This window comes from Felis catus, chromosome D3 (genome assembly GCF_018350175.1).
Source record: "Felis catus isolate Fca126 chromosome D3, F.catus_Fca126_mat1.0, whole genome shotgun sequence".
NCBI classification, from domain to species: domain Eukaryota; kingdom Metazoa; phylum Chordata; class Mammalia; order Carnivora; family Felidae; genus Felis; species Felis catus.
Genome location: NC_058379.1, coordinates 36,967,836 through 37,035,727, shown reverse-complemented (window position 1 = coordinate 37,035,727; position 67,892 = coordinate 36,967,836). Strand labels below are relative to the sequence as shown.

The 67,892-nt window shown below is 45.6% G+C and overlaps 1 protein-coding gene and 1 long non-coding RNA gene across 2 annotated transcripts; one reads left to right on the top strand and one right to left on the bottom strand.

Moving 5' to 3' along the window:
- Positions 1–31,314: 31,314 nt before the first annotated feature.
- Positions 31,315–49,051, bottom strand: LOC102902654. Its single transcript, XR_002147528.3, has 3 exons — positions 48,262–49,051; positions 37,827–37,953; positions 31,315–31,942 (listed from the first exon to the last, which is right to left on the bottom strand). It is a non-coding gene; the product is annotated as an uncharacterized LOC102902654 (long non-coding RNA).
- Positions 49,052–58,952: 9,901 nt separating this feature from the next.
- Positions 58,953–60,780, top strand: LRRC30 (leucine rich repeat containing 30). Its single transcript, XM_006938789.5, has one exon. It carries the CDS (start codon positions 59,205–59,207, stop codon positions 60,108–60,110), a length of 906 nt encoding a protein of 301 aa, XP_006938851.2. The 5' UTR covers positions 58,953–59,204; the 3' UTR covers positions 60,111–60,780.
- The last annotated feature ends 7,112 nt before the right edge of the window (positions 60,781–67,892 follow it).

Below are 67,892 nucleotides of genomic sequence, written 5' to 3'. Positions count from 1 at the left end.
GCAGCCATGTCATCTTAAAAAAAAAAAAAAAAACCAGACAGTTTTGCTTCTTTGTTTCTGTCTTAAAGCCTTTAATTTCTTTTTCTTGCCTTGTTGCCCAGGTTAGAAGCTCTAGTACAATGTTGAATAGAAGTGATGAGAGTGGACGTCTTTGCCTTCTTCATAACCAGGGAAAGGAGTGAATCTTTCACCATTGAGAGCGATATTAGCTCTCACTAGTAATTAGTAGAAGTAATTTATGACATTGAGGAAGTTCTTCCTTCTCCTAGAGAAAGAGAGAGAGAGAGAGAGCATGCAAGAGAGAGTGAGTGGGGGAGGGACAGAAGGGGAGAGTGAGTGGGAGGGAGGGAGGGAGAGAGAGAGAGAGAGAGAGAGAGAGAGAGAGAGAATCTCAAGCAGGTTCCACAGTCAGCACAGAGCCCAATGCAGGACTCGATCCCATGACCCTGAGATCATGACCTGAGCTGAAATCGAGTCTGATGCTCAACTGACTGAGACACCCAGGTGCCCTGAGAGTTTTCACATATAAATGTTGATTATTCTGAAATACTTTTACTGTAACTATTGAGGTAATCATACAGATTTCCTCCTTTTTTTTTTTTTTCGTCTTCCACTGTATTAAACTGATCTTGCATTTCTTGGGGAAACCCCATGTCGTGTTAAGGTATCACCTAATGTGTCACATTTTACATATTTCTGGATTTAACTTGCTGAAATTTGCTGAGGAGTTTCGTATCTGCTGTGGAGGGACATCAGTGGGTAGAGTTCTTTTACTGTACAGGAGTTTTATGGTGGTGACATTGGGTTAATGCTGGCCTCCTCCTATCTAGAACCCTACCCCACAACCCCTGCAGTGTCTACACCCCAGTCTCAGTCTCCTTAGGTGAGCGAGGCCGGCAGACTCTGTTTCGGCTGCCTTCCTGGGCCGTGTCCTGGAAACTATCTCCATGCAGTAATCCTGGGCATGTGGAGGGCTCACTCCTTTTATTTCCTCCCTTCACGGATCCCAGGTCTGTAGTGCCCATTGTTTAATGTCTAAAAATGTCACATCTTTCACATATTTTGACCAGTTTTCTAGTTGTTCGATGTGGGAGGTTAAATCTAGTCTCTCTTACTAGATCAGAGCAGAAAAGGAAATCCTGAATTTTGGCTACGGGGACACCAGGAAAACTCTGCTCTAAGTTTCACTCCGTTTTCATCCATCTTAAAAAAGGACAGAAGGAAGGGGTGCCCTCTCTATCGGCCTTTAGACATCACTGTGTGAGAATACGGTACCTAGAATTGTGTAGCCACCCTGTGGCCACAAGGGCTGACGTACTGAGGAAGGTAAATAAAAACAGGCAAAGAATCTGGGTCCTTGATGACACTGCCGGGCTCCTGGTAGCCTGGAGTCAGCTACTTCCAGACTGCTTGTTATGTGAGACCCATTTCTGAAAATTATTTAAACAAACTTTAGTTGTACTTTCTGTTACACCCAGCCAAAACCATCCTGACTGACATGTTCTTTTAAATATATGTATCGCCAGATTCTTAAAAAAAATTTTAATGTTTATTTTTGAAAGAGAGAGAGAGTGCGAGCAGGGGAGAGGCAGAGAGAGAGAGGGAGACATGGAATCCGAAGCAGGCTCCAGGCTCTGAGCTGTCAGCACAGAGCCTGATGTGGGGCTTGAACTCAACAAACCATGAGATCATGACTTGAGCTGAAGTTGAATGCTCAACCGACTGAGCCACCCAGGCGCCCCATGTATTGCCGGATTTTTGCCAGCTTGGTTCCCTTAGGTTGTTAGGTCATTTTGATTTTTTTTTTTTAATACTGAATTGAATAAGGATCTATTGAGTGAGACATTGTGCGGAGAATTGCAAGAGATAAATATTACCTGGTCCCCATCTTTGAGGCACTTATATCCTTGTACAGGAAAAACAAGGTAACAAAGTAGTGTCTACACTAAAGAAACAATAGAATACATGTCATAAAAGGAGAAAACAAATAAAGGAAGTGGTTAATAAACCTCCTGAGTGAATAGTTAAATGAATCCAGTTGAATCTTCAGGAATGTCTGCGTGAGTCAAAATGTTAGGTGACATTAATTGACTTGACTTCTAACAAGCCCCTTCTTGTGTTATCTGGCATATTCTATTAAATATTGTGCAGATTTAAATTAAACGAGGGAGGAAAATGAAACAAAAGAGCAAAATCTTCCCAAATAATAAGTTCAGCAATAATAATAATAAATTTCCACTTCAAATATTGGCTTAATAATAGTTTGAAATATCTATATAAGGCAGATATATAAGATTATCTATCTATCATCTATCTATCAATCATATATATATATAGAGAGAGAGAGAGAGACAGAGACAGAGACAGAGACAGAGAGGGAGGGGGGGAAGGATCTGGCTCAAATATGTTTCCTACTGTTGCTACTACCCTTTTTTTTTTTTTCTCCAATTGATAGAAAAATCCTAAAGAGTTTCTTCACTTTCTGGAAGCAAATACACTCATTGTTATTTCAGAAGATATTACTGTTACCCTATTGTTTCCTAAATTAGGTATGGTCAAGAATTTAGGGAATTCCTTTCTTGGAAAAAAATCTGCTTGACGAATATGAAGAAGTTGGACTTTGTTCATCCTGAGAACCTATTCATAACAATGCTGTTTCCTGTCCCATTATGTGTATTACTGGTTGAAACATGTCTATGGATGTGCATTCGATGATGTTGAAAGTGTGACAGAAAAAATAACCAGAGTCATAAGTTAAATGGGACTGTCTCTGAACCCCCAAGGGCAAGAAGAAAGTGTAACCAATAGCCATGAAACCCAGAGAGCCTTGGATTTAGACACAAGAAGGCCTGGTGATGGCCAAAAGGGGAGATCTGGACAGTAATGCCACAGGACACACGGAAGTAGATGGTCGTCAAAGATCATCTCTGACGCACAGACAGTTAAATTTCAAGGCGCAGGACAATCTCCCGCCTACATTTTTTTGAGGGGAGAAGACAAAGCGTTGAGAACAATGTACTTCCCGAAGATTCTCTAACTCTCTGATATGATTTATAGTCCAAATACCTAGAAGAGCTGTCTGCCTTTGGAAACAGGAAATAGAAATGAAAATACAGGATTGGTCGTCCGTCATCTCAACTACAATCTTCACACTGCCCTTATCCTTCCTTGGAAAAGTGTTGAAACCAGGCCAACTGGGCCCAGTTCAGGTACATGCTCAGTAATAGCAACAAAAATATCAACTTTGCAATATACAAAGCTCCCCCCACCCCATAAACACTATCTCATTTAAGCCACACAACAAACCCATCTGGCATCATTGTCCCTATTTGGTAGATGAGAAAACTAAGGCTCAGTGGAATCCCACTGAGCTTATGTTCTTTGGATCAGAAGATCATTATATTAGTTTTCTATTGCTGTGTAACTCATTACCACAAACTTTGCAGCTTAAAACAACACTAAGTCATAGTTCTGTGGGTCAGAAGTCTGGATAAGTTCAACTAGATTCTCTGCTTACGGTCTCAAATGCTGTAATTTAGGTGCTGGTCAGGCTGGGCTCCTCTTTGGAAACTGTGGGGAAAAATCCACTCCCAGGCTCATTGAGTCATTGGTTGAATTCAGGTCTATGTGGCTTCAGGGCTGAGATCCCTATTTGCATGCTGGACATTGGCTTGGGATCACTCTCAGTGCCATAAGCCACTCTCTCTGGTCCTCACACATGGTCTCTTCCACCTTCAAGCCAGTGACTGTGCACCATGTTCATGCTTCAAAGCCCTCTGACTTCCCCTTCTATGTCCAGCTTGAGGAAACTCTACTGTAAGGACCTGCATGATCAGATTAGGCTCGCCCATGTAATCTCTTTTTGGTGATATATTATTATCACAGGAATAATACTTCATCATAGTTACAGTGTCCATCAGCAGGGGCAAGGGTCATTGAGGATTATACTTAGATCTCTGCCTGCCACAAGGATGGGCATTCTCAGATTGGGAAGAGAAAGAGGAAGAGAGAGGAACTGACCAGTCCTTGAGGACACCTAGGCTTGGGTTGTCTTGCTGATACAATAAGCAGAGAGTTCATGGAGGAGAATTAGCAGAAGAGAAGGTGAAGAAAAAAAAAGAGAGAGAGAGAGAGAGAGCAAGGAGCTATTTGGGTCTTCCCTAAAACAGTTTTAAAATTTTTTTCTTTTAATGTTTATTTATCTTTGACACAGAGAGAGAGAGACAGAGCATGAGCGGGGGAGGGGCAGAGAGAGAGAGGGAGACACAGCATCCGAAGCAGGCTCCAGGCTCTGAGCTGTCAGCACAGAGCCCGACGCGGGGCCTGAACTCACAGACCACGAGATCATGACCTGAGCTGAAGTCAAAAGCTCAACCAACTGAGCCACCCAGGTGCCCCTTCCCTAAAACAGTTTTAGGAGTTCAACCCCGCCATGGGCATAAGGCTTTTTCAGGCCCAGTGCCCCTGCTGACCAACAAATGTGGCCTTTAGCTATGGGCTTAGCATTTCCTGTCCTGTGAGGAAAGACATAGACAGAGAGGTGGATGGAGAGGAAAAAATGTTCCTCTTTCCTTAACAGGGGAACCAAAACTTTTGAAACCACATTTCTTCTATAATCGTCTTCACCTGGAAATGTATCTTTATTTCCAGGACCCTCTAGAGATGGGCTTGCTATTTGCATTTCTTCAAAAGCTATGGCTTGTCTACACTCCCATGAATGGACATGTAGACTGCTTCCAAAATTTGTATCTTAAAAAAAGTCTGGGATAAACATCCCTTAACACATATATTTACAGACTTTTCCAAACACAAGTTACTTAGGGGTAATCTATATTTGAAACTTAAATGTTTGTAAGATAATACTAGCCAGGAACAAATTTCTCATTATTCTAATACTTCTCATTATATGTCAATACCAAATGCCTACCTGCTTACCAAAATAAAACTAAAAGATAGTAAAATGACTATATTAAATTATAAAATACAGTGGCACCTGGAATCAGGCCCAACTTGAGAAGTTAAGGATGCCATCCTCCATAAGAGTGCCCTCCCTCCCCGTGCCAGCCAGTTTCCACAAAGTGGAATCAACCCAAATGTCCAGGGATGGATGAATGGATAAACCATATATGGTCTCTACCGATAGTAGAACATTTTTGAGACTTAAAAAGGCAGGAAATTCTGACACATGACACAGCATGTGAAGATATTATGCTAAGTGAGGGAAGCCAGACACAGAAGGACCATTATTACAGGAATCTACTTATATCAGGTACCTTGAGTGGTCAGATTCATAGAGACAGAAAATAGAATGGCGGTTACTGGGGGCTGGAGCGGGGAAGAAAGGGGAAGTATTACCCCTGCTGCTTCTCCTCAGGGCCTTCAACGTTTCACTGTATTCCTCTTGCCCCAGGTTGCCTGTTATTCTCATGCACCCTGAGGCTCACCACGGCTCTTACTAGCCTCCACACTGATATCTGAACTATGCCACTGTTCCCCTTTCATCTCTCAGTTAGTCAACATGGAAACCAGTTCCTCAAGAAGCTCCCCGAGAAGCCTGAACTTTGCAAACAAGTTCAACTCTTTTCCTTCTTTCCTCAGGGAGGAAGGGCACAGGAACTGTGTCCCCGCTAAGCATGCTGCCCTATACTGGGTCAGGAACTGGCTAGATGCAATCAAAAAATCCCACAAAGTTTCCACTGTTTTGAGTGTGCTTTTTCTTCATTAGGTATTTGGTTCAAGGCGTTGATGTAAACATTCACTTTCAGATGAGTTAGGTAAATGCCTGGGACCATGAGCCCTGAGCTGTATGGTAAGAGGATGTCTAGCATTTTAAGAAACTGTCCAACTGTCTTCCATAAGGGTGCCATTTTGCCTTCGCATCAGGAGTCAGAGTTCTTGTTGCTCTTCCGCTTGGTCAACATTTGGTATTGTCAGTTTTTTGGATGTTCGCCATTCCAATAGGCATGTCGTGATATCTTCTTGTTTTAATTTGCATTTCCCTATTGATGAGTGGTGTTGAGTATGCTTTCATATGCTGACTTGGCTATCTGTGTGTCTTCTTGTGTTTGCGGTCCATTGAGTTACTTGACTCTTGGCTGATATTTTCAGTTTTAGAAAGTTTTAGAAAGTTTTAGAAAGTTTTCAGATGTTATCTCTTTGAGTATTTCTTCTCTCCTAGTATCCTTCTTCTTCAAGAAGTATACGTATACAAAGGTGCCTAGGTGGCTCAGTTGGTTAAGTGTCGGCTCTTGATTTTGACTCAGGTCATGATCTCATGGTTGTGAGGTACAGCCCGGTGTCGGGCTCTGCACTGGAAGTGGAGCCTGCTTGGGAATCTCTTTCTCTCCCTCTCCCACTCTCCCTCTCCCTCTGCCCCTTTCCTGCTTGTGCTCTCTCTCTGTCTCTCAAAAAAAAAAAAAAGAAAGAAAGAAAGAAATATAATTATACATACCTTAGACCATTTGACTGTGTCCTCGTGTTTCTCATGCTCTTTTCTATTATTTCTATTCTTTTTTCTCATAATGTTTCAATTTAGATATTTTCCACTTACCTTTCTGCAAGGTCACTACTCCTATGCTTTGCTATGTCCAGTTGCTTATTAATCTCAAGGAGTTATTAATTGCAGTTGGTTGGTTTGGCTTTTTTTTTTTTTTTGGTTTTTTTTTTTTTTTTAGTTCTAAAATGCCCACTTAATTTTTTTTATAAATCTGGATTCTCTGTCGGGGATTTTCAATTTTGGCCACACTTACCTCTGTCTAAAAGAAATGTGTTACTTGGATTAGACTTGGTGCACTTCTGGTTTGGGATGTTAAGATCTATTGCACATTCCATGAGGGGCGAACCTGTCTCTCCCAAGCCAAGTGAGGCCATGGGAGAGTTTGCTCTGCCTTTCCTGCTCAGCCCTATAGCCTCACATGCCAGCTTCACACTCAGGAAGTGGAAACTCTGCCAATCATTGTGTTCTCCTCCAGGTCTAAATCTGTCGGGCCAACTCCTATGGCCATAAAAACTGCTTCCTTGCCTTTCCCGCAATAAGTCCCTCTGCCTTGACCAATCCTGTCCCCAGTCTTGACAACACACCCTTTAAGTAAACCTCAGCCCACACAGATGGGGTTCTTTGCTCTTTAGAATGTAGTTCCATTCAATTTGCCTTTTACATTTAGAGCTCTCCAATGTCTGGAAACAGGCTGACTGGGTTGGAATGTGACTCTTCCACTTATGGTCTGCGTGGTCTCTGCAAATCATTTCATCTTTCTGTGCCTTAGGGTCTTCATCTAGAAAATGAATGTAATAGCAGTACCTACTTCACATGGTGGTGGTGGTTAGTGTAGACGAAACATTTAGAGTTGTGCAGAGCTATCTACCTGTTAATCGTGATGGTAATGATGATGAGATAGCCCTCTCCGAGCTTTGAGAGGCCAAGCCAAAAGAATTCTATGAAGATGCCGCCTCACAGCCGGAGCTCTGAAAGTCTCACTGTTGCCCCCAAAAAGTTACAGCATATTCAACTCCCACACAAAACCCTTATCCTTCAGGCTAGATACCTGGTCCCTAAACCATTCATCTCTCCTTCCATGCTCAGGCACTGAGTGGTCCTGGGCTCCTGGGACCCCACTGTTCCTTCTACACCCTGGCCTCCATCAAAGCCCACTCAGCCCATCAGACAATTTTGTTTAAGTCTGAACCCCAGTGACAGGTAAGTTCATGTCTTTTGGCCAGGTGGCTCTGTGGCCACTGTGCGAATACGAGGGCGCAAACATTTTGCCCCAGAGACAGAATGCTGGCCAACCTCAGTCTCTAGAAGCTATCCTACAGAATCGAAAATTGGAGGAAAATGGGACCAGGGGAAGGTCCCACTCATCTAAGAGGCTCTGTTACAAAAGAATGTGGTTACTCGGTCTGTGAATTTTGCTGGGGGCGTTCAGCATTTCAGCAGCTTGCACAACATCCTGGAAAAGTATAGATACTAGAAACCATCTAAGCAGTCTTCTTCTGAAGGCGCCTACAGCTCTCCGGTGATTAGGGCCACAGGTCTAGGCTTACGTGAGTTGATGGATGGACAGCATTCAGCACAACGATGGGTGCACGGTAGGAGCGAGCTCAGTGCTGGTTACTGTTATCTCCATGCTCGCCATCATCATTCCTTATCTGGACGCTGTGGGAAGGCACGCCAGTCTCACCACAGCCTCAGTCCTGCTGCCAAGGTGTCTGGAGTTTCAGGCACCAGTCATGTGTCCCCCAACCTCAGGGAACACACTTTCGGTCCCTAAGTCATGGTAGTCATTAAGGGCAGTTCACGTATATTCCATTTCTCCTTCTTCAGGGACTACGGTGGCATTGCAATTCCTTATCTCCTGATGTGGGCAATGAAACAGGGCAGAAATGACCGTGTCACTTCCAGGTGGACGTTGGAAGAGGCCACGCATGAGTCACTATAGCCACTCACCACTGCTGCGGTGATGACGAGCCTGTGTGTTGAGATGGAGGCTCCATCAGCCAGGACCCTGAGAGATGGCAGTGAGCTGAGCCTCAGCATTGGACATGCAGTGTGAATGGAAACAAACCTTTACTGCGTCACGTCCCTAAGATCTGGGGACTGTTGGTCCCTGCAACATGATGAGCCTCGCTTGAATAACATGCCTCCTAACCAGGCTTGAAATAAATACGGTAGCACCCCATACACACGCCTGGGATGGGGGAACGGTGGGAACTCAAACTTACACTCAACCCTCAAGTCTCCACAAAGTGACCCTCTAGGTCATCTCAAGTAGGCATGAGTGATGGTCACGGTCTCCTCGCACTTTCTACACACTCTCAAGCCTGTTTACGGTTTGTTGTTCTTTGCATGTCTGCCTACCCTCTCCGACTGTTAGCTCCAAGAAAGGAGCAAGTGTGTATTTTTACCTGACCATCCAATGAGCTTTTGATTAAGTTCCCTAACACCCTCATGTCTCTGTTTCCTCATCTATAAACTGGTAACGATAATAGTACTCAGCTCCGACTTGCAGTGAGAATTTGACTAAATTAAGTGAACCAACATATTTAGACAGTGCCTGCCACATAAAATCCACCACGTGAGTGTTGGCTCTTATTTTCTTATTCCTGCCAGGGGTACCCTGCTTCTGAAAATTACTCTTGGGAAATTGAGGGGGAAAGCCCTGATTTGTAGTGTTTGCCAATTTTCATGGTGGAAATGCTCCCACAAGGGCTGATTTCAGGCTGTCAGCATGACCATCACTAAATGCAGAATCAAGAGGTGTTCAGGGACGCCTTGTACCACACAATACAGTAGACACGGTGACTTCGAGTGCATGCATAATACGTTAGGAAATGATAAGCTGTGAGTATTTAGCAGCTTTGTTTTTAGTGGGATTTATCTGATTTTAAGTTTATAGAATTTAATTGTTTAAATGTTTATTTTTCAGAGAGAGAGAGAGAGAGAGCACATGAGTGGGGAGAGACAGCGAGAGAGGGGGACAGAGGATCCAAAGCAGGCTCTGTGCTGACAGCAGAGAGCCCGATGCAGGACTCGAACCCATGAACCGTGAGATCATGACCTGAGCCGAATTTGGACGCTCAACCGATTGATCCACCCAAGTGCCCCATAACTTAATTTTTAATAAGGTCAAGCTTAACAATTGGTTTGCAAAATTCCAGCTTGAGCCAGCTTGAGCACACTGAATATGTACTGCCTACCCCTCCCATTCCCAAAATAGATAGTTGCAACTCACTGGGCTCAGTTACGCAACCGGACATCAGCCTCTGAATCCTCGCCAACACCGAGCACGAAACAGCTCGCACCCATCTACTGAAGTTGGCAACCTAGCTGACATCTCTCTGTTCCATTGTGTAGCCTCCCACATTAGAGATACTGCACGCTTTTCTACTGTAAACATTTAGAAAGGATGTTTCATTACGTTATTTTTGAAATTATTTGCCCAGAATTCATTCGTTTAATTTGTGATAAGCTCCCATCCCTCGCAAGTCAACCGCCATATTCACAAGTTCTTACAAAGAAACTATTAAGAAGAACAAGCTTACAATGTTAATGCAGTCAAATATTTATGAATAATAACAACTTCTGAAGTTAACGTGATCAAAGTTTGGTCATCATTTACACACTTACTCATTTCTATTTTAAGACAACTTTTTTTCCTTGTTCAGCAAGTACACTGACTGGAATCGTGAATTATCAGATTTATTTGTGTAAGACTTTGCATTCCCGGAGGTCCCAGCATTGTGCCTAATGGTTGTAGGAGGGAGATAAGTCAAGGACGGACAGAGCCAGGATCTCCACTCGAGGGATGTGGTGGACACCACGTCAACCAAAGAAGACAAAATGGATGGGAGGCGGAACGGATTTAAGAAGGAACTGCATTTGGTGTGGACATGTTGAGTATTAGGTGCCTGCAGGCCATCTAGGGGGAGATGAATGGTAGGCATCTGGAAATGTGGATTTGCAAGTAAGACAAGAGATCGGGGAGGAGATGTAGATATATGAGTTGTCAACAGAGACTTGACAGTCATGGGGCTTGAGGGGCAAGGACCGAGGTCAGTCCCCGAGGGGGTGCCTGTTGCCGAGGAGGGAAGAAGAGAAATGAGCCTGCCATTGAAATGACAAGGATTACGTCTGGATATCTCAAAATAAAAAGTATTACAAAATGAGGAAGTTCCTCACCTATCAAGAAAACGGACTTTTGAGTGTTCTAGACAACTGTATACAAGCTTCTCTCCCTCTCAAATTTCTTTAAATACCCATGTGTGAAACAGATTCCCTAAAACATGAGAGTGTGCACAAGTGACTATGAATGTCCCGTACTGCATCGCATGAGAGTAGGGTCGTGCCCATGCTGACCCCCACCGTGTGCCCAGGGCCCAGTACCTGGTAGGTACTCAGTAATATTTGTCAAATGATAAAATGTTGCTGGAGTTAAGATACTGTTTCCTCCTTTCACTCATTCCAAACGTTTTACATTAAGGGCTTTATAGCCATGCTGAAAGCATTGTTTCATTCAAATTTTATCCTAAGCTGGAATAAACCGCATTGAACACATGCAGAATAGAGTTTTTGATACGAAAGAGGACCTGACTCTTGAATAGAGTTTTTGATACGAAAGAGGACCTGACTCTTGGGTGTCCCAGACCACCAACACTTTGCTCAGAGGCCACTAGATGGCGCTGCTTATCCATCCAGCAGGAGAAACCAGCTCTCCGTGGAGCTAGTTTCCCAACATCACATTCAAACGTGACAAGTGTGAACTCCTGTATGGAATCATAGAGCGATTCTGCCATTTAACTTGTCTTTGTAAACACTGTATCACTAACGAAAAAAACCCACTATCTCCAGATCGTGTGTAGCACACTCAGAACATGCCCAACCATCAAACCCCATCCTCACCTTGGGATCTTCTAAGGATTCGAGGAAAACAGTAGGAGCAAAAGGGCTCCTCTTCCCCTCCTAGAACTTCCTTCTCTTCCTTCTTTCCCATGTACTTCCTTCTTCCTCGCAACCCTATAGCTTTAAAGTAGCCAGAACCTCTGACCTCTTACTCCAGGGACCTACACCTTTCATTGGCTGCCTGCCGGACCCCACCTGCTAACACTTGCCCTAACTCTGGAAGTCCTCATCAGACACCTGGAGCTGAAGTTCAGCTCCTTCTCTTTACGTGGGAGTGGGGGGAGATCCTACCATCTCAAATCTTCTTTCAGAGAAACATTGTTTGGCCAGTTGCCAAATGCAGTGTTTTATTTCAACTAGGCCAGGGATTAAATGGGTTTGGAGGAGCTCATGGAGAACACAGCCACCGATCCTAACAATCCTATCATTTAAGGAGCCAAAAATCTATAGGGGATGATTAACAGAGCTACAAAGGGATCACAACTAGTTAAGGAGGATTACATGTTGAGTGCTGCAGTGGAGCTCTGAAGAAAACAGTGGGGCACAGGTGGTTCATTCTTGCCCATGGCGGAGGGCTGGAGGAGGCCCTACAGAGGAAGTGATCTTGAGCTCGAAATGCAGAGTTCGCTCAGCTGAGGGGGTGGGGAGGCGACCATCACGTGCAGCCCACTGAAACGCTCACAAAGCTTGAGTGTAGAGTGAGCGAGACTGTCCGACCCTAAGACTGGAAGGGACAGCTAAGGATGGACCACGAGGGACAATGAATGTGCCGCTGATGTTTAGACTTGAAACATTAAGCTGTGAGGAGCCAACAAAGGTTTTCCAGGTCTGTTATGGGTTGAACTGTGTCTCCCCAAAAAGCTAGGAGATCTTAACCTCAGTGCCTGTGCAGTTGACCTTATTTGGAAGGAAGGTCATTGCAGATGTAATTGGTTATGGTAAGATGAGGTCATACTGGGGCAGAGTGGCCCCTATGCCAACAAGCCTCATAAGAGAAGAGACAGGCACATGGGGAACGCCATGGGACAACAGGGGCAGGCACTGGAGTTATGGGACACCCCAGGGACAAGTTATGAGCCAAGGGACACCCAAGATGGTTGACATTCACCAGAGCTGTAAGAGGCAAGGTCTCTTACACATAAACCTCCAACACCTTGACTTTGGACTTCTGGCCTCCACAACTGTGAGACAACACAGTGCAGTTGTTTCTAAGCCCCTCAATCTGTGATACTTTGTTACGGCTGCTCTAGGAAAGCAATTCAAGGTCCTTTCTCTGCCCCTGCTTGCCTGGCATCCAGCCACCTGAGCCTGGCTTGGAAGGCACACCCTGACCCTCACCTCACCTCACCACACCCACAGACCTTCCTACCCCTGCTTCAAGGACGGACTCAAAGCCTACCTCATCACTGCCCCCTCCAGAGATCAGCAGCGTCACACGTCCCCAGCTGGGCCTGGTGTACCTGAAGAGCCCACAAGAGCACCTCAAGAGCCACACGGTCCTCATGGGACCACTGCCGCATCGGGGAGGGTGTTGATACTCCACCAGCAGCACCTATCCCTTTCCATCCGCCTAACCTCCCGCACCTGCTGCAGGGCATTACCCGGCCTGCCTCAGGCCTGAGTTCTGGGAAATTCTGATTGGACAAGAGGGACGTACACTTTGAGTCATGAGGGTCTGACCTTCCCAAGGTCTGAAAGCCAGACCATTCTAATCCTTGAAAGTAATAGGGAAGGACTAGGGCATCTTTCAGGCCTTGGTCTCTACAGGTGTAGAAACAGTGGGGGAGAAAAAGAAAGTTCCTTTTTTCTTGTTCCTCACAAGGTCAGGTCCTCCAATAAAACAGGTAGACATACAGAGTGTTTTCTCCCTACTGACTTGATTATCTTCGGCTTTTGAAGAGTTGGCATTTTAAATGATCCTAATGACCCTGAATCTATCTTCATTATAAACTTTCCTCTTGGGGGCACAGAGTTGTCTACGGAAGAATTTTCTAAATTTCTTAATTAACCTGCAGTGACTTTATTTGGCCAAAGATTGTGCTCTGAAACCATTAGGAGATACTCTCTACGATGCAATCTCAGAATAGTTAAAAACAGCAACAACAACGACAGCAAAACTACACCATAAAACAAAACAAAACAAACAACCTTATAACACTAAACCACTCATCAATGAAAGGTCAGAAAGACTAAGACAATAGGCAACAACTAGATGAAGAACTTGAAGCTGTAAGGTTGCAGAGATTAATGTTGATGTTCTGCACACATCACTTCCAAGGGAATGTTTGAAGATGAGTGGTATTTTTTTTAACCTGCTTCAAATCTAATTTCTGATGATGAGGGTTTTACAAGCGAGCTGTAATTCATGAATATGTGGCTTTTTGCTATCTGCTTTACCTTTAAGAGAAAGTGGTTAATCCTTCCTCTAGACAGAGACTGTATCTCGAGTCTGATAGAATTAGCCGAGATGCAATTGGGAGGTAATTCATTATTTCCCCAGCTTCCTTTTTATTTAGTCCCTCCCAACACAGGAGGACTGTCCCAGAGATGAAGGGAACTTCAGGCTTTTTGCTCACGTCCCTTGTAAGGCCCAAGTGGGAGCCGACAATATCTCCACATGGCCATAAACGGCATATCCGGTGGGCAGAATTAAGATACGATGGGTCAAGAGCATCCTATCTTTTGGCTTCAACTTTCCCTTTCCAGAATTTTCTTTGGGTCAAGTGGTACTGGGGAGACTGTGTGCATTTTGGGACCCAACTAAGGCAGAGTTGGGCTGTTCTGGGCTCAGGAGATAGAAGTCTGAGGTATTGGAGGAACCTCTGTGTTAGGCTGGTTTTGTGTCAGGCACTGGCCCTGGGTTGCTGGGACCATAGGTCCTGGGGCTGCCTGAGGCCCACACAGCCTGTCTTGCTGAGCTTGGGGGATGCCCCAGTGCCCTGGCATCATCAGCCCCCACCGCCTACACTCACACACACATACCTTGGGCCTGGGCCTCTCTCCACTGCATGGCTTCTAGGCGCCTCTCCTCCAGGCCCCCATGGGAGGCCTCCTTGCTCTGCACCAAGCCCATGGCAAGCCTCCTGGGCAGACCACCTGGATCCTTGTCCGGAACCTCCGCCATGCTCCTACAATCCGGAGATTACCATGGTTAATGCTTTCCTGTGTATGCTCTTCTGGAACTTGCCCTCAGAAGGTCAGGGGTGGGTGGGGGGTAGGGAGCAACAGTTCTTTTCTTTGCTTTCTGAGCTTCCATGACAGGGGTTATTAGGAGATGTCTTTTTGTTTCTTTCTAGATGTCTCTCTACTAGCCTCCCTCGGAATAAAGTGTGGTTCTCCCCGCTAGCTCATGTAATGAGGGCTGACACTTATTAAGTGCTCACTGGACAATGTATATGAACTCATGTAACCTTCACAGGTATTTTATCAAGTGATTTAATATTATCCCCTTTCTATGGATGAAGAAGTCCAGTAGCTCAGCCACCTCCCACCGTCCTCCAGGCTCATAAACCCAGGGGACTTCTCTAAGTCTTGCAGGTTTCCTTTCCGGTTCCGTGCTAAGCAGAGCTGGAGGCATTTGGGGGTATTTCGTTATTTTAAACGATAGGATCTTCTGGAGCCCAGGTCAGTTTTGGGGGAATCCTGTCGGTGCAGTACTGTAGACAATCAGATGCTGACTTCTCTGATACTCTGGCTAACGAGGGGACAGCTCTTGGAAATCATTCAGCTAACATGACATATTGAGATCGGCACTCCACCACTGGCCCCAAACAAGAGGGTGCCCGGGAGGCAGGATCCTGGGACCCTCCCTGACATCTACCTTCTCGGAACAACTGAGAGTGGATAGTATGTGTGTGTGTGTGTGTGTGTGTGTGCGTGTGTGTGTGTGTGTGTGTGTGTGTTATGGCTGAATTTTTACCACTAAAGGTTCACCCTTTGGGTCAAAAAGAAAATAAAATGGTAACACAACAGGGGCTGGGGACTTATCAGACCACCTGCAGCCCAAGGCCTGGAGGCCCAGTCAGGTGACTTTGAATTTGGGGAATGCGTGCAGAGTGAATTGCTGCCATACAGAATCCTGGGAGGAGAGGGCAGGAGGGAGTGAGACTGGAAGGGGCCTGGGGTCCCCAAGGTCAGCATGCATGCATATGGGTGCAAGGGACTCCCTCTTTTTCCTGAGGGAAATTAGGGTTTTTTTTTAATGCTTATTTTTTTTAAATTTTTTTTAATGTTTATTTATTTTCGACAGAGAGAGAGAGAGAGAGAGAGAGAGAGACAGAGAGAATGAGTGGGGGAGGGGCAGAGAGAGGGAAACACAGAATCTGAAGCAGGCTCCAGGCTCTGAGCTGTCAGCACAGAGCCCGATGCAGGGCTCGAACCCACGGACGGCAAGAAGGTGACCTGAGCTGAAGTTGGATGTTCAACCGACTGAGCCACCCAGGCGCCCCAGTGCTTATTTATTTTTGAGAGGGCGGGGCAGAGAGAGAGGGAGACACAGAATCCAGAGCAGCTCCAGGCTCTGAGCTGTCAGCACAGAGCCTGACACAGGGGCTGAACCCATGAACCATGAGATCATGACCTGAACCAAAGTCAGATGCTTAACTGACTGAGCCACCCAGGTGCCCCTGGGAGTTATCCTTTTAAAGAAGATAGCCTTTTACTGTTACAAAGCATGTATATACACACATATATATGTTACAAAGCATATATATATACACACATATATAATATGTATATATTAGAAACCTATATATGTATATGTTTATGTTATGTTCTAACATATGTTAGAAAGCACATGTAAGCAGAAATTAGGAAGTAAAATGCCAAGTTTTCACCAATCCAGATTTCTACTGTTAATGTTTTAGGGTGTATCGTTTCTACAGATAGACATTTTTTACCCAAATGAGCTGGTTCTATCCATGTCATTTTGTGACCTGCTTTTTTCCACCTCTCCATGGATTTTCACCTCATCTACTACTCTTCTGTATTCCGATTTCCCAGGTAGTACCCCAATGTCCTTCATAAGCAGCAAGCGAGCATGCTCAGTGCACCTGGTTCTTACGTTCTAGGTAGAGGCCCTGCCAGGGGTCCTGTAGAGCATCCCCCTAGGATGTGTCTGGGGGTCACTCCATGGGGATACTTTGCTCTTCACCCCTGGCATTTCCAGCAACTGAGAGCATGATATAAAGGCTTGGGAAACTCGGGTGCCTGGGTGACTCAGTTGGTTGAGTTCAAATTTGGCTCAGGTCATGATCTCATAGTTAGTGAGTTAGAGCCCCGCATAGGGCTTTGTGCTGACAGCTCAGAGCCTGGAGCCTGCTTCAGATTCTGTGTCCCTCTCTTGCTCTCCTCCTCCCCCGCTCATGCCATCTGTCTCTCTCTCAAGAATAAATAAAACATTAAAAAAATTTTGAAATCTGTTGCTAGATTTTAGCATTGAATCGATACGTTCTTGGGTCTTCCCTGATGGTCTGTGTATCCAGGCACACCTAAAACAAGGAAGGTCCCGGATCAACCCAGTCCTGCTGAATATGGTGAAAACCCCTCTCCTGTGGGAGATGACTTCCAAGTTCATCACCAGGCAGCCTGTTACAGAGACCAAGGAACAGAAAGGCTCCCCGTGGCTACATCAGTTTTACAGCCAGGACGAAAAGCAGGGAGAAAACAGACAGGGGTAGGTAGCGCCCCGAGGACGGGTGTGACTTGGGTGGAGAGCCTGCCGCCCCACTCCCGTCCCCCTGCTCCCACCACCCCACCTCTCGCCTTTCTGGAGGGCCATTGTGGGGGTCGTGTGGTCCTGGGGCCAGAGCAGAGTTGGGGAGCGAACGCGCACTTGCTGCTGGACAGAGACACAGGGACTGCGTGCCGGGCAAAGCTGCGTGGGCAGAGGGTCCGTGGGGACGGGGCTTGCAACAGTAAACCTCCTGAGCCCCGAGCCTCCTGAGTGCAAGGAGCCTGGAGAACGTGAGTGCCTGCCTGGCCCGGCCGCCTCTCCCGGCAGTGCTTAGCACACACAGGCTTGCACGCTTCATTCACACCTGTGCCTCCTAAGCTGCTTGCTGCCACATTCAGTTTCATGGCTATTTGCTTGTTTCTCTTATTTTCTGTAGCTGAACTGAGTATCTTTAAATCATACAGCGAAGATGCCCTACAACTCCTAGACTGCCCTTTGAGCACATCTCCCCTCCCCACCCTTCCCAGGTTCACATCTCCCCCTCCCCCCACCCATCCCAGGTCCACTTTCCCACCCCCACCCCGACCCACATCTCCTCCTCACCCCTCCCAGGTCCACATCTCCGACCCCACCCCTTCCAGGTCCACACCTCCACTCCCGCCCCACACACCTCCCAGGTCCACATCTCCTTCCCCCACCTCCCAGGTCCTCATGTTCTTATGGTTCTTATTATGTTCTAGGTAGAGGGCCTGCCAGGGGTCCTATAGAACATCCCCCCAGGATGTGTCTGGGGTCACTCCATGGGGATACTTTGCTCTTCACCCCTGGCATTTCCGGTAACCGAGAGCATGATACAAAGGCTTGGGAAACTCAAGGGCGCTTGGGTGGCTCAGTTGGTTAGGCGTTCGACTTTGGCTCAAGTCATGATCTCATGGTTTATAGGTTTAAGCCCCACATCAGGCTCTATGCTGACAGCTCCCAGGTCCACATCCTCCCCCTCTGGAGCCCACCTGGACCACAGGCCCTCCCACTAGGCCTCCTTTGGTCCTGTCTGCCGAAAGCTCTCTTTCCTTCCTCCTTTTACAGGGAGAGCTCACCGGTACCTCCGGTGGCTCATACCTGCTGCCTTTTAAAGAAGGATAAACTATGGGGCGCCTGGGTGGCGCAGTCGGTTAAGCGTCCGACTTCAGCCAGGTCACGATCTCGCGGTCGGGGAGTTCGAGCCCCGTGTCAGGCTCTGGGCTGATGGCTCAGAGCCTGGAGCCTGTTCCCGATTCTGTGTCTCCCTCTCTCTCTGCCCCTCCCCCGTTCATGCTCTGTCTCTGTCCCAAAAATAAATAAACGTTGAAAAAAAAAATTTTTTTTTAAAGAAGGATAAACTAGTCCAAAGGAAGGCTGCTCATAGGAAAGACAGAGGCTGTCTGAACTCTGCCCTCTTATGAGAGCTCCTCCTCATTCCCCACTGAACGGGGCCACCGGCCTTGCTGGCTGAGTTTAACCCAGGTGGGGAACTGAGCTTGGGAGGAAACTGATGATACCAATCAATGAGGCTAACAATGTCGAACTGATGAATCTTCTCTCTGCTTCAGGCAATCCTTCCTTAAAATGTCATACTAGGGGCGCCTGGGTGGCGCAGTCGGTTGAGCGTCCGACTTCAGCCAGGTCACAATCTCGCGGTCTGTGAGTTCGAGCCCCGAGTCGGGCTCTGGGCTGATGGCTCGGAGCCTGGAGCCTGTTTCCGATTCTGTGTCTCCCTCTCTCTCTGCCCCTCCCCCGTTCATGCTCTGTCGCTCTCTGTCCCAAAAGTAAATAAAAAAACGTTGAAAAAAAAAATTTAAAAAAAAAAATGTCATACTAGAGCACTTCCGGAAGGTTATAAAAATCTACAAGGAAACATTTCTTACCTAGAAGAAACTGTTGAGGGCCAACCCAGCAGCCCGTCTCCTCCTTCCTCGTAGCAGGAGGCTGGTGTGGCCTAGGCCGAGGAGGGCAAGGAGGGGCCCAGCGCCCCAGGTCTAAGCCGGCCCTGCGGGGCTCCCCGAAGTGGGCGGGGCTCGGCCACCGTTCTGGCAAAGGCCTGCAGTGTGGGCAGGGCCGCGGTGGGCTTGCGTGGAAGTTCAGGGAGTGGCTGTGTTGCCCGGGAAAAGGGACTTGGAGAAGGCAGTCTACCCCACTCCCAGTGCCCACACGGCAACACGCCTCAGACACCACAGACGCCATATACGACATATACCACAGACACAACGCACTGCCCATGCGACCCACATATACATAACACGTGCCACACACAACGCGTGCGCACATCTACACAAAGCACACAACGCGTATACGCGTCTATACACTAGCACAACATAGACCACACAGAGCCTCCATGTGCGTACGTCTAGGTACACACCACACACACACACACACACACACATACACACCGCACATACACAGACGCACATGCAAACTCCCCTTCCTCCCGCTCTTGGAGGCTGTCAGGTGAGTCTGTGTCTGCAGGCTTCGCGACCCTGGTGCAACCATGAGGAAGCGGTCCAGGAAAGCACCAAGAAGCCACCCCTGGGTCCGGAACCTATTGATCTTCTGAATTGGACAAATTCTGCACCCCCCTGTCTCCAGACTTCCTATTCTGTAAAAGAATACATCTCTGTTTCCTAAGCAATTTTTTCATCATGTATTCTGCTCTTTGCAGCTGAAATCAGCCTAACGCATTAGCGGACCAGATTATAAATCTGTAGGACTGTGTCTTACACGTTATTCAATCCTCTGCAGCTCCTGGCGGATGGTCTTTTACAGATCGGATGCTAAGGGGATGTTGGAGGAGTAGGTAAGTGAGTGAAATGGGGGTCTTGACGCAGGGCAGGGGGAAGAGGGCACATCCTGTGCCCCAGGCCCGGGGGGAAATATTCCTAGTGAGTATATAGTCGCTGGCATAAATGCTTTACATTTACTGATTTATTTGATCGTCACAAAAACGGGGTGAGACAGGTTCTATCATTGCCACCCCCATTTGATACAGGGGGAAACTGAGGTGTGGAGAGTGGAAGTGACTTTGCAGAGATCACACAGCAAAGGATGTGGTCGCAGGGCTGGGACCAGGGTGAGGCAAGGGAGGCTTTGCTCACCTTGGAGCAAAATGAAAGGAAACGTCCCAAACGCTTAGGAATCAGGACAGACCGCGGCTAATGCCATATTTTCAAAATAAAAATGAATGTACAAAGTCAGGATGAACAAAATATTAAAATCGTAAATAAAGATGGGGTTCAACCCTGCACTTGTACAACCTGGTCTCACTCTCCTCACCCTGATCTCGGCTCTGAAATAAAACATTATGTGCAGAACGAAGCGGCCCTCCTGGGGGCCATAGTTTGTTGATATGATTTTTAAATTAAAAAATCTTTAAGCTTTTAAATGTTTTTATTTATTTTGGGGAGAGTATGAGTGGGGGAGGGGTGGAGAGAGATGGGGACAGAAGATATGAAGCCGGCAAGGCCCTGACAGCACAGAGACCGATGTGGGGCTCAAACTCACGAACCGCGAGATCATGACCTGAGCCGAAGTCGGATGCTCCACTGACTGAGCCAGGTGCCCCGATATGATTTGTTTCAAATACTGCATGGAGATACTATCTATCTTCATTGCTGAGTTTTTTGACTACCCCTTACATTTTGTGCCCAATTTGAGTGCCCCACTCCTCTCACCCCAGTGCTGGCCTCAAGGCCACGATTTGAACACGAATAGCCTGGCCCTAACCTTGTGTTTTCAAGCACTGGTTTCACCTTTCTTTAAAGGAGTTGTGGGAAAGAGAGTCGGGTCATCCTCGAGGTGGTTCTTACTGTCCCAGAAGGTGGTTCTTACTGTCCCACAAGACTTTGGGAGGTGAGGGACACATACATTCATTTGCCCATGCTAATTGGAAAAAAATACCTCTACACCGCCTACACTATGTTCATTAAAAAACAAAAAACAAAAAACAACTTTTTAAACTAGGCTCATTTTTAAGATGCGGAAACAGACCCGGTGACATGTGGAGTAATTCTCCTCAGTTTACACTGCCGGTAAGTGGATGGATGGGCCAGGGTTTGATCCCAGGATTCTGCTTCCAAAGCAAAGATCTTCCTATGGCCCCTTGGCGTTTCTGCAGAGCTGGTAAGCATATTTAGTACAGTCAACTGAAACTAGACAAATGTAGGCCTGGAACAAAGATTTCAGCCTCAAAAGAAGCCAGAGGTACATGAGGGGGTAAACTGAGGCACAGGTGGAGGCAGGGTGAGTATGGGAGTGGAGGAGTAAGGGGCTGGCAGAGGAAAAGAGAATGCATTTTTTTTTAATTTTTTTTTCAACGTTTTTATTTATTTTTTTGGGACAGAGAGAGACAGAGCATGAACGGGGGAGGGGCAGAGAGAGAGGGAGACACAGAATCGGAAACAGGCTCCAGGCTCCGAGCCATCAGCCCAGAGCCCGACGCGGGGCTCGAACTCACAGACCGCGAGATCGTGACCTGGCTGAAGTCGGACGCTTAACCGACTGCGCCACCCAGGCGCCCCGAGAATGCATTTTTTAAATGCTTATCTGTTTTATTTTAAGAGAGAGGGCGAGAGCTGGGGCGGGGCAGAGAGAGGGAAAGAGGGAGAGAGAGAAAGAGAGAGAGAGAGAGAGAGAATCGCAAGCAGACTCCATGCTGTCAGCACAGAGCCCAATGTGGGGCTCGAACTCACTAATCGCGAGATCATGACCCGAGCTGAAACCAAGAGTGGGACACTGACTGAGCCACCCAGGCGCCCCCAGAATGCATTTTCCAGGGCACGCCTGAGGGATGTGGGGAGAGGAGAGGGCAAATTGCAGGGGAGGTCTTGGAAGAAAGCTGTCATTAGCACAGTGCTGTAGAGCTGACTGTAAAACATCATGTCTCAAGAACCACCCTATGAAGTACCCAGAAGAGCTACCGTAGTCGGGAAACTGGAGACTGCATGTTAAAGGACTTGCTTGCCCAAGGTCACGTGCTCTCAGTTGGGATGCCAGGACCTGCCGGGAGCGGGCCCCAGTGCTCTTCCGCCTGTGCTGCTCTTCCTATGGCCTCAGGTGACTGCACTGGGGAAGGAGCACGGTTGGAAATAATGTGCCCATCACAAGCTCGGTCGGGGACCAACATGACAGGCCATTGAGGAAAGAAGGAATAGTGCCGCAGACAGTGATGCATCCCAAATCAGGTGAAGACACCCCCCACCATGTCCTGTGACTTCCTAGAGCAGCTAGAAATCTCTCCTATTTGATCTGTTACTCCCATTTGTGTGCGTATCTGGAATGTCTACAAATGCTGATGTTCTTGGAACGGCTGAGGAGAGACTGAGATAACGTGAATAGCAAGAGCTTTCTATCTCGCAGGCACTCGCCCCAAATCCCTTACACCGCAGGCACAGAGCCAGGGCGCATGGGCAGAACCACACGCACGTGCCTGTACCGGGGTGCACACCATACAGGCAGTCCTCAGACTGAGACGCGGAGTCACCCCCACACACGGCAGCACGGCTCGCTGTCAGCATTAATGTGACAGCACTACTCCACTGTCTTCCTCGAGGTAAGTTTACTCTTCCAGAAAACTCTTGCCCAGAAAGTTGCAAATTACTTGGTCTTTCCAGAACCTTCCTGAAACACCCATCAGCCTTTCAATAGAAAGCATCACAGATAGTTTACACCCCTAAGACTCTGTCAACCCCTGCTTCAAAATCATTGCCTTGCTGTGCCCCCTAGTCCTACCCGTGGACGTTATTGTTCTTACCTCCTCCTAATCAAGGCCCCTGAAGTTGAAAATCAACCTTAGACCAGACCTCAGAATCTTGATGAAGATTTCTGGCATTGGCCTCCTCCCTGAGTCTCCTCCCTTTGCACAATAAGGGTAAACACAGCTTTGTTTGCTTATCAGCAGATTATTTGGGTGATATTTTCAGGGAGCTGGAATTTGATAACAAAGTAAAGAGAAAAAGAGGTGTAAGAGAAGAGGGACAGTGGGGACATTCGTTAGGGACAAGTAGGGACATTCCAGGGCTCAGCACCCATGTAGTACATGAGCCTTGCATGGTGAGCCTTATGGTGATCAGCTACATGGTATTCCGGGGTGAAATTTGCTGCCCTCGTGGCCCCTGTATCGGCAGCTTGCAAACTTGGTTCCCAACCCCCAAGTAGAAGGGAAGGGTACATTTGCTAAAGAATCTTTCATTGCCCTTTGAGGAAAAGCTTCAATGTGTCAGATTCCACAACCCATGTCTTTCCCTTCCCAAGATGGTGTCCCGGTTCGCCAAGCTCACTGAGCCCTTAGGGCTGCAGCCAGGGTCCCCACCGCCTCTCAGCAAGGGCCGCTCCTCACTTACTGGCCACTTGAGCCAGGCCTGGGGCTGCCCCCTGCTGGCCTTGCCTCTGTCCAAGAGGCAAGAGGTCTGACTGTGACCCCCATGTGCTCCCCTGCAGGGGGTACACTCAGCCGGCTTACCTGCCAGGTCCAGATTTCTCCCTCACAGCAGCCACTGTGCACCCAGGGGGTCCTCTGACATGTGAACGACCTTCTGTGCCTTCCATGAGGTCTGCACACGTGTGAGTGACCTCCCAGTCACTTGTCCTTCCATGCCCAACTTTGCTACTTGTTGCATGCAAACCAGACACGTTGGATCAAGGACTCTGAGGTGTTTTCCGCCCAGAATCCTACACGGGCACACGGGCTGTAGCGCGGAAGACCTGCTCTCCATGTCCCTTCGACTTATTCACAGTTCACCTTTGTCCGTAACATCAGCCAAGAGAAGGAAGTCAACTGCTGTAACCAAACAGCACGGGCTGGGGGACTTAGCCAACAGAAATATCTTGTCTCACAGTTCTGGAAGTTGGAGACCAAGGTGTTAATAGGGTCGGTTTCTTTTGAGGCCTCTCTCCCTGGCTTGTACAGGACTGTCTTCTCCCTGTATCTTTACATGGTCTTTCCTCTGTGCCAGTCTGTGTCCTGAGAGGGACAGATAGAGCACGAGTGGGGGAGGGGCAGAGAGAAAGGGAGACACAGAATCCGAAGCAGGCTCCAAGCTCCAAGCTCCAAGCTGTCAGCCCAGAGCCCAACGTGGGGCTTGAACTCACGGACTGGGAAATCATGACCTGAGCTGAGGTCGGACGCTTAACCAACTGAGCCACCCAGGTGCCTCCCCCCTCCTCGCCCTGAACTCTACTTCTTATAAAAACCCCACTCACACTGGATTAGCGCCCACCCACATGACCTCATTTTGCCTTAATTACCTCTTTAAAGGTCCTGTCTCCAAATACAGTCACGGTCCAAGGTACTGGGGGTTAGGACTTCCACATATGAAATTTGGGGCCATGGGGAGGTGAGGGAACACACAATTTAGTTCATCAGGGAGCCCTTCTTCTCTGTTTCCCACGTGCTCCATTCAGTTCTCTGCGCAATTCCCACGGGCCAGAAGCCCCAGTTATGTGCTTCCTTTTCCTTTCTAGGTGGGAGTTTTCTTATTTTCCCTTTCTGATATACCTTCTCCCCTTCTAAAATGGCAAAATGCTACTATGGGACAGTTTCCAAGGGGAAGAAATGAGAAATCCGTTAGTTTACTATTTTCAAAGTATTAGCTTCCTTACCTTTATGTGGAGGTTATGAATAAGCCTGGCAAACTGGGAAGGAGGTTGATAAAACTGACTTGCATAAATCCGGGCACCTGAGAGCCCACAGGCCTCAAGAAAGGAAGGGTTGCACAATGGGCTCACCAGCCTTTACACCCCGGGGAAGAAAGACCCCCGTACCATCTGAGAGAGTTTGCTCTCTGACTCTGTAACCATTTGGACCCCAGTAAAAGGCAAAACCATAAGAGAAGAAAGAAGTGTTTTACCCAGCTGGAGAGGCTCCCTGGGGCTCTGAGATTCCAGAACAAAGGGAGGACTTCTAAATGGGGCCAAGATTCTGAGGGCAAAATGGGTTTAGCAAGCTAACAGACATTCAGATCTTGGTGATGATAGGATCTCTTTCGTACCCTCAAGCTATGAGGCGTAGGAATATCCAGATTCTTTGAATTCGATCGAGAAAGAAAAAAAAAGAGGGCCTAGTTAATTGACAACATTTTCATGGCCGTTTGTTCTTCAATAAGCAGTTTTGAGACCACTTAGCAAGTAACTTTTTACCTCCAATCCTTTTCAACTTGAATGAAATGTGTTTCTTGTGCGGAATTTTTGTAAGTTTACTTTCTGTATTAGAGGGGTTGTCAGTATTTGATGATGAGCCTGGAGCCAGCTGAACATTCTTTAGAAGTTTTCAAGGTATCTGATTGAGTTTATCGGCTTCTTTTTTCATGGCTTCTTTACTGCCTCTCCGAGTGATTAGAGAGTTCTTTCAAAATTGTGCCAAGCTTGAAGTGATAATGAAACACTGCTAATCAAAAAGTGGTTGTACAGTCATGGACGATAGGATTGCTGGTTTACCAAGGAATGAAGGACCAACAGCGCCGCCTGGTGGAATAACACGGGTACTAAGTGTTTATGCCAGCTAAGAGGAATTCCATAAAATCAGCCCAAATTCAGGGTTAAGCCTCGTTTTATTGCAGGTTTTCACAAGTGCAATCAAAAACTGTAAGTGAAAATTCTAATAATCTGTTAACAAGAAGTTAAAAAGTATGTCGATTCCTATTTTTGTAACTCAAAGAATGTATAATATCATGCATTTGTTGAAATAGTCTTGAGCCTGAAAACACAGATAAACGCGACTCTAATGATACCAGGACAAGCCTTCATCTTAGCTTATCAAAACATAATCACAGTGATTTATCAAGAGCAGATATTGCTATTCTGTCGGTAAGACCAAAATATTTTGACTGCATTTTCATGAGAAGTTAATAAATATGGTTAAGTACTGCCACTAATACATTTGGGGAAAATTCTAAACTGCCAAGAAAGGAACACATATTTATTTATTTATTTTCAGAATTTTCTCCCAAGTGTGAACAATGCTTAGTAGAGATTGGTGATGTTCATTACTGTCTTTCCTAGTTGCCTCATTCAGCTAAATGGAAAATTATTCTGCATGATTTTAAGTTAATGTACAATGAGAGAGAAGAGATTCCCAGAAGATTTTGAAAATTAAATGAAAGAGACCCACAGGCCAAAGTTACACAGACCCACAAATTGCATAGAGAAATCAAATCCATAAGATTTGATAACCTAATGGAAAAGGCTTGACAGAAGAGAAATCTTGAAGAAATCACTTCATTCGGACTCTCCTGGTCATTGAATATGAGCCTGTATTCGTGATATTTGTTCACAGTCTAACTGCATTCACTTAACAGGTTAGAGGCAAGCTATTATCAAATGAGATTTTAAAATGTAAGCCATAAAGACTTGGTTAACATTTAATATAAACCCATCCCTTTTTTTTTTTTTGCATTTAATAAAATGAACAAAGAGACAATCAAGCTTTGAGCCAGGAAGTGAAACGTTCAAAGTTGTTTGTACTTTCGGGCAGAAAGTCCAAATCTGTTGATTCATGATCAGCTACAGAGTTTTTTGATATCAACACCTAGAAAAATGAGTTTCAGGGAAACCAGTTTCCGTGAACAGAACCCGATGGGTCAAAAACCAGTATCTCTATGTGTGCGTAATTTCTGGAATGGGATCTAAACTTGAAGTCCTGGTTTTGTCCAGCAGTGGTTATCTGGGCCCATCTATCCCATCCAGGCTTCTTCAAGCACACCTGTCCCAACCACGGAAGTGCCAGGCAGAAGCTGAGCTCACTCCTCCCCGCTCAGGATGTAGGAGATCCTATCTCCCAGTTGCCTGCTTTTAAAACGCTCTGTACCTCCTTAATGACCTTGGTTTTTCAATTCTGGTTTTTTTTTCCCTCCCTATATATATGCTCTCAAACACTTAGCTATGAGGACAAAAAGAAAAAAAAGTGTATTTTCCAACAGTGGCATCTTTTCAATTACTGTCGATGAGACTATGTTGACATAATATGACAATTGTTAAGGATAAGGTGAAAAGACCGCAGAGAGTCTGTGATTTTGTGATTCCAACAGTCAGGGAGCAGATACCCTGACCAATTGTTCTACTTACATATGCTAAATATGCTAGGCTACGAAATCAGGAGGGCGTATTGATATGCCAGCAAGCAGTTAAGGCAAACACACAGGCCAAAAGCAAAGTGAAGCTGGAACCTGAGATAGAAAGTAGACAGGAAGCAGGTTTTAGCCTCAAGGACATTTGCCAAACCTTGTGCCTTGGTCTTTGGTTTTCAAGGCTGGTCCAAGAAGAAAAATCTAACAGGAGACCCCCTTGTATTTTTTTTTTTTTTGGTGCCACAAAAGTAGTGTTATATTTTTTAAAAGGAATATGTATAATTACACACATTCACACACACATATGTGACTTTAGGGAATGACTGATTTGATCATCTCAGACTACACATATATTAAATCTTCTGCAGTTGTTGAACATTGTGATTCTATTAGCTGTCAATTCCACAGAAACAGTCAAATTTGTTTTACAGTGATGAATAACCCTACTCATTATTATTACTTGTTAATTTTATTTTTTTATTTTTTAAAATTTACATCCAAATTAGTTAGCAGGAGACCCCCTTGTATTGAGTTGGAACCTCAAACAGTTACCCACTTGGTTTTGGTGTGGCCTAAAGACACTGACCCCCTACCCGCAGGGCAAGGTCAACGGATCAATTTGAATCCTTGAGCTAGAGAGGGGGAGCAAATCTTCCCGAAAAATGCTCACCACCAGGTGGCCTTATGCAGGTTTGCACCTTGGTGCTCCGGAATTTCTGGAACCATGATTTGGTTTGCAGTCACCCAGGGTTGTCGGGGGCCTCAGATAACTGGGAAAAGCAGACCAACGTGATCTCTGAAAGCATTTACCTTCAAGTGACCTCTAAGAATTCCCTCAAAGAAAATTCCAGAAAATATGACGTCAACCTTAAAAATCACAAAACACACAAGGAGTCACGGCTTCACTATTGAGAGCTGGCAAAAACAAAGACGGCGGAACTAGACTCATGAGACGGCAGGTATTGGAATTTTCAGATACAGAACATAACATAAAAATGTTTAATATGTTTTATTTATTTTTTTTTAATTTTTTTTAATGTTGATTTATTTTTGAGACAGAGAGAGACAGAGCATGAACGGGGGAGGGTCAGAGAGAGGGAGACACAGAATCTGAAAATAGGCTCCAGTCTCTGAGCTGTCAGCACAGAGCCCGACGCGGGGCTCGAACTCACGGACCGCGAGATCGTGACCTGAGCTGAAGTTGGACACTTAACCGACTGAGCCACCCAGGCGCCCCGTTTAATATGTTTTAAAGAAAGAAACATGAGAGCTTAAAATAGTAATAAATAAAGCAGTTTTAAAAGTAACTGAATAATTTCTGGACAAGATCTACATAATAATTGACATGAAAACAGTTGACTGGTTTAGCAGCAGTTGTTACCTAAAAGACAATCAGCAAAATGAAAGCTAATTCTGAAGACATTATCCAGAGCGTGGCACCTAAGACCAGCACCTAATGGCAAATCTGACAGGTTAAATAAAGACACAGTGGCTAGAGACGAAAGGTCCACTAAGTGAATGTGTCAAAGGTAATATTTGAAGAGAGAATAGCTGTGGATTTCTCAAAGCTGATAAAAAGAAATCTTCGGTTCACAGACTAAATCCAACAATTTCCAAATACAATTACAAGAAAAAGAAAAAGCCGTGCACATTTCATTGTATCATCGTGAGACAAACAGACCTTTGAAAAACCTAGAGAGAAAACACGAAGTAACGACAATTGCATGACAGTTCTTCTGAGATCTGATTTTCCCATGGGCAACAGTGGGAGATTGAGGACACGCTATAGTATTTTTAGCGTGCTTAGAGAAAGTAGATGTCCACGTAGAATTGTATTCTTGGCAAAAACTCTCTTTCAGAAGTGAATGTAAAGAAAAATCATTTTCAGAGCAATATAAACCTTTGTTCAGGACATTTGGAAGGATGGATTTCATGAAAAGGAAAGCGACCCCAAATGTAGAGCTGAGATACATGAAGGGCTGCTGAGAAAAGGTAATGTATGCAAGCCCTGGCTGTCGAAAATGATAGCAATAGATCCTGTAGGATGACACAAAAACAAGGGGAAAATGCACTACCAAAGGAATCATCAAAATTACAGAGTTTCAAATTCCTCGTCTCATTTAAGAAAACCATAAAGATATCCACTGACTCTAAACTTGGTTAAGTTAAATAATGTATCAAAATGTCTGGGGTGACTATTATGCCAACCATGTGTCAGAGGCTCCGAGGTTTGTATTTTTCAGTCCAGACCTCTGCCCGGCACTCCAGATGCATGTATCAGACTGCTTATGTGACATCTCCACTTGGATGTCTATTGGACAACCCAGATTTACCCTCATCTGCAACCCCCGCGAGCCCCCCAAACAAACCCTGTCCTGCTTGTAAGCTTTCCCATGTCGTGATTGCAACGGCATGCTTCCACTTGCTCGATACAAAAGCATCTTTTTCAGTTTATCGGGATGACTGAGTGACTCTATCCTAAAACTATTTCCGGACCACCTCGTGTACTTCCTGCCGCTAACATCCTGCTCTGACCCAGCATCGCTTCTCACCTGGATTACTGCCATCGGCTTCTGTCTCCCCACCTCTGCCACTGGCGCTTTAGATTCTGTTTCTCTTATAACATCAGGGTAATCCTTTCAAAATAAGTCAGATCATAACAACTCTCTGCTCAAAAACCTGAAATGGCTTCTCATTTCAACCTAGAGTGAAAGCCAAAGGCTTCGCGACAGTCCTTACAAAAACCCACGTGTGACCTCCTACCCTGCTCCCCCTGCTCCTCTCTTCCCCCCCCTTTTTTAATGTTTATTTATTTTTGAGAGAGAACACAAGCGTGAGAGGGTCAGAGAGAGAGGGAGACACAGAATCTGAAACAGGCTCCAGGCTCTGAGCTGTCAGCACAGAGCCCGACGTGGGTCTCGAACCCACGAGCTGTGAGATCATGACCTGAGCCGAAGATGGACACTCAACCGACTGAGCCAGCCAGGTGCCCCTTGCTCCTCCCTTCCTTTGCTGCTCTGACTTCATCTTCTGTCTGCCCCACTGGCTCCCTACTCTTCCCGGAGTGCCAGGCACACTCCTGCCTTCTACAGTGCACTGGGAGTTTCCTCTGCCTTGAATGCTCCTTTCTCAGACATCTGCGGGACTAATCCCTCACTGTCTTCAATAGTTGCTCGTGTGTTCTCTTCTCCATGAGACCCACCCTATTTGATATTGCAAATCCGTCCCCATTCCTGCCATCCTGCACTCCTGACCTTATTGCCCTGCTCCATTTTTTCCCTTTTCTCTAGTATTTATCACTTCTAACATACTATTTAATTTGATTATTTATTGTATCTACTGTTTTATTGTTTCTCTCTTTTTGAGGGAAAGAGGAGGGGTCCCCTTGAACTCTAAGTCACTGCTGCTGTAAGTGGCTGTAAGTCACTCTTTTTGAGAGAAGAGAGAGAGAGTGACCGGGGAAGAGACAGAGGGAAAGGGGGACAGAGAATCCCACGTGGGCTTTGTGCCGATGGCAGGGAGCCTGATGCAGGGCTCGAACTCACGAACTGTGAGATGATGACCTGAGCTGATACCGGATGCTGTACTGACTGAGCCACCCACGCACCCCTATTGTTTTTCTCTTGATTTCTCTCTCACATGCCCTGAAATACAAGATTCATAAGAATAGGAACCTTCTCTCCTTCCTTGTGTACCAGTCTACCCAAGCATCTATGACCTGGCAAGTTACCCGGTGGTGTGAGCCCAACTGTGCTCCTGAGGAGACTGCACCCTTGGCAATCACCCCTTCTCAGTTAAAGGGTGCTGTACTCTCTATCCACAGTCCCGATGGCAAGACAGGACTTGAGGATGCCTCGAGTTCCACGCGGTGTCCTTCCTGCCCCACTGGGTAAGAGCAACTCTAGTTCCACTGGGCAATCAGGTGATTCCTCTGCCTGCCTGTGTGTCCCCCAGGACAAGGAGCCCAAAGGGGACCCCTGCTCTGTCTCTCAGAGCACGTGTTTACACAAGCAACAACATGCGTCATCCACAAGGACACAATTTTGAGCAAAAAAGGGTCACAGCAAAATACATGTAGTATGATTCCAATTTTATGTGTTTAAAAACAGTTTATTATATATATGTATAATGTAATATATATGTAATATATATATTTATATATATATATTTATGTAATATATATAATACATACAATAAAAAAGTATTTGGCAATGTGAACATATATAATAAAATTATGTAGAAAGCATGGGAATTATCAGTCGAAAATGAAAAATCACTGTTCCCTCTAAGTGAAGAGCGAAGACAATGGGACACACGCCGGACTTCAAAGGTCATGGTAATGAGCCATTTCTTAATCTAACGCTGTGGGCACATAGTTAGAACTATGTCCATATTCTTTTCCCTTACATGTCTTTGTGTCTGTTCATTTATTGTTGAATTACCCAGGTGGGAAGTTTTATATGACATAGAAAGTTGTGTAAAATACAATAGTGCCCTCAAGGAACTTGCTGTCTAGTGAGGGAAATGGACATGCCCTTCGGTGATTATAGTACAAAGCAGAGATTGAAAAGGAAATAGGAATGTTGCAAATAACATGAGGCCAGAGAGCTAAATGGAGCACATTAAATGGCCAGAGAAGGTTCGTAAAAGGAGTGGCACTGGAGATGGAGCTTGGAGGAAGAGTTCATGGTGATTCCAGGTGAGTCCTGGTGACGAGACCCCTGCACAGCGCTGGAAGTCATGTGGAATGGGCAGAGGAGAGAGCAGACAGGATTCCAGCTGAAAACACATGGAAGGGATAGACATTTGTCTAGTTCTCAGATTTAGACTGTAACCGTTGAGGGTAGGAATTCGAAAATAAAAGCACCAATTGTGAATGGTAATTTATACACATTTTTTTTTATTTCTTAGCAAGATTCTATGGGAAAGACAACATTGTTCTATCCTTACACATCCCTATGGAGCAAGTAACCTGCCTTTAGATGCAACTTGAAAGCTGGTGCTCAGGTGAAGGTCTCTCACGTGGCTGGTGAGGCCATGGAAGGTTATGCTTTCTGTGTGCTTTCCAACCTTACAGTGCAGAGCTTCGCACCGCAGGAGCAACCCATGTCCTCCAACGGCTATCAGGTGTATTTTAGATAAAAGAAAAAGTCAAAGATATGTGTGGAAGGAAAACATATCCCTAGTAACAACGAGATTGTCACTAGGAATTTGGGAGTGTGTCATTTACAAAGAAAACTCTTTCATGGACTCCTGCTTTTCTTGGGAATTACATGTGCTCTGCGATGCAGTTCTCAGTCCGGAAGCTTCCACGGATCTGCAGTGATTACCCAGCATGATCGGGAAACTGGCCCATCACTCACTCGGGTTGGCTGGAGTGTGATGTGCTTTGCATTTTGTGATCGAGAATCCTTTCAAACGATCACTTGTATCTTTGGTTTTATTCTAATTCTGGTAACACATTAAAGCGTCATGATTTGGGGGATTTACTGGTTGAATATGGGCCGATAGAAACCGAGTCTCTACTAGGCCAATTGCAGTGTTTCCCATGAGACTTGGCTACTACACAGAGCAGGTATTGTGATTCGCCCAATAATCGGAAAACCTGAATTGTAACTTTGGATCTATCGCTGCTTAGGCATGGGCACTCAAACAAAACATCTCGCCTCTCTGAGATCAGAATCGTTTTCTAAATAATGGAAAGAGCACCACTCGGCCTCCCAACTCCACAGGGTCCTTACGAAAAATCAGAAAATCAAAGTGGTATTTGTTTGAAAACTACAAGGTTCTGCACACACACAGAAAGATGAATAGTGTTTTTCCTAATAAAGCAATTTAGAAAATGAATTAACTTTTTCAGTTTTATTAATGTAAAGTGATATGAAATAAATGTTCATGTTTCAAAGACAACTTGATAAATTTTGGCATTATATGTATACATACACACACACCATATACATACATCCCCAAATACATTCTTCATACCCCTTGGTAATCTTTCTTGTTCCTCTCTGCCACCATAGCACTAGGTAATCAACAGTGCACTTTCTGTCACAATAGATTGTATATTCAGGGATTGTGTATAAACGAGATCATAAAGTATGTACATTTATGTGTGTGTGGCTTCTTTCACTCAGCATCATTATTTTCAGACACTTCTATCTTGTTATGGATCCCTAGTTTGTTACTTTTTATTGCTGAGAATTATTTTTATTGCTATGCATTATTCCATTACATGCAGGTAGTACAATTTGCTTCTCTGTTCACTTATTGGTGGACGTTCGGGTTCCCAGCTTTTGGCTGTTATAAATAAATCTCCCATGAATATTCAAGTATAAATCTCTGTGTAGACATACATACTCACTAACTTAAACACGAGTAGAATACCTAGGAGTAGAATGACTAGATTATGGGGTAAGTGTGTGTTTAAGTTTTTAAGAAACCGCCCAGGTGTTTTGCAAAATGTTTACACCATTTTACAGTTCCACCAACAGTATATGAGAGTTAAAGTTGTTCCTTGTGCATGCCAACACTCGGCATGGTTAGTCTTCTGAAATTCAGCAATTCCAGTAGATGTACAGTGGTATCTTATTGTGGCTTTGATTTCCATTTCCCTGATGCCTAACGATGTTGCACATATTTTCACGTGCTCATTTACTATGCACATATCTTTTTGTTGAAATGCCCCAACATTTGCCCATATTTTCCTGGGTTGTTTGTTTTCTTATTACTGAATTCTAAGAATCCTTATGTAATCTGAGTACAAGTCCTTTATTGGATATGTGATTTGCAAATATTTTCTCCCAGTTCATAGCTTCTCTTTTTATTTTTTTTTAAAAAAAGTTTATGTGTTTATTTTGAAAGAGAGAGAGAGTGTGTGTGTGTGTGTGTGTGTGTGTGTGTGTGTGAGCAGGGGAGGGGAAGAAAGAGAGATGAGGAGAGAGAATCCCAAACAGGCTCTGTGCTCTCAGCGCAGAGCCCGGCACAGGGCTTGATCTCATGAACTGTGAGATCATGACCTGAGCCGACAATGGATACTTAACCGACTGAGCCACTCAGTTGCCCCTTTCTATTCTTGTAATAGTGTCTTCCAAAGGGTAGATATTCTTCCTTTTTATGGAGATTATTTTATCAGTTTTTTTTCTTTTAGGAGTTGTGTTTTGGTGTTATCTAAGAAGTCTTTGCCTTACACAAGATCACGGAGATTTTCTCTTATGTTTTCTTCCACAAGTTTTATAGTTTTACGTTTTACATTTGAGTCTATGATGCATTTTTATATATGATGTGAGGTTTGGATAGAGATTTTTTTTTCTCTTTTCTTTTCTTCTTCCTCCTCCTCTTCTTGTTCTTCTTTTGTGTTGTTCCAGCATCATTCGTTGAAAAGATTGTCCTTTCGCCATTAAATTGCACCTTCATAAAAAAATCAGTTGTGGGGCGCCTGGGTGGCGCAGTCGGTTAAGCATCCGACTTCAGCCAGGTCACGATCTCGCGGTTCGTGAGTTCGAGCCCCGTGTCGGGCTCTGGGCTGATGGCTCAGAGCCTGGAGCCTGTTTCCGATTCTGTGTCTCCCTCTCTCTCTGCCCCTCCCCCGTTCATGCTCTGTCTCTCTCTGTCCCAAAAATAAAAATAAAACGTTGAAAAAAAAATTAAAAAAAAAATCAGTTGGATATATGTGTTTATATTTGAAATATTTCTGGACTCTCTGTCTTTTCGTGTGTCTGGTGGCCATCTGTATATCTTCTTTGGAGAAATGTCTGTTCATGTCTTCTACCCATTTTTTAAAGGAAATAATCAACAAAACTAAAAGACAGCCTACTGAATGGGCGAAGACATTTGCAAATGACGTATCCAGTAAAGGGTCAGCATCCAAAATATGTAAAGAAATTGGGGCACCTGGGTGGCTCAGTCGGTTAAGTGTCTGACTCTTGATTTTGTGAGACTGAACTCCACATTGCACACTGTGCTGGGTGTGGAGCCTGCTTAAGATTCTCTTTCCCTCTCCCTCGGCCCCTCCCCTGCTTGTGCGCACTCTCTCTCTCTCTTTCTCAAAAAGAAGATAAAAATATATAAAGAACTTATACAACTCAACACCAAAACAAAACAAAACAAAACAAATAAGCAGGTCTCATTTTAAAGTGTTTTTCACCACTGAGGCAATACCTTATGAATACTCAATATGAGTATTCTATAATGCCTCTATATGAGGTCATGTATGCTACAAGGTTTTTCCACTCTGGAACACAAACTCTTGCTGGTCCTGTGTGGTTTGATAACAGTTGTTCCTGGTCTTGGGTCGATTTATCACGTGCATACACTGGTCAGTCTTCAGTTGCAGACTGGAGGGGGCCATTTCAGAACCCCAGAACTCTCGGTATATAGCTCCCACCTCTCTAGTTTTTTGCTTCGTAAACCCCAGCCCCTTTGGTCTCCCCGTACTCCCAGCATCATCTCCTGAACTCAGCAAGACTGCCCAGCTATTCCCGGTTGCCTCTCTCTCCAGCAAATGAGAAGGCAATGGTGCGGGTTACCGTGTTTGTTTCTCTTATCTCAGGACTCGTCATCCTGCCTCAATGTCCGATGCCTGAAAACCACTGCTTACATATTTTGTCCCGTTTTTCAGACATCCCATTTTGACTAGAAGTGAAAATCTCAAATGCACTATCGATACTAACTTTGATTTCCACGATTCTGTCTTTCCTGCTTGCCTTTCAGCTTCCATGTTAGGATTTCATGAAGCCAAAGCCTTATTAAACAGGCATCCAGGGCTTGGAGGAAAGAAGGAACAGGGGGTTAATAAAGTTAAAGACAAAAATAATGCAACACACCTTCACTGGGCTCCTTCTATCTTTGAGGCACTGTGCCTGGAGGCACGCAGGTATTAGACGTTTGCATAAGGCACAGTCCCCCACAGGGACTTCTAGAAAGACTTCAGGATTTCTCTGTGAAATGGACGATACGCCTACCCATTGCTTTTGTTCTTTGCTTCTCCCTCCATTCATGTCCCAAGCCTCCTATAAAAAATATTTCTTCAACCAGACAGCCTGTGTTTGCTGCTTGCACGTTGTGGGTACCTGTGATCTTTTCCTAGTTGCTATGGGTTTCCTAAGGCTGCCTGCTCAACCATTCAGCCTGATTTGAGAAGAAACGATAAAGCCATTAGTTGCATCCACTTAGGGATGATCTTACAAAACCTGACTCTTGTCCTCATCTCAGTTCAATTATGTCTTGTGTTTTCCTGAATTTGCTGATGCTTTATTTATGTTGGGCACGCGGGCAGCTGTGCTGGCCTTGTTAGAGCGGTCTGCGCCCTTGCAGGAGCATTCCGTTCTGCTACATTTGTGTCACACATTTGCTACACAATGAAAAGCTGAAGCGGGGAGGTTCAAGGAAATGTCAGCCTGGGATGGGTGTGAAGCTCCGGCTGTGCTCTTCCATCTCCTGGACGAAACGTTACTTTAAATTGATTTGTCATTTGCAAAACCACAATCCTAATAAATATTTCATTAGAAGGTACTACCAGCTTTTACAGGACACTGCCAGTCTCTGCAGGCTCCAAAGCTGATATGAGTTAATTCTTAGACTTTCGCTCATTTTTTGAACTGCCAGTGGAATCGAATGGCACCTTCTTACTAGAAGTCTAGCCAAAGAAAGGGCTATATATTCCCCGTAGGCACAGGCATGATGCCACTCATGCCATCCCGTGTGAAAGGGAACCAGGAAGTTGCTTGGAAGGAGTAGAAGAACCTTCTAGAAGGAACCTTGTAGAACTCCTCTTAGAAAGGAGTGAGAACCTACTAAGTATATGGACCAAAGACACAGAGAAGAAAATTCCTTCCTTCCCCATCTGTTCACACTGGGCTACCATTCGGACTCGATCTTTAATTGCATTCCTTTTATTTGTGTACCTTGTCTGTCTCTTCCTTGAGGCTGAAACAAGAATATGTGGCATGGTGTGACTGGTGGGGTGCCGGAGCCGTGGCTCGCACACACAGCATTGCTCAAGGGCAACCCACATGGCATCCTCTCATCTGTCTGCACATACCGTCTCCTCCCCTGAGCCAACCCAGACACCCATTTCAGCTCTTCTTCGAGTTCAGGTGCAAAGTGCTCTCTCAGCTATAGAGCTGCCTCAGAGTTGCCTCTCATCCTTCTACCAACCCATATCAGCCTCTCTGCCTTCTCTCCCCTCACTTCTTAGAGGGAGTTTCGAATTCCTTTCTCTTCTAATCTGGAAAGGTGGACAGGACTTCAGCACTATACCAGCAACTGCCTTCCAGATTTGCACACCCAAACTTATTACTGTTACTCCCCTAAACTATGAGCTGTCCAGGTAACAGATTCCAACTTCTTTGGAAGGGATTTTGATGGTCATTCTTTGTAACATAGTCTTTCATTTTGCATCTCGCTTCTAACCAGGAAGATTCTCAAAGTAGTATTTTCCAACACATACAGTGTATCCAACAGAATTCTGATGGAATAAATCTCCATCACTTGACATCAGAGTACAAAGTATCGGGGCAGATCACTAAGAGATGGAACCATCAGACAAGGTTACAAAGAGAAGGCAGGAGTGGAGTTGGACCTTGACGCAAGAGTAGACTTAGGGTGAAGATAAAAAGGGAGACCATTACAATCTATTTTCTAACTTCTAAGTTATGCTTACGTTAACTCTTCCTAAATAAAAGCACGTCAGAAAGAGCAGGATATTCTCATCACATTCTTCACCGAAGCTGGCTATGATGATTTCTTAGTCATTTGGGAAGATGCCAAATCTTCACTCCAGAGGAGATCTGGAACAGAACATGGGAGAGAGGGCGTGGAGACATGGGTGTGTGTCCTGTGATGGTGGCCATTGTGGTAAAGGCAGTCATACTAACATGCATGTAACATAGGCAAAAGTGAATTAATATGACCGGGGTTGTAAGGCATAAGAGTCCCAAGCTGAGATATATATGTCTTTATAAATCAGGTATCAATTTCCTGAAATAAAATCCACCAATTGTTAGTGAATTTTGATAAATGTATTTTGTCATGTAACCACCACTATGATCATGATATAAAATATTGCCAGAACCCAAAATTATTCCTTTGTGTCTCCTAACAGTCCATCTTCCTGCACACTCTGGGCCCCAGCAATCACTGATCTGCTTTCTATCACTATGGCCTTGCCTTCTAGATAAATGGAACCACACAGTATGTAGTCTTCTGGGGAGATATGAGTCAGAAAGAAAGGGAAAATTCTTGAAGTAGCAGGCAGAGCTCTCTGCTTTGTATGATCAGGGTGGGCTACAGGCATCATGTTTACAACTGGAGGGTCCAACCTTTGCCAAACACTTGTTCTACACAGGAGGAAATGCACAGAGACCAATAGTGACCTGCCCATGGTCATAAAGAAATCTGTGGGGAAAACACAGAGCAAACAACCAAGTCACAATTTCTTTTAGAATTTGACAAAATATTCGTTAAAAAAAATGTCACATTTATTTTGAGAGAGAGAGAGAGAGAGAGAGAACGAGCAGGCAAGGGGCAGAGAGAGAAGGAGATGCAGAATCCAAAGCAGGCTGAGCTGTCAGCAGAGAGCCTGATGCGGGACCTCAACCTACGGACTGTGAGATTGTGACCTGAGCCAAAGTCGGACAGTTAACCGACTGAGCCACCCATGCGCCCCCAAAATTATTCTTAATTTCACCTTAAAAAAGTAAATGCTCTACAGTAAATATCCAAGCCACCTAAGACAAGCTATTTGATTTCTCCGTCTTGGTCTCCTTGTTGGTCAAATAGAAGATAATTGTATTTAAACAAAGAGTTTGTGGGGATTAAAATATGTAAAAATGCAAAGGTCCCGGCTCAGAGTAAACAAGTAGATGTGAGTTATTCTGTTATTAATCATTGTTACTATTCAAATATTGCAACCATCCCAGATCTTTCCAGTTTCTAGAACATGACATATTCTCTCATTTCAAGTTCGTCTCACATGACTTTGTCAGGAAAGCTCTGTCTCAGGCCCTCACCTGGCTTCATTCCTTAGATCAGCTTTACTGCCAACAGAACCCTCCCTTAACCTTGTCAAACCAAGTTAAATATGCCTGTTACTTCTCCTACTGTATGGTAGAGTCACATTATATATGGGAATCAAATCGTATTTGCTTTTGCAAGGCAAAAATTACGTAAGTATAGCCAAATACCACGTACAACTACATACACACCCACACTCACACACATGCTTACACACTCACATACTTGCACTGGCTCACTCATACTCAGACATATACACACACACTTTAATAAGTTACCCTAAATATGTCCAACACAACTGAGTTTTCCTGCAGCATTGGTACGGCGATACAAGAACACAGGAATCAAACACACGAATTCAAAGCATGGGGGCCAGCTAGTTACCAAGCAGTACTCTCCTTTTCCCCGGCACAAGTGTCCTGAAATTTATTCCAGGGCATTCAAGTCCAGCTGAGGCAAACAGCTCCCACCCCACTCCAACTTAGCACATTAACCAGGCACATGAGGTCATCTGAAATTTGTGTTTAATGGACTTCTCCCACAGGGAATGCCAAGAGATATAAAAAGCCCAGATCACTTTGAATCAGGAGGAAATTGTTTTCTGTTTATTAAATCGTACTGGGATAACCAGATAGCTATTCGGGGGGAAAAAAAAATACCAACTTGGATTCTTACCTCCCACCTAACATAAAATAAATTTCAGTGGAATCCAAAATGTAAAGGTTTCAAAAGTTAAAACTGAAACCCAAATGCACTAATATTTTAGAAGGAAATAAGTGAAAAAAATTTTGTGGGAGAAGGAGAAGGAAATCATACCAACAAAATAGGATCCAGGACATGGAACCCACAAAAGGAAAGACTGCTCTAACATGCTACCGATCTAGAGAGACGTGTCATTTCTCATGAACTCTTGTACCGCTGCTTTGATCTTCTCCTTCCATTTCTTTTATCCCAAGTAGTTTCACACTAAAAGAATATTTGCTTCTTGGGGGTTCTCAAGGCATAAGAGGTCAAAGATGGAGAGCATCTTAGTAACCTAAGGTTACACAGGTCTCATGGTGCCCCTGATCTTGTAAACAATCAAACAGTACAAATTAGACCACTGTTCAAAGGATTTGTTTTATCAGTTTTATTGAGATATAATTGACATATAGCATGGCGTAAGGTTATGGTGTGCGGCGTGTTGATTGGATACGCTTATATATTGAAAAATGATTACCACCGTAGCGTTAACTAAAACCTACATCACATCACCTAATTATCGTTTCTTTTTTGTGGTAAGAACATTTAAGGTCTACCGCCTTAGCAACTTTTGAGTCTATAATACAGTATTGTTGACTATAATCATCACGCTTTATAATAGATCCCCAGAACTTATTCATCTTACAACTGGAAATTTGTACACTTCGAGCACATCTTCCAATTTCCCCCACACCCAGCCCCTGCTGACCAACACTCTAGTCTCTGTTTCTATGAGTTTGGCTTTTTTAGATTTCACTATAAGTGCTATCATACAGGATTTGTCCTTCAGTGTCTGACTTATTTCACTTAGCATAATGGCCTCAAGGTCCTTCCATGTGGTTGCAAATGGCACAATTCCCTTCTTGGTCACGGCATATCTTCTTCATCCATTCATCTGTCAATGGACACCTAGGTTGTCTCCATATTTTGGCTATTGCGAATAATGCTTCAATGAACATGGGCGTGCAGCTATCTCTTCAAGATCCTGTTCTCGGTTTCTTTGGATAAATACCCAGAAGCGGAATTGCTGGATCCTATGGTGGTTCTATTTTAATTTCTGAGGGACCACCATACTGTTTTCCATAGTAGCTGCACCAGTTTATCTTCCTACCAACAGCGCATGAGGGTTCCCTATTCTGCACGCCCTTGCCAACACTTGTTACCTCTTGTCTTTTTGGTACAAGCCATTCTGACAGGTGTGAGGTGATAGCTCATTGTGGTCTTGATTTGCATTTCCCTGATCGTTGGTGAGGTTTGTTTGAGGACATCTAGCCTCCATTGTTTAATTTATGACCTGTACACCCGTGAAATTCATCCACTTAACATGCTGAAGTCCACACAGATGCTCTTTTCCCTGGTTAGCGCTGCTTTGCCCTCTTTGCCATCATTCTGATCTCCAGCCTTGTCCCATCAGCCACTATTTATTTATGCTCTTCCTTCCTCGTCTCCATTTCATAAATTTGTTGAAATACTGGCTTTGACTTCTGACCTCTGTTGCATACCCACAAAGCCCTTAACTGTTTCTTTTTAAAAGCTAGTGAGGAGTATTAAAAATAATATTACCAAATAATGACATAAAATAGAAAACAAATACCAAAAGCAGTCAGGTAAACCAAACCACAAAAACTTTCGACCCAAACCAAAACAGATCATGGCAGGTAATTTCTAAAACACAATAACAACCTTTACTTGACTGCTTGGGTCTTTCCAACGTTTATTTATTTTTGGGACAGAGAGAGACAGAGCATGAACGGGGGAGGGGCAGAGAGAGAGGGAGACACAGAATCGGAAACAGGCTCCAAGCCATCAACCCAGAGCCCGACGCGGGGCTCGAACTCACGGACTGCGAGATCGTGACCTGGCTGAAGTCGGATGCTTAACCGACTGCGCCACCCAGGCACCCCTTGACTGCTTGGGTCTTAATAAGACTACAAAGTTGGCAGGGGCGGGGAGGGGGGCAGGGAGAGGAGGGACATTAGGATGGGGATTGGGGGAACCGGAGGGGACCCAACTGAAAATGTGAACATTCCTGTTCAAGGGAAGATCTGTGGGTTTGGGGAGAGTAGCCTAAGAAGGGGCAGGGAGAGGAGAACCTTCCCGGTGGGGGTGGGGTTGGGAAGGGTGTGATCACTGAAGGAACTAGATGGCGCCCTGGAGAGAGCCAGGGGAGAAAGAGGAGGGGCATGCAAGGTCCAGCCTGGGGAAGGACTTTTGTCTTTATTCTCAGGGCACAGTTGAGGTTTGGCGGCCTGAGTAGCCTTGTGATGAGCGCGTCTGAGCGGCAAATGCATGTTCACATTTCATTCCAGCTGCCACAGCACACTGTGCCCATCACTCCCACACCCCCGCAGCAAAGCGCCAGCATCTTTTCTATATGAAGAAAAGAGCGTACGCATAGGTGAGCGCACACCCATATGCGCCCGGCCCAGAAAATTACAGGGCGCCAACTTGTTAGATGTCTCAAGAAATTCCATACTTGCCCTGGTACCCAATATTCAGATGAAAATATCCATGTTAGAAGCAAGGATTGACACATCCATGTCTGTATCTCCATCTTTTCCCTTTAGGACTGCAGTTACCTATAGAAAGTCACGGAGTAATGCTTCACCACTGCCACAATGTCCAGTCTAAGAAGATAAGGAGGTCTTTCCGCTTAAACTAACCAGGTAATAAATCTCCAACTTGAAGAATGTACCCAATCAAACGATATGAATACAGCTTTATATTCCTAATTCCATTTTATGAATTCCCCAATTATACCGTACGGAGGTCCACTAGACCCTGCTGTGTGCTGAAAAGTGAGGTTGAGAGGGAAGATTCTAGAGTGGACGGTAGAGATGAGCCAGGCGGGTCTCTGATCCTACAACTTTCACAGCGTGGGCCAGAATGGCATCCGATGCTAGATGCCGTGGAGTAACCCAGTGCATGGACCACGAGCGTCTCCAGACTCCCGTCTGCTTGGCCCCATGACCAGCTCAGCCCTGCATCTCCTTTGCCTTTTAATCCTCAGGACCAAATGCTACTAGTTCCATGAGGAAGAGAAATCTTAACTTCTTTTGCTAATAAGCTTAGTTAACGTTTTGAGGGCAGTTAAGCATACGGCAGGCCTTGTACTAAGCATTGCATGTGTGCTAGCTCCCTTAACTGTCACACTGGCTTGACAGGTGGCTTTGCCATCTTCATTTCACACAGGGGGAAGCCAAGGCTGAGAAAGAGTAAATAAGTTGCCTAATGTGCTATCGGACAAAAAAATGGTAGAACCAGGATTAACATCCAGTTTTGTCAAGTGCCCAAGTCATTTCTCTTTACTAATGAATGTATACCAACCTGGTCAAACTAAACTTGGTCAAATCCATCTAAGCATTTGTTAACTGGCTATATAGCAAGGATCAGAATGATGAATTTCTGAAAAAGTGCATTAATTAATGGTAATAATAATAACTTAAATCTGTGTGGTGAAGTATGGTTTATAATGAGTGACCACACCTGTTATCCCACTGAACCATTTCCATAACCTTCTGATGTAGACGGCATATGTCTCTACTTGAGGTTCAGAAGCTGAGCGAGAAGGCGAGTTCCCTGGGCAATCAATGGAAAAGCTACTTCTGAAAGCCAAGTTTCCCCACTGCAAGTTGAGTTTTTTTAATCCAGCCCAATGTCATGAAAATATCCATATCTGACGTACCCAAATGTGTCAACATTTCCTCCAGCGCCTTCTGTGTGCAGTAGGGAGGTCACCAGGCTCCACACTGATACTCAGTGCTCTGCAGGCCACCCAAATTCTCCTCTTCCTCCCTCAGAGCTCATCTTAATTGTATGGAGAGTAGGCAGCTATTCTCTTCATGGGTCGATCTCAGAGGCACAAGGCAGGCCACACTGGTGACCAGAATAATTCTACCTACTGACTAAAGCCTGGAAGTCAATCATTTACAGTCTCAGTCCTGTTATTTTGCGGATTTGATTCTGGCTTAAAATATAACGTCCCCAAGAAAGGTAGTACTTCAACGTGTTTTCAGGAAAGGGCCATGTAGGAGAGCGGGTTGTTGTTGAGCCTGGAGTCAGGACACCGGGATTCAAGTTCAGCCTGTGCTTTGCCGTTGGCAGGGATCTGGGGGCATCCCTCGATGGAGCCAGATCTCTATCCAATTATCTACAGATTCAGAGGCAGTAAACCAGAGACCTGGGATTCCCCGCAGCTTTAGCATGATAGATTTTTCAGCTTTGTTGTATGTCCTTTGTTGACGTTTAGACCTTTCAACTGTTTTGAATTATGAGATTCAAATCAACAGTGGAAGAGTACAGACTCCTGTTGATGACATACTTTAGGGAGTCTTTAGTGTCTACTGGTTAAAAATAATTTGCTTGGCTCTAAAAAGATAGTTGTGAAACTTTCTGGCAGGACTTTACATGGAAGGGCCTGACTATGGCTAGCCCATTTCAAGTGACACTTGTTGAAGTTGCTGAAAACAAAATCTTCCTTGAATACCCTTCCAGAAAAAGGTGATGCTGCGTCAACTCAATCCTGAGAGCTGTCACTCTCCTGCAATCATGTTCAAGAGGATCACCTTCCCAAACGCTCCCTAGCTCTTCACCTCAGCAGTCACTAAACCCCATGTTCTTTTCATAGTTTCTTTTTTTTTTTTTTAATTTTCTTTTAATGTTTATTTATTTTTGAAAGAAAGGGAGAGAGACAGAGTGTGAGCTGGGGTGGGGCAGAGAGAAGAGGGAGATACAGAAGCCAAAGCAGGCTCCAGGCTCCTAGCTGTCAGCACAGAGCTGGATGTAGGGCTCGAACCCATGAACCGTGAGATCATGACCTGAGCTGAAGTTGGACGCTTAACCGACTGAGTCACCCAGGTGCCCCTCATATTTTCTCCATGTACTTTCTTTATTCTTTCCATTTTTCCCCCTCCCTGTCCATCTATTTTCCATTCTATTCACTTTTGCTGTCTATTCTACTCTTTGGAAAAATGCCTAGAGCTCAATGTCTTACAGACTTTCGGTAAACAGAAGAGTTTTATTGTGTAATTGGGGCTAATCTAGCTCCTTGATAGATCTGCTGACTCTGTTAAACCTGCAAAATGTCATTCTTGGGATTATGGTGAATCCTGTAATTAGTTAATAAAAATTACTACACTGCAGAAAGTCTATTCAAGCTTCCAGCTGCAAAAGCCCTCCCCCATCACCCCATCTCCCTCCTGGCTGTGGCTCAAGGGCAGTGTCCATACCTCGGTGCCTCCCCCATAGCAGATGCCAAAGGGTTCACATGTAGCAGTAATGCTGGATTGAATAAGAGACTGACAGGCACATACTGGTACTTCATGTAAATACACAGAAACAGATTGGAAAGGGAAGAGGAAGACAAGGTGAAGCATATTCTCTTTCTTTCTTTCATCGAGTTTTTAATTTGTATTCCAGTTCGTTAACATAGTGTTGTATTAGTTTCAGGTGTACAATATAGTGATTCCACATTCACTTTCTTTGACGCTGACTGCCTGATTTTCCTGATGTGCTTCCTGTTGTCCATTATACCTGCCCCGATTTCATTTAGATAAGCCCCCTCTGTGATTTCATATGGGAAGGGAGAAGCCAGACACTGAAAATGAGAGCAGCTGTCATTTATGGGCATGTCCTACGAGCCAGACTCTGAGCTGAGGCTCGCCCAGTCCTTACAGAAATTGTCTAATTTGCAGAGAGAACCCAAGGCCCCCAATGCAGGACCATTCTGTCATTGGCAAAGCCATTTCTCTTCTGCTTTTTTGGAAGAGAAGTAATTTTTTTTTTGAATTGGGAATCAATTTATAGGGCGGTAATTCTCAATGGTGAGGAAGAAAACACAGGCATTTGTATGTATTTCAAAAGAATCAGGGTTTGGGAAAGAGCCTAAAAGAAACAGAAATGTAATTCCCAAGCTACTGCAAGAAAAACACTAGACTCCCCAGACTGGAAAGAAAACGTTTCCAATGATATGTAAAGAACATCCCCCCATTCCCCCACTATCATCCCTAGAACCTCCCATTCCCCCCCCCCTTTCTGACTAAAAGTCCACTCAACATTTTGAGGACAAACATGGCGGCAGGGTAGGAGGAGTGGGGGATGGGAGGGTAAACGAGAAAGGAGGGGCTCACACAGTGATGGCAAGTCACTGTTAATAGCAAGGTTGTTTCATAGCAGAACATGTGGGAATTTGTCTGGGACCTGAGTGAAGAAATGATGCAAGTTGTTGCCCTGATGAACAACGTCCTTCACGTGACAATCTAAGGTGCAGCTTCCCTTGCTGTTGGGGCTCCGGCATCTTCCCACGGAGGTGGCGCTCTCTGGGTCTGCTGCTAAACCCTTCCCACCTTCCCGAGATGTTACCTGGAAGCTTTTCTACTTAGCAATACACTTTCCTTACTTAGCAAATTGATCCCTCCAGATTGCAGAGGAGAACTATGGCCCCGGTTCTGAATCTCGTACAACAGCTTCCTTCCCCCTCCCCCACATCCTCCTCCTCCTTCTACTCTGGGCTCTGTGGACTCACTTTTCAAATCTTTTCCCTTTTCAAATGGGCGCTTGTCTTGAAATGCGCTTGGAACAGCACAAGTGTCAGTCAGGTTGGCCCCGGGTCACCTCTTCCCTCACCCTACACACTGCCTTTCAAGCTTCTCCTTCCGCTCATGGGGACAAAGTAGCTCTTGTGAGATCCTGGATATCATGTACTTGAGTGCAAAATGCACCAGATGAGGCACCGGGAGACCCAAGGTTTTGACTCAGCTTTACCCCTACTGACCTGTTTGACCCTGAGGGAGTCACTTAGTGTCTCTAATCCCCAGGCTCCTCGGTTTAGATGGATGGTCCTCAGAGTTCTGCCAGCTCTAGAATCCTCCTCCTCTGGGGTGCCTGGGTGGCTCAGTCGGTTGAGCGTCTGACTCTTGGTTTGGGCTCAGGTCATGATCTCACAGTTCACGAGTTTTCACACAGTTGATTTTTTAAAAGCCGCAATGTGAACACATCACTAGTGCCTCTGAGACACTCTGGGCAAGGGAGGGAAGTCTAAGCTGTGCCAGCCTCACAGTCAACTCACCTCTACCTGAGAGTTCACCAGTAAGAGAACGCCTCAGGTGAGAACAGAGATACGGCTCTTCTAAGATCACAGGTTCAGGGCGCCTGGGTGGCTCAGTCGGTTGGGCGGCTGACTTCGGCTCAGCTCATGATCTCGCGGTCCGTGGTTTCGAGCCCCGCGTCAGGCTCTGGGCTGATGGCTCAGAGCCTGGAGCCTGTTTCCGATTCTGTGTCTCCCTCTCTCTCTGACCCTCCCCCGTTCATGCTCTGTCTCTCTCTGTCTCCAAAATAAATAAACGTTAAAAAAAAAAATTTAAGGGGCGCCTGGGTGGCGCAGTTGGTTAAGCGTCCGACTTCAGCCAGGTCACGATCTCGCAGTCCGTGAGTTCAAGCCCCGCGTCGGGCTCTGGGCTGATGGCTCAGAGCCTGGAGCCTGTTTCCGATTCTGTGTCTCCCTCTCTCTCTGCCCCTCCCCCATTCATGCTCTGTCTCTCTCTGTCCCAAAAATAAAAAAAAAAAACGTTGAAGTGCAGTTAAGCCTGTGCCTAATGGCACAGAGTACACCAGGTTATGTTCCTGAGGTGATGCCACGCTCCCTGGGGGAACTTTAAAAAAAAAAAAAAAAAATTTAAGATCACAGGTTCATGCACATGGAACCAGAAGCCTCTGAAATAAGATGTGGCTCTATATCTGAGGATTTCAAATGCTTACAAAACAGAAAGACATTTGGGAGGCATAGGAACCATCCTAGACTTACTCTTCTTTGCTTCTCGAAGAGCAAATACATTGACAGGGATGTGAACCTGACCGAAAAGCCACAAAGCCAAAAAGCAAAACAAAACAAAAACCTGCCCCAATTTGCTGAACAGCAGAACAAATTGAATCCAAATACACACACTTTTATACAGCCACAACCCACGGCAAACTTTGATTGCTTTCCCTTTCAAAAAAACAAGACAAAACATGTTTTGCTTTCTTTCCCATAATGTTTTCATTAATTTCGTTTTGGAATTTTCAAAAACTCTCTAGGTATGGTATGCATAATTTTCAGCCAAACTGAGCTGCAATAATAATAATAATAATAATAATAATAATTTTCTCATTTTCTTGTAACTAAACTTCAATCTGTCTCATGCCCTCATAGCTGCCCGGAAACTGAAAACTCACGCAAACTCATCCATATAAATGCAATTTAAGTCAGTGATTTTGTAGTAATTTTTGGTTTAAAGTCAATCAAATTAAAAAAAAATGTTTCCTCCCCACCCCTCAGTTGGTTCTGAACTGGCTGTGGGACTTACCACCCATTGGAGAACAAGAAGCTGGAGGCACCATAAGAATGTCCTGAAGGAAAGGGACAGAGCAGCAAGAAAACTGAAAGCAGTTTCATTCCCAGGACGGAAGGCTGCCGTGACTGCTCGTACTCTCCAGAAGGACATCATACGGGCTCCAGGCCTGGGATAAGAATGTTTGGTCTGCTGCCAGATGTACTCATGACCCAGTATGGAATATACTGCAGGTGCACGGCCTGTCAAGATGCCAAATACTATGTTGTACGTGCTCGCTGTTATCAGGTAATTTGCAAAAATAAAAGAGGCTTGAGCCAGGGGACCGATGCTTCGGCTCCTGGAGAGTCTTAGCCCCCTGGTTTCCAATTCTTTCGTCACCAAACCTTTAGGACCTGTCTCTCTGCAACCACCTAACTGCCTCTCAGGGCAATGAGACAGGCAGCTGGGGAACCTGCTGGCTACTCTTCCAGCATCTGGACTGGCTGGTGATCCCACCAATTCTCAACACCCCTAGCAAGCCCCACCCTCAGGAACTCATGGCAGGCTGCGCAGGAATTTGCAAAGGCTCCAATCTGTGCAATGTGGGCCTTGATGTGGGGCCAGCCTGGTGGGCGTGAGAAAAAGGCCTACGTGCCTGAGTGGAGCTTGCAAGGGGACAAGCACGGGAGACAAGACTATGCTACCACGGGAAACGTATTAATGTAGACATAGAGTTTACTCTAGCGTTAGATGTGATGTATAACTGCAAAAATTATACAGCATTTGCAATATTTAAGACTTCTTTCTATTCTTTTAAATTATTTTATTTTATTAAAAAATTTTAATGTTTATTTTTGGGAGAGAGATAGAGACAGAATGCAAATGGGGGAGGGGCAGAGAGAGAAGGAGACACAGAATCCAAAGCAGGCTCCAGGCTCTGAGCTGTCAGCACAGATCCTGTCACGGGGCTCGAACTCACGAACCGTGAGATCATGACCTGAGCCGAAGTTGGACGCTCAACTGACTGAGCCACCCAGGGGCCCCCAGAGAGATATTTTTTTAATGTTTTGTTTATTTTTGAGACAGTGAAAAATAGAGCATGAGTGGGGGAGGGGCAGAGAGAGAGGGAGACACAGAATCTGCAACGGGCTCCAGGCTCTGAGCTGTCAGCACAGAGCCCAATGCCGGGGCTCAAACTCATGAACTGCAAGATCATGACCTGAGCCGAAGTTGAGCCACCCAGGAACCCCTATTCTTTTTAATTATTTTAAAGAGATATTTAGAATCTATTACAATATTAAGTCATTAAATCTTGCAAATACCTAGATGCGTGCTCATTCGACCCTTGGGGACTGATAGCCAAAGCCACGTATTTATTTTTTGTTTTTAAGTATGACACCAGAGCAATGACGTCCTCTTCAAACTTACATCGAGCAGAATCATCATTATACAAGACAGGTCTTTAACTCTCAAGTCAAATAACTCTTTAAAGGTGATTTATTTTGAGAAAAGCGACACTCAGGGGTGCACTTCCCATTTCTTTTCTGTGATACTCAGTCTCCCTACCTTCTCTCTGCCCCACCTGCCGCTGCTCCTCCCACCTGATTGTATCCACGCCTCTATTCCAAAGTGCTGGCAGGTTCTCCTGCTGGAGCCTCCTCTCGCCTGGCCCCACCATGGCCAAACCAGGCTCCTGCCTCCCCTGAACCTTTCTGCACCTTCCCATCCCTCACAGAGCTTCTTTGTCCTTCTGTCTCTTCCCAGCAAAACAGATTTCTGCTACAGCCCTCGTAACCATGCATAGAAATATTGTGTTACATTGAGAGTAGGAATTCAATAGGAACTGAGGGGACTTGGCTTTGATTTTGCTGTTCCCCCAGTGGCTTTCCCTTCTTTGTGTTCCTAGGACCTCACAGCCAGCCTGGTACCCAGCAAGCACTTCATTAATGCTTGTCCAATGAATGCAGGGGATGCTGTGGCATGAACACACTTGGGCTTGACCTGGATTACTTTGAGCCAGCCAGAGTGAAGTTTTCAGTTGAACCAGACCCTTTTTCCTCGCCTGCTTATTCCAGGACAATTTCACTGTCTCGTTCATGGTTTTTTTTTAAATTTTTAAAAGTTTTTTTCTTTAAGTTTATTTATTTACTTATTTACTTATTTATTTGAGAGAGCAGGGGAGGGGAAGAGAGAGGGAGAGAGAGAGAGAGAGAGGAGAGAGAGAATCCCAAGCAGGCTCCATGCTGTCAGTGCAGAGCCTGATGCAGGACTCCATCCCACGAACTGTGAGATCATGACCTGGGCCGAAATCAAGAGTCAGACACTGAAGTGACTGAGCCACCCAGGAGCCCCTGTCTCGTTCATTTATGAAAGTTATTACAATTGGAAACAGTGCTGACTTGAATTTTCCTTCATGACTAAAAAAGTTATTATTAATTGTTGAAAGGGGCTGATAGGTATATGGGGATTTGTTGTGCTTTTATACAATAACAGATTTTTAAAGTATTATTATTACCCAGTTATAACATGAGTAGAATCAGAGAAAAAGAAAAAAAAAAACCTTCATCCACATGCCTGACACTGTAACAAAATCAGTTTCTACTCTTTCCTGCTTTCTTTCAATGCGCCCCATGTGCTTATGTAATTTGTATACAGTTGCCATCACTTATGTATATGTTTCTAAGCTAAGAGGCATCTTAACTCCCTTTCTTTCAGCTTCTGCTCACTTAAAAGATGCCTATAAGACAACGATGTCCATGATGGCACTGGCAGTGATGGCTGTCCCTTAATGGAGTTCCAGCCCTGGGTCGTTACTGCTTATGTTCTACGTCTGATCCGAGAACAGACTCAGCAAAGCTGCAAACTTGTCTAGAGTCACAAAACCAGTGGAACAGTAATAATACTTGTCATCATGAATGCTCAGCAGTTACTTTACTCTATGCCCGGCCCCGGCTAAGCAGTTTACCTGCTTTATTCCATTGAATCCTCAAAGCAATGCCACGTTATTATTATCCCCTTCCCCCAGAGGAGGAAACTGAAGTTTAGAGAGCCTAAGTCAACAGCCCAGATCACACCACTAGAAAATGGTAGAGCTGGGAATTGATCCTAAGCTCTCGGACTGCAAAGCCCAACTTGTAACCAAGGATTTGAAACTGGATGTGGACTCCCTCAGACTCAGGGCTTCCTCCCCTTAATATTCTACCTTATCATCTTGACAGGGAGGGAGGTTCCTTCCTGCTAACCATTTAAGCAAAATCTGAAGTGAGAACAGTAATAGGTAGTTGGGGGAGGGTATTTTTTTTTTTAATGTTTATTCATTTATTTTGAGAGAGAGCGAGAAGGCGAATGCACAAGCGGGGGAGGGGCAGAGAGGAGAGACAGAGCCCCAAACAGGCTCTGGACCACCAGCATAGAGCCCAGTGTGAGGCTTGAGCTCATGAACCATGAGATTGTGACCTGAACTGAAATCAAGAGTTGGATGCTTAACTGACTTTGTCACCCAGGCACCCCAGTAGTTTTTTTTTTAATGTTTATTTATTTATTTTGAGAGAGAGAGAGAGAGAGAGAGAGAGAGAGAGAGAACACACACACATGCACGAGCAGGGGAGTAGAAGAAAGGGAGAGAGAATTCCAGGCTTGGAATAGATCAAGCCTGATGTAGGGCTTGATCTCAGGGAACCGTGAGATCATGACCTGAGTTGAAACCAAGAGCTGGACGCTTAACCGACTGAACCACTCAGGCTCCCTGAGTTGGAGGAGTTTTTAAATAAGATGTTAAGGGAATAATTTATCAAACGCGTAAGTTAAATGCACATCACACATATTTTAAAATTCCTATTGGAGAAGCATGTATCTCAGACTGGACTGAATGGTTCACTTGACTGAACGTAGTCTCTCTGCTTCTCATTTTTTTTTTTTTTAGCCATTTTTCAATGTATTAATCTTAAAATGCCACAATAATTTGAAACTTCTTAAAAGGAGACTTGATCTTTAATGAGCTCTGCTACTCTGGTCCGAGGGTATCATATAGCATCTCACTGCTCTTAAATTCATGACCTTGCTTTCTGATACAAACTGAACGTGCAGAATGCTGATTTGGTGTTTGATTACTCCCTCGACTTTTAATCAAAACAGCTTTTTATTTCCTCTTTCCTTCAGTGCCGTTTAAGCATGAAGTGTGCTTTGATGATCAGGCGCACATGAGCAGGAGTATAAAAGCCTTCGCTGTCACTCAGCTTCCGGGAGGACAGACGACGGGAAGACGCTGGGAAGACTCAGCCGGGAGAGCTGGGGTTAGCTCGGGGAGGGGTTTCCTGAGAGGAAACGGTGTGCAAGAACAAAATGCATCTCTTTGTGCAAACAGCCTTTTTGAAAACCCAATTTTCGTTTGTTGGGATGGTTTAATGAAATGCAGCTGGCCAGCGAAGGCAGACTCCGTGTTTTCTGAGAGTGGCACAGGGCGTGATTCCTGTGACAGGCTGGAGCTGTTGATGCTCAGGTTGCAGGGTGAAGTGGCCCTGCTGTGAGCTCTCTGTTCCTGCATGGATGATGTTAGCAATGGAATTCTGTAGAACTAGAAGTTGGACACCGGTTGATAACCAAGGCGGGTTTTATTTGGGTTTCTGGTCATGTGGGCCACATAGTAGGAGAGGGGCAGTAACCGTCTCAACATAGAGTGGGCTCAATTCATAAATGAGAAGCCTTAGTGGGGGAGGAGCCACGATTCACTGAATAGGTCAGTGGCCTCCATTGGCCAGTCTCCTGCACTCAAGGGGAGCAAACAATGGTGGATACGATTTACAAGCACAGTTATGGTCCAGGTGAGGAGACTGGCACAGAAGCTGATGATTCCCACAGGGGCAGGTTTCTCAGGCTCACAATTATTGAAATTTGGGGCCAAATAACTCTCTGCTGTGGGTGTCAGCAGCATCCCTGGCCTCTGCCCACAAGACGCCAGTGGCACCCCCACCAACCCCAGGGTTGACAACCGAGCCCATCCCCAGACATGGCCAAGTGTCCTCTGAGGGGCCAAACTGCCCCATGAGAACCGCAGCCATAGGAGGTGGTGAGTACTGTGTGTGATAAGGGACAGTTCGGGACACTCTAGGAAGGGAGGAAGGATGTCCAGGTAGCCTTGGAGTTAAGGGGGGACACCATGAAAGCTCCCTCGAGGAGGTGACACTGTGCGTGGTGTGAAGCATGAGTGGCGTCAGCCTGTGAAATAATGGAGCAGCATAACAAAGGAACGGCATCCTGAAACGCAGAGGGTACGCGGGGCAGTTGCTACCTCAGTATTGCCGGCAAGTCAAGTGTGTGTGTTGGGGGTGGATGGTAGGACATGAGACTGTGATGGGGCACGTGGGTGACTCTGGCCCACAAGAGAGTCTGTGGGCATGGGTGTGTCATTGGAAGGCCTGTAAGCAGTGGGTTGGTAGGAACTGACTTCTAGAACATTCTGGCCATGATGCCCAGGATGAGTTACGGTGGGCTCTTGAATGCACCAGGTGCTGTGCTGCTCACTTCACTTGCTCCGTTCGGTCCTCACAACAGGCCAGGGAAGAGGAAGCACGATTATCCCATTTCTAGACAAGGACGTCGAAGGGCCGGGCCTCCCCACTCAATGCCGTGCATCTTGCGGGAGGGCAGGACCAGGACCTTCCCTGAGCAGGCATGGCGGCCTCCTCTGAAAGATGAAATGGGCCTGGCTTGTCTGACAGATTTTTGTTTGTCACGTGCTGTGATGGAGGTGACATCAGGGCTTCTGGGATCAGCCCATGCACATGGAAGGTGGGGGAAATCCTCCCAGAGACCCGTTAGGCAGACAAATGTCAAAATATAGTCACAGAGAAGCAACGAAAACCAAGCAGGACAACTAAGTGCCTTGTGCATTCTTTTTTTTCCTCACATCAAACTTCTGTCAGGCCTCAAATGTTTGTTCATTTCAGTGAGCATTTATTGGGCACCTACTGCGTCCTCAGAATTGTTTCAGGGCTCTAGGGGAGACAAGGAACTTGAAACCTGAAGACAAAGGCTTTTGCAACAGAAGCTTTACTTGGAGAGAAAAGCAGCTCAATTTGGATGCGCCTGAGAACCTCCCCTTGAATTTCTTGCTCTCTAGGAAAGCCTGTTCTCTGGGAAGAGCTGATTGCTGAAAAGCTTGGTTATGGGAAGTCTCCAGGAGATGAAAGGGACCAGGCTCGCTCTGTCCTGAAGTTCCCCACACTTGAACCCCTGGAGAAAGTGGTGGAATTGGCCATCTTCCCCCAAGCTCCGTCAGGCTTCCATTCACGGGCTGTGCATGGAGCCACGTACTATGCATCTTGTGTGTATCAAGGCATTTAATTCCCATAGCAACCTTGCAGGTACTAGGACTATCTCCACTTCACATATGGAGACAGGGAAATACAGATAAGCTAAGTAGTCTGCCCAAGGTCACATGGCCTTCCAGTAATAAACTCAGGATTAAAACCCAAGGCGGTCAGCCACGGCAATCAGGGCTTATGACATTGACGGCAGGGCTGTGCTGCCTCCTGCTGAGCTCACTATGGGCTGGAAGGCTGGGGCATGTTCTAATCAGAATAATAACAGGCCACTTGACTAAGGAGAAAACTGTGCAGGGGCGAGCTGGATATGTGCATGGTAGAAAGAGAACAGAATTTAGATCAGACAACCCAGGTGTTGATGGTAACTGATACTAACTAGATTTGTGGAGTGTGAGCTAACCCCACCAAAGCACGGCTGTCTCATATTGAACATGGGGTTAGCAATATCCACCTCTCTAGTCTTCTAAATATTGATAGACTATGTAACAGTATCTAAAACAGCTCCTAACACTGTGGGAAATACACTGGAAATATAAGGTGAGTGAAAGATAGAGGTATTTCTTGGATACAGGTTTGATTGGCCTTGAAAAGAGTGTGAAATTCATGAACAAGAGCATAATAAAAGTCAAGCACAGGGAGAATGTTCAGTAAATGGATCTAGAGGGGTGTGTGTGTGTGTGTGTGTGTGTGTGTGTGCATTGGGGGCAGTATATGTATATAATAGCTGCCATTTATACTGAGGTCTTACCATGCACCATCACTGTCCTGTGGGTCATAGACCATTAATAACCACGAATTAGGGTGTTGTGTTTTCTATGTAGGGTTTCCCCATTACGTGCATGTTGCAGAGGCTTCACCATGGGCTGTTTGGAGACACGGTGGTTTAACACAGCCTCTCCGCGGATGTCCGCAAAACCTAGCAACAGGCTGTGCGGGATGAGGAAGTGTCGGGCTCAGGAAGCACTGCTCAAATTTGCTCTGCCTCCCTGTCCTACTTCGCAGGCTCTCCTGTACTTTTGCTCGCCTGGGTTGTACTCCTCAATGAATCATTAGCCCCATGGCTTTGGCCTCAAGCACTGCCTCTGAGGATACCTGATGAAGACAGCTGATTTCTCTCTCTCTCTCTCTCTCTCTCTCTCTCTCTCTCTCTCTCTCTCTCTTTGGTAAAAGAAAATAGATTGAGGTAGATATGCATGGGGAAAAGATCTACATTTACATATGCAAGATGTTAACCGGGATTGTCCACACTTTTTTACATTTTCTATTTTAAAATTTAAATGAGCAAAATGGTTATTTTAATACACTATTTAAACACACACATTACTTTCTTCCAAAATTAATGGACGTGATGTGTAGACATAAGCTTAAGAGCCACAGTGAGGATAAAAAGAATTGTTTTCAGTAGATATTCCATTAGTGTGAATTCAGAGGGAGCTTTGGATGCTTTCATAACCTATTTTATATTCTTATCACTTCAATTTTATTTTATTTAAAATTAAAGAAATAATAGGGGCGCCTGGGTGGCTCAGTCTGTTCAGCATCTGACTTCGGCTCAGGTCATGATCTCAAGGTTCGTGAGTTCGAGTTCTGCATCGGGCTCTGTGCTGACAGCTCAGAGCTTGGAGCCTGCTTCGGATTCTGTGTCTCCCTCTCTCTCTGCCCCTCCCTCAATCATGCTCTGTCTCTCTGTCTCTCTCTCTCTCAAAAATAAACATTAAAAAAACTTTTTAAATAAAAAAATTAAAGAAATAATAAACGTTGACTTTCATATGTCGGAAGAAGAATCAATAGGAATATACAAAAATGTAGTAAACACATTGGGCATACTAAACCATTTCAATTATTCTGTAACTTTCTTAGGTGCCAAAGATGATCACATGACTTACAATGATCTGGAATTTCAAAAATCTGTTCGACAAAGAAAGCTTCATTCCGAGATTTATCCCAAGGTGAAATTCATTCGGAGAGTCTTGGAATGCCTCTTTTGGCCAAAGTCGGATAGGTGGGCTACATAGGGAGCCAGCCCTAAAGCCAACAGCGTGCCCCGTTACTGGTTTTTCTCCAGGGACCATTATTAATGCAAGCAAAATAAAAGCTGCCTTGGATTTGGCATGCTTTCACCGGAAAAGAGGTTAATGTCTTTCACTTCCCTAGGGTGGTCTGCTTTGCAGTGAGAATCCCACTCACATGGTGGGTTGGAGCTCTGGGAAATCCTTCCCCCCTGTACCACCCCCGCAGTGGTCCATTTCATAGATGAGGACACTGCCCAGACACAATGACCATCCTAGAGGTGAACCATTCTCTGACTGGATAACCACAGCTAACTAAGTGGGCAGTATCTACATTTCAAAAACTTAGAAGAAACAGCTATTCGCATAGCTCATTCGTTTGATATATACAAACCTTGCTAGAGAATGACCGAACTATTTTTGGAAGGGATTAAATCCCTTATGCCAAAGTCTTCTGGAATGACATATAACTTTGATTTTCCTGCTTGTGCTGGTGGTAGAGTGATAAGGGTTAACACTTAACTATGTAGTTATTTCTATGCATGTAGAAATTTCTATGCATATAGTTATTTCTATGCATGCATCTCTTTACCCATGTTCCCTCCAGCCCTACTTTCTACTAATTTGAAAACAAAAATCCATATCCTGGCCATAGTTATTCCATCTTTCTACAGGGTTAAGCTGAGAGTCTTCTGACAGTTCCAGCCTGGGCTGTGGAGTTGGATTAACTGGGTGTGAATTCTGGTTCTGCCATTGACCAGATACTTGAATTTGGACAAGTGAGTTGATTGTGCATAAGTAAGTTGACCCCTTTCTATCCTCCTGTCCTCTCCTGTAAAATTGCCATGATTTTAACATTCAACCTCCTTGTACACTGCCTAGTTTCATGCCTTTCACATAGTGAATGTTTGATAAACGTTGGCTATTGATACATGCTCAAAAAGTATTTACTGGAAAAAGAACATGTTAAGAGGAAAGAGGGAGAATTACTGCAAAGAAGAAAGCTGTTGATTCTTGCCCCCTATTTGGCCCCTGCGTGGATGGACCTGCAGATTCCCCAGGTGGTGTCCAGCCGGGGCCCCGCTCCAGCTCCTGGCTTAGTGGTCACAGCTCTGAGAGCATGGTCATGGGACCAGCATCGCTCTGCAGGACACACAACTGCTGTTGCCGAAGGCTGCCAGCAAAAGCCACACGCTTCCGGCCCAAGCCAGCCTTCGCTACAGACGGCCAGCCCTTTTCTCAGAACCTGGGTCCTCACCCTTGATATCGCTTCTCTCCATAATCACCACCTATTTTTAGGATTTTTCATGTATACAAACGTGTCTGCCTCCTCCTCCACCATTTGCCAGGGCTGCCGTAACTAAGCACAACAGATGGGGTGGCTTAGACAACAGAAGTTTATTTTCTCATCATTCTGGAGGCTACAAGTCTCAGGTCAAGATGTCAGCAGGATTGGTTGCTTTGGAGGCCTTTGTCCTTGGCTTGCAGATGGCTGTCTCTTTCTTGTGTCCTCACATGGCCCTGTCTCCAAATACAGGCACATCTGAGGTACGTGGGGTTAGGACTTCACTATTTGAAATTTGAGAGAACACAGTTCAGCCCACGATGCCAGTAATTAACTATATACTCCGAGGTATAAGTTAACTTTTAATTCAGGAAAGTGTTGAGGGAGGGACGAAGGGAGAGAAAGAGGGGAGGGGGGGGAGATATTGATTGATTGATTGATTGATTCATTCATTCATTCATTCATTCATTCATTGGTTGACTGGCTTGCTCCAGGGAGACTCTCTACCCTGTTCAATAGGCACCCTGTCTAACCCCACTAAGACAGCCTCAGTGGCTGTTCAAACATGTAACGTGTGCCCTACTAAACCCAGATGCCCATAGTGAAACAGATGACTGCAGAGCATCTCTGGTTGAAATGAGCATGGGGGGGGGGGGTCCTGGGCCCCTTCACTCTCTCCTCCCTGAGTCACCTCTGATAAGCACTGTGCAGAAACCCTTGGCCCGGAGGACTGCAGGTGCCCAGGTTCTTCCCTTTACTTTTTCACAACTGCACAATTCATCAAAGTTTGAAACGGGCGTGCATGATATTATCCAACGATCCTTCGCCTTGGAAACATAACTCTAGCCACTAGCATTCCTGAAGCTCACTGTCACTCTGAAGGGGTCCAGACGGGTTCCCGAGACCATGCACACAGTCTGGCACTTGCACGGCCTGCTTTATTTTTCCACTTTGCTTCTTTTCGGGGATGGGCTGCTTTATCGCCGGCTGAGCTTTGATACCCAAGAAAAGCTGTGAGGGAGAAGTTAGATGCAGCCTCCCTGTGACCTCTTTGCACACACCAGGCCAATAAAACTCGGGCCGAATGACAGTGACAGCTGCCTTGTGGCATTCAGAGGGAATCGAGCGGTTCAGTTCCGCAGTCTCAGGGACAAGTATATCATTACAGCCCGGGTGCTCAGAGAGAAGCCACCTAAACCCACCCTCGGGGACAGGCCACGGCGGGGCGTCTCGGGCATCTGCGAGGCCCCAGCGAGACCCCTCTGTGGGCTCCCTGCCTGCGACAGCTCGGCTTTTGGCAGCTGGGGGACACAATCCCAGCCTTGGGGCATCAGAGGCCAGGGGGCAAAAAGGAAGGAGATGGGGGCCAAGCCGTCAAGTGCTCGCTGCAAGGACAAGGGCCCCCGGAGGATGGTGTTCCCACGCGGGAGGCAGCAATTCTCCCCGTGGGACGACACCCTCCTCTCGGGGAAGGACCCCCGGTCTCTGCTGAAGCGGGGCATGCGCCACGTCAGCTTCAGCCTGGTCACCAAGGGAATGACAGACATCCCCGACTTTCTGTGGGGCTTGTCTGAGGTGCAGAAACTCAATCTGTCTCACAACCAGCTCAGGGCTCTCCCGCCCGAGGTGGGGAAGCTGAGTCGCCTGGTGGTCCTGAACTTATGCGGGAACCGCCTGCGGAGCCTGCCTCGAGAAATCGGCCTCCTCAAGAGCCTGAAGGTCCTGTTCGTGAACATGAACTGCCTGACCGAGCTGCCGGCCGAGCTGAGCGCCTGCAGGAGCCTGGAGGTCCTGAGCCTGTCGCACAACTGCCTCTCCCAGCTCCCGGCCAGCTTCGCCGACCTCTCCAGGCTGAGGAAGCTGAACCTCAGCAACAACTATTTTGCTCACATCCCCCTCTGCGTGTTTGCGCTCAAGGAGCTGGATTTCCTGCACGTGGGCTCCAATCGCCTGGAAAACATCGCCGAGAGCATCCAGTGCCTGGTGGGCCTGCAGATCTTCATCGCGGAGAGCAACAACATCCACGCCTTCCCGCGCTCCCTCTGCCTGCTCACCAGCCTGGAGCTCCTGAACCTGAACAACAATGACATCCAGACCCTCCCGGACGAGCTCTACCTGCTGTGGAGGCTGGGGCGGATTGCCTGGAATCCCATGGACAAAGGGCTCCACATCTCGCACAACCCGCTATCCAAGCCTCTGCCGGAACTGGTGGAGGGGGGCCTGGAGATGCTCTTCAGTTACCTGAAGGACAAAAAGCACAGCTGACTGGGCCCCGGGGGCACAGCCGGCCGTCAGCGCGCGGACACCTGTCAGCTGGGTACTTCTCCGGGCTCAGCTTTCTCCTCTTACTGCTCATGTTGGTCGAATGGCATTACACGGCCGTTCTACGGAGGTGTGTGCTTTGCCCTGTGCATGTGCCTAAGGAGCCCCGTGATGGCGTGTTCATCCCACCCTGAACCTAAGTGGCAACAGGCCTTTGGTTTTCTCCAAGGAGAAACCACTCTGATTCTCCCGAGGAGCAGTGGCACTCAGTCCTTGGAATAGTAGACGGCAGGTCTGATTCAACGGAATTCAGAAGTCAGATATTTGCTAAGTATGTGCTGTGGGCCAAGTGTGGCATGAGACGTTGACACCATTTGGTTTCAACCCTTGAACTGGCGTCCTGCAGCCAGGGAACAGCAGCAAGGCACACTGGTGCGTCAGCCTTGATCAAGCGTTACGGGGGACCAAAGAGGCAGCTGGAGCCCCGCTCTCCTGGCAATGACGGGGTCGGGCAGAGCTTTCCCCGCGCCTTCTAGGGGGAAACAGCATAAGAAATGTGTCTCTCAAATGATTGTAGAGTAACAGTCAAGCTGCTCATGTTCACGTCTGCTGGTGAGTGACAGGAATAGCGCGATGGCTTTCAGATAATAAATACAAAACCAATTTTAACGTACAGTTTTAACCTTCTTTCCCAGTCCCCCGGCAGCCACTGTCATATCCCTGAGCTTTTGTAGAGATGCCAGCCGATGGTTAACTTATCCAATTCTACTTTCTCTTCTCCTCCCTTATTAGATTTGCCCCCTCAGGGCTGAGCTAATGGCTGGGGGGGGGGGGGGGATGGCCAGACGGCATCAAGGAGGGGGTAAAGCATAGGAAAAGTCACACACACAAGTCATTACCCTCTTCACATTCATAGGAGGGTAATATTGGCCACTTAGCTTTTACATGCGACTTAAAAAATTGAGTTTGGCAACGCATAAAAGCTCTTTGGACAAAAAGCTCTTGTACAAATATTAAGTATGTTTTGCTTCCAATTCTAAGAGTACACAGCTGTTAGTTAAAGACAGACATTAGGATGAACAATTACAGAATTCCTGCCCCAAGGGTCATTGGATCTTACTGCTGTCACAGCACCCCAGAGCCCCCTGAGACATTACTGTTTATTCAGAGTTAAAGAAATTCTAATGAAAAGGCGGTAGTGAAGAAAGTATGGTCCCTTCCGATCTGTGGAGAGCCAACGGCTCAAGTTTCAGGCCGATTTGTCTACAGAACATCGCACACAATATCGAGACTTAGGATTTGGGGTTGCTGCCAAGACTTGTCTGACTTCTTAATACCCTTAGTTTAATTTAGTTAAAATTGTACATATTTTTTAAAACTTTTAATTAATTTATTTATTTTGAGAGACACGGAGACAGAGAGGAAAAGCATGCACGAGGAGGGGAGGGGCAGAGAGAGAGGGAGAGACAGAGAATCACAAGCAGGCTCCTTGCTGTCAGCACAGAGCTTGATGCGGGGCCCAAACTCCCAAACCGTGAGATCATGACCTGAGCCAAAACTAAGAGTTGGACACTTGAGTGACTGAGCCACACGGGCGCCTCAGTTAAGCTTCTGTTTCTTAGCACTTTCTGTAGGCTGGACACTGGGCTGGGAGTTCGAGAGGACTTTTTCTACCAAGGAGCTCAGGGTCTGGTGAAACAGACAGACCCACGTGAGTTTCTACAACATGCGGCAGATTGTGAGCCCTGCTGAACGGATATGAAAGCAAAGGCCACAGTAAGGTTGACATACTGGACGGTGTAGGCTAGACTGAGCGCCGAAGCCTCAGTAACCAAAGAACGGTGACCAAAGGACCTGACTGGGATGAGCCAGGCACACCCTCCGTTCACTGCAGTCATCTCGGCCCAATCCCGTCCCCCATCCCCCACCTGGGAAAGAGTGGCAAAGCGCTGGGGCAGCTGGTAGTACCCTCTCAGGTCCTGAGCTCAGGCAGGTTTAGTGTGGAGCTGCTCAAAGGGAGTCCACGGAATTTATTCATAGGAAAAGTGATTTTCCCAATGGACTCCAAAGTCAATTTTCCCATCCATAAAAAGGGAAGCCAGCTCCCGCGGTTATCATCAGATACCGTAGTTCCATTAGCACATTTGTGCATGAGCTCCTCTGCTGAGCCACTGCAAACAGATCTTACCCGTGTCACTGGGAGGCAGCTGAAGAGGTCCTCTCTAAACTCCCCCTCCTGCAGCACCGAGATCTGAGTGTCCCTGCCAGGCACACACAGGCGCACTCCGGTAGCCTCGCCCACGTTAGCTTGCCGAGCCAAGGCTATTTAAAGACTTCAGTGGAATTCTTCCTTGACCTCATGACTCAGTGGGACATTGTGGGGCGAGCCTTCCTCCGCAGGGCAGAGCTGGGCAGATCGCTCACTGAAGCTCTTTGGCTGGAGCACAGACAGCTGTCAGACAAACACCCGCAGGTGCCAGGATCACGGCCGTTGCTGTCGGCTGCTGCAGAACCACAGGCTCCCACTGAATCCGCACGACCTTGCATTGGGAAGGGAGGCAGGCCGGGACGGCGGCTCCACGCTTTTCCTGCTGAACCATCCTTTTATTTCCTTTCCTCGCTTTTTCGGTCACTTGATCCCACAGTAACTCTACTCCAGGGAAAGAATGGAACCCTATTTTGAAGGTGACCCAAGAGCTGATTACACCTTATGAGAAAAACCTGGTATCGATTTGGTTGCCAGCTGTCATTGGTACCTTTCACAAGTATAGTAGCAAGGAGCTTTTGGGTTTTGGGTTTTTTGTTAACGCTCCGGAGGAGCATGAGGGGAGCATGAGGAAATCATGAAAGTCAGAGTAGTTGCCCAACACACTTTAGGTATTGATTCTTTGTGAATGCTCCTTTTTATTGATAAAGGGGACTGCTGAGCAGAAAAACCTGGTGAACGCGCTTAGTTATTCAAAGCACTAACGTGGAGGGAATTTCATACAACCTTCAGTGTCTTTGCTGTCAAATTCTGCAGTTTGCTGACTGACTGTGAAAACTTCTTGCTTACCTTTTGTAGTTCTAATATTGCCACATTCAAATAACTCCCAGGTATTTCTAAGGCTTCGGCAATCAAAGCACTGAGGACGGCTGCACCGGCTGCAAAGTGTATTTAGCCAAAGAATACGTACTAATTGGGTGCTTGATGTGGGGCGCTGGCGGCTCGCATTCCCGATGATATTGTGGTTTTCATGTCACTTGGCTCTCGGTACGGTGCGATCTCATTGGTGTGTTCAGAAACACCTTTTAAAGCTGGTACAGACGACAAGCATACAATTAAGAAAAAATCCTATGTTCACGCGAAAGTAAGACGACTTTGAAAAGACACATCTGTTGGAGGAATAATACTGCTAAATGCAGAAAACAGCTGCATATTCGAAGGAAAAATGAAGCCATTTCTCAGCTTGTTGACTTAATAAATGGTTAATAGGAGAAATGTGCTCCATTCTTGGGCTTTAGTTAATAGACTGCCTTTTCTGTAGTCACCTAAGATAGAGTGACTTTGGAACGGTGCACCTGTATTTCACAATGAAGTCGGGCTGGCCTTGGAAAGGGAAGGAGGGAATGCTGTTATTATTTGCAGGGACACATCAGAGTATACCCCTTTCTTGCGGTAATGGATTATTGCCTTTTAAGATTCCATTTCATATGCCTCAAAGCACATACTGAATATGCATTTTGGTAGCTATGCATTAAAAACAGAGGGATTTTAAAGGACTATGGGCTGGGTCACTGGAAAACACAGGCGGGTATCAGCATCCTGAGATTACCAGGTGCATGAGGCTGGGCTGGGTGTTTCTCTTCAGTAATATAAACGGGCTAGGGAGCGTCTGGACTGAGATTCTGTTACAAATGATGAGCAATAGTTCAGAAAATGGTCTCAAAACTTAAAAAAGGCAGAAATTCAACCTACTAGATTTAACTAACATGAAGGTCCTACTCGATTGTTCCATCAGTATCTACTTAAGTATCTATGTGTGCTCTATCTTATTACATCACCAAAGAATTCTTTTCAGTACTGTGTAAGATATACTTGAGAAACAACATACCGAGCCTACACGGAATGTGCAACTAAGTAGCAGTACCCAGTAATTGTGATTCAGCCAAGAACACCTAAATACAACGCCTTCATATATTTTAAGAAAACAAAATAAAATTCAGAGAACATGAAAGCTTATTATAAACAATAATGGGAACAATCTTGACCTTGTTGAGAAAAGAACTTTTACAAGTGTTCCTTTTAAGTTACCTGTCAAGTTATGCGTTGAATCCAAAGCATTACTAATTAAAAAAAAAAAAAAAGACAGCATAGTAATAAAAGGGAAGCAGAGAGAGCTCATAATGAATTTGTAAGAGCTTGGGCGTCATTAGGCAAACATCACTGAAAGCTATTAGCATGAAGCTTGCTATGCAGATTTTTAAAGTAGTGTCAAAGGAATCTACTTGCAAGGAGAGAGCTTATTTTCTGCGGCTTCTGGACTCACTCCTTATTTCAGCACAAGACAGAAAATTAAAAAAATGAACTGGAGTCCATCCCCAAAGTGTCAAAGTATTTCCTGACTTTCTGGAGAGAAACATACACTGTGAAAACCACAAGACTGTTGGCTTCCATCGTACAAGATGGAGCTGCCAACGGCACATTGTTATCATCGTCCATGTTCTTTGATCTCTGGAGTGTCCCAGAAGCCAGTGTGCTGGGACATGCCACTTGGGAGAAGCCTGTGTCCCTCTCTGTCTCCTGAATGTTACGCCGATCGCTCTTGCGCACGCACCCGGGGAGAGGTCCTGAAGAGGGGTAGGCAAAACCCTGCACTGAAAGTTGGATGTGTCAATTGCACGGCATTTACTGAGCATCTCTGTGTCCTAAGACTGTGCAGGTGTTGGGGACGTGAGAAGGGAACAAGATCCCCACCCTCCAGGGACTCCCATGTACAGGGGCTCAGAAGATGAGGCTGAGCTAAATAAACAGCTAAATCCTGGGAGGACCGTTTCCTTAATAGGTGCGTAAGTGAGTGCAAAGGCATGTGGGTGAGATTATAGGAGGGGCAGAGGTGTGATGTGATTGATCCAGTGTTTTGTTTTGCTTTTTCTTGATAGAAAGTTGGTGAATCTCACAATCCCAGAGAGGTCTGCTTTGTAACCCCTTTGTGGCATATTTTTCTCTACCCGAATCTAAGATGTGGGGCAGCCACACGGCAGGAGAGAGGGCAAATCATGAGAATGGCAGCACCATGTGCCATGGGTTCCAGAGATACTCCCAGGCCTCTCCCTGACTCCATTATGGGCAAAAGTCTTTCCTGAGGGTTCTGGAAGGACCCAGGTTGGCAGTGGTCCTCAACACGGATTACTCATCAGAAGCCCCCATGGGACTTCAAAAAAGAAAGCCTCAATTTTAGAGATTCTGATATTGTTGGCTTAAGTGGGGCCTGAGTTTCTTATTCTTTTTAAAGCTCAGTAGATAATTCTGTCCCTGAGTCTATGCTGAGAAATGCTGATATAGGCTCTTACCTACACAGTGTGATGTGGGCCTGTTAAGCCAATCGTGGAGCCTACCCACGGAAAGAGGCCAGTAAGAGGTGAGAGATCTCTGAACCTGGCAGGAAGCCATGCTGGTACACTGTGATGGGATTCATCTGGGCACTTGTTAAACATTTAGAATCCCAGGTCCCTTTGGTATGCCTTCAGATTCAGGGGGTCTAGGGCAGGGCCTGCCGGGTGTGGGTCTGACAAGCACTCTAGGCGATTCCTATCACATGGCAGACTGGAGAAAGCGTGGGCTAGCAGAACATGCCCCACTGGAAAATGGGAAAAGTTCTGTGATTCCAGACTCAGCTAGGACTTGGGCACTGCTGATTTTCCTAACTGACTCTGTCACCAGACTTTGCACTCTTTGCTGACTCTTATCTTTGCATCCGGGATATAGAAGATACTCGATAATGGTGCATTGCATGAATGGATGAGTGAAAAAGAAAGTACACACAGACGATTTGACTTCTCTGGGCCTCAGTTTTCTATAGAGTGAAACAGTTAAATTTAAAGTGAATCACTTTAAGCTTCCTTCAGTTTTAAAATTCTGATTGTATTTTTTTTTTTTTTTTTTGCTTTGTCTTCCCTCATCTAATGCCTCAGTGAATAGATGGCCAAGCTTATTATCATTGTGCGGCACCATAGAAAATACCATTTAATTCTGATTCTAGTTTGCAGACCTCTGAACTGTCTGGATTCCATCTCTAATTTTTATTGGATTGGAGGCTCAGAACAAATAGTTCTGTTTGGCTTTGTCGTTTGGTTGATTTAAAATTCCTCCTGTTTTTCTGGAAGACAAAACTATCTGTTTTCCATTAAAAAAAAAAAAAAGGTCATCAGATCTGATTCAGTAACATGATTTGGGCACCTAGCTGAAATCTTTCCTCTTTGAAAAAAAAAAGCGTATGTGTTCCAAAGTGTGAGTTGAACTCCTGTGACAAAATTCATGCTTCTTCCACAGCACTTCTCTGTCCACACGTGTAGATGAGTTGAACTTGAAATTTGGTATACATTTTCAAAAGCAACTTCTGCAAATGAACCCATATAAGGCTGCAAGATAGCTCTCCCCTAGGTTTCTCTGATTCTTGGTAATGGTCCTCTCTCTGCTTCTGCCGCTTTGGTCAAAGCAACAAATTGATAATATCTATATTGTGGAAATTGGAAATTAACAACCGGAATTTATTTTGGACTAACCTTGCTTGTAAGATGGTAAGTTACGATTACGTTTGATAAGAATTCTTAAATAATTTTGTTGCCATATGTACTTAGAGACTTCAAAGCATAGTTCTGGTATTATTCTCCTGGGCCAACATAGAGAAGACAAGGCTGGGGAATGTTTTCCTTCTGGAAATCACAGAAATACTCTAAACAAAGAATCTAGCCAAGAGGGATACAAGTCTTCATTATGTTTTCTTATTTTATACTTTCTTATTGTCATGATTTAAAATGTCTACTGTAAATAACTAGAAATCTGTTTAATCTTCCAGAAATGTATATAATATGTTTGTTATAGAAAACTTTCATTGTTCATCTGACCATGTAATATGCTGGCTCTAGAAAATTGAGTTTAATCACTTAGTTTGTAAATGACCTTTCCAGGCTGTTATTATTAATTCACTACTGCAAATAGCATTTTAGTTGACCCTCTCCTGTGGCTGAAAGAGGAAACTACGCTTCTGATTGGTCAGAATGAACAGATGCAGGAGAGCCTGGGTGGCTCAGTCAGTTGAGCGTCTAACTTTGACTCATGTCTCATGAGTTCAAGTCCCGCATCAGGCTCTCTGCTGTCAGCATAGAGCCCGCTTCAGATCCTCTGTCCCCCTCTCTCTCTGCCTCTCCCCTGCTTGTGCTCTCTCAAAAATAAATCAACAGTTAAAACACATAATGAACAGATGCATTTTTTATGCCACATGAGGCCGGGTCCTTCATAGTCATCATCCATTGTGCAAAGACCAAGGATGAATTTGATGAAACCACAAGGCGTATGTGCAGTAAAGTGTTGACTCAGCAGGTGTCGGGTGTTCAAACTCTGCACATTTCAAAGAAAAGCCTGGCCTTTGACCAGGTCCTGGGAAATAACCTCTAAGCCCTTGCAGTCCCCTGTTCCGATGAGTGTCTTTGTGTGTATCTGGGCCACACCAGATAGTCTACGCTCACAGTATGATTTATGGTGCTGTCCTTGGTGACATGGTGTCAGTGTAACCTCTGGAGCGG

Coding starts and splice junctions, on each gene's coding strand:
- LRRC30 (XM_006938789.5), top strand. CDS start 59,205: ATGGGGGCCAAGCCGTCAAGTGCTCGCTGCAAGGACAAGGGCCCCCGG.